General features: G+C 37.4%; 1 protein-coding gene across 1 annotated transcript; it reads right to left on the reverse strand.

Moving 5' to 3' along the window:
* Nucleotides 1–10237: 10237 nt before the first annotated feature.
* Nucleotides 10238–42227, reverse strand: BTLA (B and T lymphocyte associated). Its single transcript, XM_081075123.1, has 6 exons — nt 41872–42227; nt 26358–26666; nt 18649–18684; nt 17339–17479; nt 15787–15833; nt 10238–12562 (listed from the first exon to the last, which is right to left on the reverse strand). Exons 1-6 carry the CDS (start codon nt 41957–41959, stop codon nt 12287–12289), a joined length of 897 nt encoding a protein of 298 aa, XP_080931249.1. The 5' UTR covers nt 41960–42227; the 3' UTR covers nt 10238–12286.
* Between the last annotated feature and the right edge of the window lie 21079 nt (nt 42228–63306).

Genomic DNA, 63306 nt, shown 5'->3' on the forward strand with positions numbered 1-63306 from the left:
CAGTAATGGTAGAATGCAATCTATATACCAACTATGCACAGGCCGTTGCCCTCAAGCAATCTTACCCAAGCCTCTTCAAGGCATTCCTTTCTTATAGATAAACGTGTTGTTTCTTATCACATTAGCCCATCAATTCATGGTGTGAGTTCTTTCATCCCTATTTATTTCAGGGGCCCACGTAGCTTCTAGCTAGGGATATGACTAAAGCTACATGCCTTAGTCATCTACTCCCTTTCTGATCCAGCAACTGAGGTTTTTCCATGGGCATGACCTACTTCAATTTTCCCTCTAAGTTTCTACAGAAAATTATAAAACTGAGTTCCTCATACAGGGATGTTCTTTATGTTCATTCTTGTAGGTCTCATTTGCCTAGCCATAGAAGCAAGGCTACTGGCTACAGCCACAGAGTTTATAAGTATCCAAAGTTTTACACCACTTCTAATGTTAAATAAACAACCCCTCCTCTGCCCATTGTACAGGTTTGTGTTGACTTCTTCCTTTAAGGCTATCCCTCTTTGGGTGCTGCTGATTTTCACACAGGAACATAGCCCTCAATCCAGAAACTCCAATCAGAGAACAATGAACAAAGTCAGTAATCCAGGCCTTCCTTTAGCTGGAAGAAAATCATAAGGTTCTGACAGTGATGGGGCTAGGAAGATCCTCAGAAACCTCTATCATTGTCCCTACAGGCAATAAATCCACTTGCTCCTTCCTGTATGTGCTAGACATCCCCAGACAGCCCCTTTGACATGCTCTGGAGTATACCACTTCCACTTTATGAGAGTCTGCTGGGCTAGTTCTTCCCTACTGGGCTGTCTCTCTGGCATCACTCAAGACATGATCTATATTACTGGCCTCAAATTAGTTGATGTTTTCTACCGTCAGGGCAGTTTTGACCAAGGCCAAAGAATAAGCTAGCAATTGTTTTTCAAATGGGCAGCTTTTGAGATCAAAACTTGAGAGGTATCTACTGAGTAATATATTTGATTTCCGCCCAAAGCTGCAACAATCATGAGTTGCTGCTTGCCCTCAGCCTGCTTCTCTATAAGACAAATAAAACACATAACCATCAGTTATGAGATTAACTGAGATTGGTTAGATTTCCTAGGAATGGAGCCTAAGAAAGGGATTCATATACACAAGATTTATTGCGGGAGTACTGTTCAGACAAATCTCTAGAGGGAGTATGAAGCAGAAGAAGGAAATGGAAAGAGGTAAACAGGATGTGACCTCAGGTGCACAATAGCTTTGGCTGGATCCCTGGGGGTGAGGATGTACTGGAGCATAAATTGCAACACAGAGTTATCCCCCCCTAACTCTTTTGTTGCATTAATTGATTTCAAGTTTTTTCCCCCCAAAATGTGTCAGAAATCCACAAAAAACAAAAAGTTGATATTTTGACTGTTTCATGCATTTAATAACAATTTGAGCTTCTTTGTATATAATTGACATTAATTTTATGTATAAAAATTTCCTATTGTTATTCATTCTTGAAAACACAAAAATATAGAAAAATGTATATCTGCTTTCTTAAACTTCCATTCTGCAAGTTTCCATCCTCAGTCAGCAGATAGAAATATTCATTCGGATATATCCGACCATCGTGGTTAAGGTAAGGAGTTAATCTATCATATTTAGGATCAAGTCAGTCATTGGCTGTAGGTTGTGGCGAGGGAGTTGGTAGTATTCCTGAGAAGTGACTGGCATCACGCAAGGGACTTTCTCCCAGGAAGTGGGCAGGTAGGCGGCTGTGAGACATTAGCAGTTCACACTTATAACAGCTTGGGGATGTGTGTAGTTGTCAGTAAAGGCAATTTGGGAGAGGAGGCAACACCATCCAGCACACATACTCTATTCCATCTATTTCTTAAACACATAATTTGCTTGAGAACTCTAAATATGAATTAAAGGGAAAACTAAAAATAGTTTAGAAATGTTGTTGGTGAAGTGACAGATGTATAATATAAGGGAAGTTGGTGTGTTTTGTAAAATGAAATAGACTGCACTCTGGGATCCCTCAGACAAGTGGAAGCACACAGATTTAGTAAGAGTAAGCATATTGATAAATATGGGCCCTCACCCATTAGAGTAGAATTTTTAAAATTCTGGTGGTAGAAAAGTTGTCACAAGAATTTGTATAATTTGAACTTTTTACAGCCATTCCTTTTGAAAAATCACTACCGTTGCCCAATCCGAGGTGATCTTAGAATAAAGTCTAGAGCCAGCCTTTCTTTGTTTCTATATAAAGATGATAAAATTGATCTCCAATATGCACGTTATGTATTATACATACTTTCATCACTGTGCCTCTAATGCTGTTGTACTCTTATCTCCACATCTTTCCTTTCTTGGACTCTAACTTTCTTAAATGTAGAGGGCATGTCCTAGACATCTTCCTACTTTATTCCCACTTGAAAGCCAGTATACTTTTGTGGCATAAATGAATGTATATAGCACTGAGGAAATGTTTTCAGGATTCAGTTAATCATTGGCAAAAAAAAAGTCACCATTATTGTGGGGATTGTGGGGATCCTAGAATATTTTTAAGTTTCCCAGGAAGTGATCGCTTCTTTTCTGGTAAATAGTCATCATAATTCATGAGAGCAGTTTCAGTTTTCAAGTTTGTTTGTTTTACCTTATTTTCACTCCCTCGGGATTATTAGGGCAGATTGAGTTCTAATTATGGCTTGATTCTCAAACAACAAGGGAAAAGGGGAAAGCCAGGAAATAAGCAATCAATGAGATTCCAGATAAGACAAAAACAAATCCTTTGGAAAAATAAACAATACTTAAATTCTTCTTTGACTGAAAGAATGAGAAGTGAAAGTAAACCAATTTATATAATTGACAGAATAGTTTTTAGGGTTATTGACATGCACTATAGTTGAGTAGAACTTTAGAAAAATCATGGATTTTTAGTCTTTCAGCTTCAGAAATGAAGTAGCAAAATTGAGAGTTTTTCTTTTTAGCAATAAACTGTGTTCAAGAGCCAAAGTGATTTGTTTTTTAACTGATGCACATGAAACCCTCAAAATGTCAATATGGAATGGCAGCTTCTAATCCAAAATGGGATCTATAAGATGATATATATGTATATGTATATGTATGTATATGTGTATATATATATATATATATGTATATATATATATACAATACATATATGCATATGAATTTTAATTATAATTTAATTATCCAAGGATATCTTAGAAATGCTGTTCCTATTATATATAAACCACAAAATCCCATCTGTCAAAAAGTGTTGACTCATACATACCATTAGAAATGCTGGAATGGCGTTTTGGTATTCATAGATTGGTAGCAACATTACCCAAATCTCGATAAGAACAATGACAATAATTAATATCTCTTCATTATCCATATATTGTAAACATAGTGGTTGATAGTATTAGTAAATCTGATCCATTAATTAAAATTTAATCATATGGTTTGGTAGCTGGCCCAAAATTTACCAAGTCTTTATTTGGTATAAGTTGGTCAAACTTTCACTTATTTTCTGATTTCTATCACTGTGGTACTCTGGGGATGTGGTTGAGTGAGGTGTGATGATGAACCACTTCAAAGAGGGCTTGAGGTCAGCTCTGTTTGGTTTTTTATAAACCCAAGGGTATTTTAAAAAGTGATGGACACTGAAAGTCACAACCTTGATAAAAGAGTGAAGACCAACAAACAAAAACTCCTAGATACAGACAACAGTTCAGTGGTTACCCAAGAATAAGGGAGGAGGGGGGTAGGAAAAGAGGGTGAAGTCAAATATATGGTGATGGAAGGAGATGTATTATAGAATTCTACACTTGAAACCTATATAATTTTACTAACCAATGTCATCCCAATAAATTTAATAAGAATTAAAAAAAAAACACACCATGAAAACGAGATAAATCAAACTAACTTTGAAAGAGAGATAGCACAGGCAAATGTCCTGCTGTGGTTTGGGGTTGGGATTGGCCATTTTGAAAACTGAATCAAGCCCCCATGTGACTGAATCCCTGAGACCTCACAGCTTAACCCTCCTATTCCTCTGAGACCCGATGACCCAGGGGACCCTCTGATGCTCTAGGACCTGTGCAGCCTAGGGCTGTGTGTGGAACAGCAGAACCAAAAGGGCCACTTGGGAAAAGCTGGAATTTAAATTCTACTTCAGCCAGTTTTGTTTGTTGTAAACATTTTCGTAGCTCATGGAGCTTTCTCTCAGTCAACAGAGCTGTCAAAAAACCTTAACTGTTAATATGGCAATAAATCACTCAGACATAGTTGCAGTAAACGTGGGACAACAGAGTGTTTCCCCTGACAGAATTTCTGCATTCCAGGCCTCCAGATAGCCCTTTCTCCGCACACCGCTGTAGCTGATCCTGCCCAGTCTGAGAGAGAAATCAACCAGATTGAGAAGGAAACTTTGCTGTTGGAGTTGTGAACCAGGAGTAGACTTAAGACTCTCCTGGTAGACTTAAGACTCTCCTGGTCCCCTCTACTGCCTGACTTCTCTGCAGCCTCTAACTTATCTGCCCACCCACTCATCATATACAAACAATTGGTATAAAGCAACCCCCAGGCATTTCCACCAGGTGAAGCCAAGTTCAATCTCTGAAGATCATCCTTTTGGAAGTTGAGGCATTATGTTTTTTGAGGTCCAATCCTTCAATTACATCCCTCTGATATATTTAGCCATCAGATTTAGGCTAATCCATTCCCTCCCACATGTGCCCCAGAAGGAACACTAAATGTACGATGGATGGCAGTTTATACCCATGGAGCCACTTTCTTTTACCAACCCTGGCTGAACATGCTGATAGATATTAATGTAAAGAGGCCCAGTCAAGGGCTCTGGCCAGATTCCTACAACAGCCTAAATCTAATGGCTATGAGAATGATTTTATTTTCTATCTAGGCTTACAAAATACAACTCTTTTAAATGATCATTTTTCATTTCTCTTTTTTTTTTACTTTTTAAAAGTTTTTTAAAATTTTTATTTGTTTCAGGTATACAAAGCAACGTCATAATTAGACATTTACATCCTTCACAAAGTAATAACCCTCCAATTTACTACCCCTCTAACATCATATATAGTTGTTACTACCCCAGGGACTATATTCCCTGTGCTGTTCTTTCCATCCTGAGAGTGGGAATATAATCACTTTTTTCACATGGTTTATGAAAGAGAGACATGTTATTTCCTGTTGTTGAATGTATAAACTTTTACGGGGAGAAGAGTTTTATATGAAACCTCCTCGTCTTAGTCTAGTCAGACTGCTGTAACAACATACCATAAACATGGGGGTACTAAGCAACAAACTTGTATTTCTCTCGGTTCTGGAGGCTGGAAGTCCAACATCAGGGAGCCAGCATGGCTGGGTGAGGGCGGTCTTCAGGGTGCAGACTCCCTCTTGTATGTTCACACGGTAGAAGGGGCTAGTGATCTCTGTGAGGTCTCTTTTATAAGGCACTAATCCCATTCATAAAGGCTCGAAGTTTTTGACCTAATTTTAGTTTTTATTTTTTAAGTAAGATCACACACACACAAACACACACACATTTATTTGTCTGTGCCTATTCTTACATATGTGTACATGTATGTGTGTAGATATGTTATATCTACAACTGATGCCATTTTTGAAGTTTCTGAGATGTTGTAAGATACTAAAGATATTTACAATGCAGAATAGGGCAGTGTATTTTACCAAAAAAAAGAAAACAACAAAATGTTTGAATTGTGAGGTTCTTCTGGCCTCCTGTAGAATCATATACCACGAAGTCAGCATATTTTAAAAAGACTTGTCACCAAAAGAGGTTAAAACTAGGACGTATTATATGATATGTGGTTTTTAGCAAGTGGGATATCCTCTGATTTCCCCAAAGTGGTTTTTAAACTTATGAGATGTGGGTCTTACCCTTAACTGAAATTTTGGTCCAATGATTTTACTCCTGATTCTCTGGAGCTCTCCGTTCGTTGGCTTCATCACTGTTTGTCATTGGTTTTTCCAACACACTGATACTTCTAAAGGGAAAGGGAGGTGGAGCTGTGATGAGAAATCTCAGGTCTGCCTAACCCCATTATCTCCTCCTATCACTGTTGCTGCTGTAGCAACCTGCAGGTTTTCTAGGCTCAATTCCCTTCTCCAGACAAGTCTGCATATCTGTCTTTATCTTCTATTTTCTTTATATCTTCTATATCTGTCTTACCTTCTATTTTACACCCACTATTTTTCCCACTCTGGAGTCAGGCCTGAGTAGTAATGTTACAGACTCCTGCATTCAAATACAATTGGCTCAGAATCCACGTCCATTCATGTTGTTGGGCCTTATGCTAGTTTCCTATACCTCATGCCTAATCTCTGGTCACTGTTATTTTGCTTATAGACCTCTTGATTATAGCCTGCTCATTTTTGTATTCTCCTATACATATTTACCCTGATGACCATTTCATGATCTGTTTTTGACATCATCATGTGTACTATTCTTTTCAATGTAGTTTCAGATCCCTGCCTAGTACTGATCCCTTTGTTCTACTGATGGCCCCGGACTTATAACTGAGCATTCAGAGCATTACCACTCTTACACAGGGCTTAATCCAACATTGCTAACTCAATTTCGGCAGACAGATCTAAGACATCGTAGAGCCTTCTTGTGTATATTATAGGGTTCAGACAGCTCAAATCTTTCTCCAGTGTTCCTTTAGTTGGTGTTGCAATAAGAAGTTGTCATAACATCCCTGGCTCTCATTCATTTGTAGTTACATAGATTTTAGGCAGACTGACATCTCCCACATGTCTGGTTGGGTATCTCTCTTTAGACCTAATTCTTCCTATTAGTGGGTCCCAAAGTCAAGTGTTTAGGTGGAGAGATTGGCAGGAAACTAATTTTGTCTTTGGATCTAAACAATGCTTGCCAATTCAACTTTCCTATTAATATGTTCTCTACTCTTGACTCTTTTATTTTTCAAATGATTAAGAACCTGTAAAGACAAAGGCTCTGATCAATTAGGTTCCCTCAAAAACCCCAAACAATGTCTCAGGACCGCAGATTCTAATAAAGTGACTATAAATGGTGCTTACAGGGAAAGGAGCATACATCATGGCATTTTCATAGCACTTTGCACCTATCTCCATGATAGAATTCAACCATCAGTAATTTTTTGTTTAGTTTCTACCTCTTCATCTACACTGTAAACAATGAAAGGCAAGAATGGAATCTTTCTCAACCACGTCACCTCAGAACTTATCAAAGTTGTCGGTGCCCAGTATGTGGTCATAGATTGTTTGCAGATAAAGTGATTCCCATGGAATGTTTACCCTGACTAATTTCAGAATAGGGCCTGATTTTAAAGATCGATCCCCAGAACTTGCTTTTGAAACTGTATCTTGATTTCTAGCACAGGATTTTCAATTCCTGTGTTCTCAAGTTCAGCGCAAGTCTTCTGTAAACGGGTAATGTTTTCTTTCTTACTTGTCATTTTTACTCTCTGGGTTGAGTGGTGAGGCCCTTTCTGTTCCTGCCTAAAATAGAACTTTCCAAATGAATGACTTGGCTTCCTGCCACACCCGACTCGCACTGGGGTGATGTGGGGTAATAAAGGCTAAGGGGAGTACAGCTTCACAAATCTCTTGAGGGATCTTGTGAAAATGCAGATTGTTATTTAGCAGCACAGCGTGAGATTCTACATTTCTAGCAACTGCCAGGGGGTGCCCATGCGATTTATTTGAGGGCCATCCTTTGAATAGCAAGGAAATAGACGACTCACTTCAGAAACACAATCATTCATTCTTGAAACATTATTTAATTCTACCATGGGCCAAGCACTGGGCAAAGCACCTAAAGAGGAATGGGATATAATCTTTGCCCATAAGAAGCCTACAGTCTAATGTTGGCAGCAGACATAATAACAAATCATTGCTACAAATGATATGACCCTTAATAGAATGGGAAGACAAGCTACAACTGGGAGAAAATATTTGCAAAGGACATATTTGATAAAGGATTCTTATTCAAACTATGCAAAGAACTCTTAAAATTCAATAATAAGAAAACACACAACCCGATTAAAAAATGGGCCAAATACCTTAACACATATCTTACCATGAAGGTACACAGGTAGCAAATAAACATATGAAAAGATGATCAACATCGTATGTCCTTAGGAAATTGAAAATTAAGATAATGAGAAAACACCACACACCTATTAGAATGGACAAATTGAAACACTGACAATACCAAGTGCTGGTTAGTATGTGGAGCAACAGAAACCCATCATTCATTGCTGATGGGAAAGCAAAATGGTACAGCCACTTTGGAAGACAGTTTGGCAGTTTATTATAAAACTAAACAGACTCTTACCACATGATCCAATAATCATGTTCCTTGGTATTTGCTCAAATGAGTTGAAAAATGATATCTACAGAAAAACCTGTACACAGATAATTATAGCTTTAGTCATAATTTGCCAACACTTGGAAACAACCAAGATGTACTTCAGTAGGTTATTGGATACATAAACTGTAGAACCTAAAAAGGCTACATACTGTATGGTTCCAACTCTATGACTTTCTGGAAAAGGAAAAACTATGGAGACAGTAAAAGGATCAGTGGGTGCCAGGAGCTTGGGGAGAGGGAAGGATAAATAGTAGGTGGAGCGCAGGAGATTTTTAGGGCAGTGAAACTTTCTGTATATGATTGTGATAAAGGATACATGTCACTATACATTTGTCAAAACCCATAGAATACAGCAAGAGTAAATTCTAATGTAAATCGTAGACTTTGGTTGATAATAATGTTTCAGTGTTAGTTCATGATTGTAACCACTCTGGTACAGGAAATTGATGATGGGGAGGAGGCATGAGTGGGGGCAGGAGGCATATGGAAATTCTCTATACTTTCTACTCAGCTTTGCTGAACCTAAAACCGCTCTTTTAAAAAGTATATATATAGACTGATAAATACGACCAGGCCAGAGAACCAATTCTGAGGCCTAGAAAGTCTTCACTGGTGGGCAAAATAGATGTGTGTGTGTGTGTGTGTGTGTGTGTGTACATGTGTTTGGGTATAAGGATAGGAGATTAGACCACTGGCCCACTGTCTGGATGGTCACACCAACTCTAGATGGAAATGCACCAGCAATACATTACCTCCTCCAACAGGCAGGACCATTTTCCACAAATGATTAACTAAGTGCTAATGGGAGACAATGAGTGACAGTCAGTGACAGGGATCCCCTTCTGAGGCTCTTCTTGCTGTCCCCTCCAAAAAGCCTTTTATTGGGGTCATTGCTGTAGATAGGGTCCGGTATCACCAGCATCTTGCTCTTGTCCAACATCCATCCAAACCTCTGCACTGGGAAAGCTATATCAAAATTATCTGGGCTGTCTTTAAATGGTGAATATTATAGAGCCTTATCTTGGATCTTCTGCATCAGAACTTAGTGCTGAGAGTTGGTAATCCAAAGTTTAGCAAGTTCTTCAAGTTTTTTTTATGTGCCGTAAGATTTGAAAATCACTCTTCTATTTAATTTCACACACTTTCTGGTACAAAAGCCAATACCAAATTGATTCCAGATAAGTTTTAATAACTTTACCTTCTTATTGGTAATAATTAACAAACTTAAAATTCGCAGAAAATCATTAAACTATCTACATATTCTTTTTCTTATATTTCATTAATGACATAGGCCATACAAATAATACTGATAGGGTAGGTAAATAGATAGAAATGAGCAGAAGGAGAGACCTAACCCGGTTAGAAAGCCCCTTGCCGCTGCTGCTCCTACTTAGATCAAGTCCCTTGCAGCTGCCCTGACGTAGGGCACCAGTGCCTTATTAGCCCAGCAGGATTCCAGGTTCATAAATGCTTCTAAATCAAAGGGATGTGTTGTTAGAAGCTAGAGAGAGAAAGAAACCATCCTGCTTATCAGAAACACTGCGCTTCTCAGGGCCATTGCAATGAGCTCAGACAACCTTGGGAACAAGAAGGGAGTCTGAAGCGTGCCAGCTGGGAGAATGAGAGGTACTGGGGTTGGGGGCGGAGGGGCGGGGACAATTCTCCCCGTAGAGATAAAAACCCTCACACAGTGTGAGGAGAGGCTGCTTCCCTCTCTTGGGTCAGCCCGCTCCATGTCTCAGGGTGTACATGCTTTTACTAATAAACTGCTTGCTGTCCTATGCTGCAGAAACTCTGTCTCTCGACTGATTCTTTCCTACAAGAAGACAAAGAGCGGAAGTAAACATCCTTCCCGATAACAATACTGAAATAGATTTATTTGTGAAATACAGATATAATTCTGACATTTTTAATTAAGAAGGAATAAAAACATAAATGATTTGTAATTTTGGCAGCATTGTACAAATATAAGTATAAATCATTTACAGAGATGAAATCGTTATCAACATTATCTTTACTGTAAGGCATGCTAAGGATATTCTCAACAGTAGACAGACATTTGTTTTGTTTTAATTCAAGAAAAATTTTGAAGGAACTGTTCAGCTTTGTGTGTTTATCTGATAAGGACAGCTAAATGTATCCTCCCCATACTTCCTGTTTCTATTTTTAAGAACACCACCAGTAGCTGCCTTAATGTATTTTTTGTACATTAGCTTCCCATAAATGCAGCTTGGCTGAAAAAGAAACATAGTACTGGTTGCTCCAAATCCTAGGAATAATGATATCATACTGCTAGATAACAATAACTCTAAAACAATACCTGCAACCCCAATCTAAGGGGCAAAATCTTAATGCCCGTGTTTGTAAGAAAGGCTCTGCCACAAAATTTGTTTTGTCTTTTTGGGAAAAAACTTTTATGGGCTGTCATACTTCTATCCCCATAATTTCATACATGATTTTCATACATTTTCTTTAATGACTCATTTACTCTAGAATTTTTAGTTTCTTTAGCAAACTGAAATGGTATGTCAATTTTGTCAGTTTTTCTTTTACCGTTTCTGTCAGTCACCTACCCTTCCTTCTATACACTAATACACACACACACACACACACACACACACACCCCACATTCATTTGTGCAGCAGCTCATATATTTGTTCAAATGGATCCTAACCTTTGCTATGCACTTTGTATGAGGTCTATTGCATTAGTCAGTAGCAGCACCTGAGACACCTAATAGCCTCAAGCCGTTGAAAAAAGCGGTAGGCTATTTTTTAAATAATTAGATTCAAGTTCTTTGGAAATTCAGAAAATGAAGCCATATCTTCTTGCTATACTTTTAAGTGGCTGCAACCTCATATGGTTAAAACAAATGATGATCAAACTGTGCTAATTCATTATGTATGATTTGCCCTGATTCCTTATTAAGAAGAACAGTAAGATACAGATGTGGTGAATAGACATATGTTGACCCATGTTGGCCAACAGAATACTCTGGACTTTTCTCCTTTCCATTAATGGTGCTTTTATTTTCCCATTGGCTCAACCGTGAAGCAGTTTAAGCCATCAATCCACATTCGCCTAATGATAACTACTCTTGCTGAGTTTTATGTTTATTCAGACACCCACTCGTATATTAATTCAGCAGCATTACGTCAATTCCTATACATTAGTCTATGTAACCCAAACACTGAGTTATCACTTTGTTCATAAATGTACTATAGATTAATTGCTCCATTACTACATCTATTTGCTTGGCAGTCTAACAGGGTAGATACAAGCATCTGTTTGCCCAGTGTGGGGAACATCTACCCACACCCAGTTAGCATATTCCACATCTTTATTGCACGATTTATTCTTTCCATTCTTGTCTTATAGCATCAATTCTAAAATTATCTCTCTTTTACATTTAAGAAAACCCAATATTAGATTGACAGAGGAAAATTTCTTATTATCAAAGATTGACTGGAAAGAAATATACTATCATTACTATATTTATGGTTAGTTAGTCAAATAGGGACATTCTTTTTCAAGAATGTGTAGTGAACTGATCCGGAAACACATGTCTCTCTTTCCTACGTGTGCTTCTGATAGCTCCAAAGAAAATACTGAGTTTGTATGTTGGGTAAAATGTAGCTAAGTTTAAATGTTCTACTACTCTTCTATTTGTGATATCACTCAGTATTAGAGAGAAGATTTTGTTGTTCATGGCTATAATATAAAAGACTCCCAGAGAAGTTTCTGGGAGAAATTTTAGTCATTTGTTTTATGGACAGTTAAGACCCAAGCACCAACATGAACCTCCTTAACTTCTCAGGTCATTGACATTCTGTTGGTATCAAATAATGGTGCTGACATGATGATCATCCAATGATCACTGGTGAGAGATCAGAACCAGGTTTAATTCCTCACGCATATGGCAGCATATTCTGTAGGTGCTTCTTCTATGTTTCTTGCCTGTCTTGGGTTCATTCCAATGACGGAGTGATTCAGTGAAGCATAAACAATGGCTTGTTTGTTTTCCTTAAGACTGGGGTTAGAATAAACCCAAGACTCTTCCTGGACCCCAAACCAGGGTTCATTATCATAAATTCTAGTTTCTGATGTTAGTGTTTGGGAATTTTGCCTGGTGCCCACTTCAGTTTGCTGACTCTGAAAGGGCTGGGGAACATCAACCTTTAAGAGAAAAAAAAAGATTGCTTTCATTACCATTTAAAGATGTGGTAGTGCATATTCATTAGCAAACTGTGAGTGTCGGCTAAATTGAGTCATTATATGTGAAGAGAAATAATCAACTTTTCCTCATATATGCTGTTGACGTCCACTTTTTGTGCTTTATAATAGTTATTTTTTGCTTTATTATTGGTCACTTTTGAGGTCATAGAAAACTTTTCAATCCCTCTTTAAGATGAAAAGCACAGCCCAAATTTCTGAGAAAAGCATAAAATATCCCACAAGAATTTCAGGCGACTTACAACATAATGGATAATATTAACACAGTTTAGGAAAAAAACACGAAAGATAAAGCAGAACAAATACCCTCTAGGAGGGCAGAAAGAATAAATATTATGAGTTATTTAAGATATATTGTAAAAAAAAAAAAAAAAAAAAAAGATATATTGTGATCTGAGACCTGGAATTGGAAAATTGATGTTCATTTTTTTTGGGGGGGGGGGCAAAAAAAAGTTTTAAAACATTCTCATTATTATTTCTATCACAAGAAAATTTGTACACTTCCAAATAGAGTCAAATATCTTAAAGCATCTGAAAAAGAGATCAAGTTATGGATACTAAAAGTAAAATCGGCCCCGATGTTTGTCACTCTTTTCAGCTACTTGTTCACAATTCCTAATTAAACCTGGGGACCAGCTGGTAAAAATGGAGATGTTGTATTAAGGTTAAGCACTGTTATTTTCAGTTTTTTAAATTCCAGTTTTGCAGATGTATATTCTCGAAGTTTGGCCTAATTTCTTTAAGTTATCAGGTCCACAGTCTTTGATAGTCTCCATGCCTCACCTGGTCCTTGCTGTTCTTATTGTGATGTTTGCAGTAGTATGCCTATTTCTCCTCCTTAGTAGAGTTCTACCACACAGCATGTCTGGCCCTATCCTGAGAAATGAGGTATCAAGTGCTGAGTACACTGCCTCCCTCTGATGAGGTGACTGCCCAGAAAATACCACTAAGGCTGGGTGACTGAGACAGACTTTAAACTTCCCTGCCTCTTGGCTCAGACGGACAGTGGCCCAGCCTCTGCTTAAAGAAGCCTGATTAAAGTCTCTGGAGGAGCACTAAAGAAGACTGTTAAGTGACCCAGTAAGTAGCCATAAATCCTCAATAGATCAACAAGATCCCTGTCGTACTTTTCAATCAGTGTAAGTCTGCCAATTCAGTTGCCTGGCTCCTTCCCAAGAGATGGCTTGTTTCCATGGGAAACTGTGTTAGAATGAATGGGGTGAAAGAAAATACGATGCTCTGTGGCTGATCCTATCCTGTGGGCACCTCATCCAAGTGGGTGGGTGTCGCAAGGCCAGTGCACCGTGCTGGGGTGGGAAGAGATGACAAACACCAAAGCAGCTGTCCTATTCTATGTATGTCTGGCACTTTACAGTTTACAAAACATTTAAAAAATATATGTATTGAGGTTTAATTTGCATACCTTAAAATTCACTTTTTTAACTGTACAATTCAGTGGTTTTTAGTATACAAACACTTTTATACTCTCAAAGGACTAAGATGGAATAAGATGAGAAATTTGACTTTATATTTTTACCAGTTCTTTTCTCTACTTTGAATTTCTGTTCCATGGTTCTCATACAAGTTCTTTCTTAAGAAATCTTTAGTCTCAAAGACCTAATATGGCATCTCTTTATTTTATGAAATGTTTGATAAGTCAAAACTGTGAATTCCTGTGAAAGACATGAACATCTTAAAACAAAATTCCCAAATAATTGTTTGCACAGAAAAACTTCTCTTGAATTCAAGTTCAAATCATAAATAATTTGCCCAGTTTATACAGGAAGAAATATGACTACATTTTAACCAACCTGGGCTTTACTTTATCAGTAAATTATTTAGATTATTGTTTTAAATGGTTTCATAGCTTCTAGGCCTGTTTGTAACAGTATGTAGTTTGCTGTTATTGTTCACTATAGGAAGAAAGAAAATAATGTTTAAGAAAATTTCCCTCCTGAGGAAACAAAGCCTTAGCACACATCACAATGATGCCTACTGATGCTTACTAAAAACTTAATACCCGTTTATTAAGTTGAATGTATTTGATTTGATTTAAAATTAGGCAACTGGTAAGGAATGCTGGCAAGGAGTGCTATTTAATATTATATGTAGAATTATTGGCTATATCTGTCTGGCATTTCTGAAACTTTCAAACATCTTTATCTCAATCTGGTTTACTGAAACACACACACGTTCCTTTGCAGTACCTCAATTATGACTATAGTATTTGTTTTTGTTTACATTTTTAGTTTTTTGTTGGGGAATATTGGGGAACAGTGTGTTTTTCCAGGACCCATCAGCTCCATGTCAAGTTGTCGTTTTCGATCTAGTTGTGGGGGGGCATAGCTCAGCTCTAAGTCAAGTTGTTTTTTATTCAATCTAATTGTGGAGGGCGCAGCTCATTGGTCCATGTGGGAATCAAACTGGCGACCTTGGTGTTGTGAGCACTGCACTCTAACCAACTGAGCCAACTGGCTGCCCTAGTATTTGTTTTCAATTAGAGTTTCATGAAAAAAATTTTCAGAAATATATTGCCTCATGATGTATTCATTTTTGAGTCCCAATATTTATACACAAAGGAACTCAAAAGAAAGGACTGAGGTTATATTCCAAGAACTTGTAGGAAAATGGCACTGCCTCCAAAATATCCTCTCCTCTGGGAGGTCTTGATGAGCCCACTCAGGTTATGAGGCACTCACTTTTGCATATAGTAACTAGGTCTGTGATCATGCTTCTTTATCTGCTTGTGCGATTCACACCCCATTTTATGGTTATTTATGGTTCATTCTTTCATTAACTCTCAACTGTCTTCCAGAAAGACTGTAAGGTATTTTTGTAAGAATAAATGAATAGCCTGAAGTCACATAACAGGCCAAGAGTAGTGCCAAGGTTATGCGGCTCAGTCTGGGTTTTCTGCCTAGAGTCTACACTGCCACCCATGCTCTTCTAAAGGACCACTTATTTTGAGACTTGTTAATCCTAAAGAATCTTTGCTGCAGATGGAGGTGAATGTAAAAAAACACATTTTAAAAAATAAGTCAATATATATAGCACTTAGAACAGTGCCTGGCATATGGTCAGTATTGAAGAGAATTACATTTTTAAAAAATGTATAAATAGTAAGATAACATAGATTGTATCCGTTTTAACAGATATATTAAACATACCAGGTTAATTTCCCTTTCTTCTGTATCTGAAGACTTCTTTTGTTTCCCTGGAATTCAAAAAGAAAAATAAGAAACCAAAGGGAGTAAAGGACCACACAAAATTCTTCTACAAGTTGCTGTAAATTAGGGTTATGGTAAGAATATGGGCTCTGGAATCATATTGCTAGGTTGAACTTCAGTCCCTGGAGCAGAGGTGGAATGCCCCTCCACTCACACCCTCCCACTTGCATGCCAGTGACAGACTTAGTATTAGTTCCGGCTTCTTTATTTGCTGTGACTAGCGTGGCACACGCACATCAGTTTGTGAGAACTCATGCTGCCCATTTTGTTCGCTGGTTCTTCCCCTCTCACTCTAGAGATGCCTCTGGCATATTCCAGGGGAAAGGGCAGGATCTGGTACTCGACTTATAAAGGCTGGAATTCCTTGTTCCGGGGACATTCTATACTCAATGCCTGACGCACTGCTGGCCTGTCACCTACATAGCCAGGCTCTATTACTGCCCAGTTCCCTTTGGATGTGGTAAATCAAAGGATTTATCGCTGACTCTCTTTCTGAAGTTCTGCGAGAAGTTCCAACAGCATCAGGAAAGGTGGTGAAATCTGGAGAGAAACCATGGAAAGATCCTTGGAGTTGCAGATGTGAAGTTGAGGTTACAGAAGATTCCCCTCAGTATTCTGAGAAGTTTCTGGGTTTTGGGATGTTCTCACCACAAAACACCAGAAGTACTTTTGCCCAGACACAGATTTCTCTCATGGCAAAAATAAGAGTTTCTCTGTTTAGCTTAGCGTTTATAGCTACACTGTGGCTACGATTGTGCGGAAAGGGATGGGAGGAAGAAAGAGAAAGAGAGAAAGAGAGAATTGCGGTGGTTTTGACCAGAGATAGATCAGTTCTCCATACATCCGTCTCTCACTGTGTTTAAGTATTTCCTCATGACATTGAAGGAATTCTTACAAAAGCAAAAGGGAATTGTTTTTAAAATATCATACTTCACCCATTATGGCAAAACCCACATTTTTCAAATGTATTATTGTTGGGTGAGGGTTCAGTTTAAGCATGTGTTTATAATGGCAACAGAAAGTACAAGCATATGAATTTCTTCTGAGGACATTGGATCTTCATTTAGACAATGGTATGTATGACTGACAATGGTGTGCCTGTGAAAAAGAGAATGTGCCAAACTAACTCAAATCAGACATGTTAATCTGAGAGATTATTTCAACCTCCCTTTCAACACCTTTGAAGTTTAGAAGAGCTTTTCACACAAACCTAAGACTGATGCAAGCAGAATGAGTAAGCCCCAGTAATCTTCCCTCCTTACCACAATTCTTGGCTGGCTCACTATGCTGTGGTGAGCATGCCTCACCATGACTAGAATTAATCCATTTGGCTTTTTGGTGGAAGGATGAGTTATCCCCCAGGAAATCACTATCCTTGGTTTATTGCAGAATATTGGGAAAGAAAACAACAGGAAACAACTAAAAATATGTCAGTCCTAGTAATTGAACCCAAATGTGTGGCACAGAGCAGCAGAGGGAAAATGGAACCCACCTTGGTGCCTTCTCAGGCAGCAGAATAGGTAGAAACAGGTAATGAGTAGAGGCAATCCTCCCAAAGGAATCAAGCTATAAAGGATCCATCGTCTGCCCCCCATATTTTCCATGGAGGCTGGTCCTGGGGCACTGGCTGTATCTGAAATGTTAGTCAATGCTAAAGACAATTAGGAAATTTGAGATATAGTACGATCCCCAACACCTTCTACATTGTTCGAACTTGAATGAAGGAGATTTCTAGCTGATGCCTCCATTTCCCTTCCAGTAGGCCTTCCCTAAGAACCCCAGTTCTCAGTACTCTCACCCTCCTCTTTATAGCTGAGCATGTGTGGGTGGCTCTGGGTTATAATTTATCTTTTCCAAAAATTCTTATTCTGCTAGGGTAAATCCCCTGTAAAACAATAACTATAAAACTCTCAGAAAGCACTTCACCAAGGCCTTTCATTCACATTGTCTTATTTAACTCTCGTATTTATCACTTAAGAAAAGTAATGAAGCCGTTATTTTTATCTAGTCCTGTGCCTTGAGAAGAGTATTATTGTTGCAAGACTTGCCCAAGGTCAGACAGCTAGTGAGTGGCAGTTTGGACTTAAGCCAAATGTTTCTGATACTAAATTCAAGTTCCTTGAACACAATGCTTTTTCATTTTCTCATAACTCTTTGGTATCTCCAAATACCAAATATTTTTGATAATTCCATATATCTTTGGTATTTCCAAATATGGTTTGCTGGGCATATAGCTGATGCTCATTACTTTTGATCAATATTGCCATGCATCAAGGCCTTGTTTGTCCAATGTAGGTTGCAACTTATTTGTGGGTCATGAAACAATTTGATAGATCACAAATAATATCAAAAAATGAAACAATACACAGAATAGAAACTATCAGAATGCATCATATATCTTTAATTTTGTACTGGGGTTGAATTTTTTTATGTAGCAAAGCTTTGTTTCTAAATATATTAGCATAGTTACATATTAGCTTCTCCATATGCTTGATTTTGGGGTAAAGGTGATCAGGAGTTACTGGAGCTGGGCATAAAGTGGTTTGGAAATTCAGAGTGGTAACACATGTTGTATTGTTCATGCTGCAGCTGCTATTTAGATTGGGCAAGCAGCCAAGTCATTGCCACGGGTGACAGACACAGCTGTTTGGGGGAGGGGTATGGATAGGAATAGGAACTAAATTTCCCACAACAGATAACCTAATACAAACAAACCCACTCAAGGAAATCCAACTTTTATTATTTCTCCCACCATCAAATAATCTAGTTTCCTTAATTTTATTTGACTAGCTTGATACTTACTTATTAGAGGATGTTCGGAATAATTTTGAGTGCGTTCTGAAATAGAAAAACATAGATAGATACTGAATTTGGTTGTGAAAACAATGCAAGTGTATACTCAGTTATGTCCAAAATCAAAGCTAGTACTGAGAGGACTCCTGCATTTATTTGCACATTAACAGAGAATCCAATAATCCAGCAAAAGGCAATTTGAGTGATTTGTAGATAACTTGGAGATCATGCACATAAAGTAAATTCTTGGATTTATTCTGAGGCTCAAAAAAGACTGTGTAAATACAACACAACCTTCATCTGTCTGCTTTGATTCCCTCTTTCCCATTCCTTAAGCATAAGGACACAATATAGCCTGTATGACATCTTCTGGTACCTAGAATAACAAGACACACATTCAGCAGGTATTCCAAGTGAATGTGGAAGGCCAAAATGAAAGGACGCTTTTGATGATATTCTGGGTACTCATTCTGAAACCGAAGACTGTGCCTCTTATTTCCTGCCTACTTGTACCACCCTCACTTTCCTGCTAAAACAATGACCACTTGTCTGTGAACTTCCAAATCAGGAACTGACCAAAGCCAGATTGGGGAGGATGGAATTGCAGGCCATTGTATGTTCCAGTGACTTGTTCCCATCTCAGTCAACTTTTCCTCTGAGACTTTGCTTTGCAAAGTGCATTTGTTCATTCTGGAAGAATATTGCTTTCTTAAAAGTGTCCATGCTCCACATGCCTGTTCTTATGTAGATAATTCTTAACTTGAATGTAAAAAGCAAATGAGAGTCAGATACAACTGTAGGAAAATTCCAATACCCCCTAAGAAAGATATTTTAAAGGGAAAAAATGAATTTTTTTTAATCACATCTCCAGAATGTATTTACGAAAAGGGTGGTCTTTAAATATATTTTCAGAGTATATTTTTCTCCTCACCTCATACTTAGCTCACGGAATACGCCCAGGAATGAAAGAGAAGGAATTTTTCTTTGATCCTTTCCCTGTTGTTTGTTTTCATCACTTCATGAACGGAAAATACACACCCAGTTCAAAGCCAATTCCTAAACAATTCAATTGTCTTTAGTGAGGGAAGCAGAGAAGACCTAGAGAACTATTACACAGTGCCTGCTTCCCAGGACAGTGAAATCCCTGATGGGAATAAACACATTTCCACACATGACTACAGTACAAGGAACTGTGTGGTAATTGAGAGGCACAGAACTTAAATGGCATAAAAATTGCTAGAAAAGAGAAATCACTCCCCCAAGGGTGAACATAGAAGTCTTCATTAAGAACTTGAAAAGTGCACTGGGCTTGACGGGGGGTGGGGGGGTGTAGAATTTTGATAGGTGGAGGCAGATGAATGAATGCCTCATGAGTGGTGAGAACAGCATAAGAAGGACGTGCTGAAGACATGGCAATGGCAAGAAGGGCTGTTAGGCTGGAGGTGAGAATTTCTATGTGGAATCCAGAAACAATCCAGAAAGGTAAGTGGGGATGAACTATGGAAGGTCTTGAATGCTGGTTGACAAAACATGAGCCTAATGTTATAAGCACTGGAGATGCTCTGCAGGGGACTCAATAAAAGAGTGACATTACAAATGAAGCCTATTAGGAACATGAAGTGTATCAGGAAGATTTTTGGCTGAAATGGACCAGATTTGGAAAACACTAAAGACAAGGAGTCCATACAATCAATTGTAATGAAAGTCTGAGATGCTCACCAAAAGCTGTAGGAGGGAGGAAATCACAGCGGAAAGTTATTGACAGATAAGAGTAGAAGGCCAAAGCAAAGTCCTGGAGAATTCCCAATAGGGATCAGAAGTATTAACAAAGTGATAAGAAAGGGAGTGACAACAAAGGAAGGAACGCCAGGAACTGAGAGAGTAGAAATCATCAAAGAGAAACTTAAAAGGCCTTTAAGGTGTCCTACTCAGTTCTTGGACTTTCCTTCAGACCACTTCATCCTTCACACCCTATGTCCCAGTCTGAGCCCAATAAGCACATCCCCTCAGGGCACAGGGGTTAAAAGGGACTGCTGCCTCCCTTTCCACTGAAGTTAGCGGCCCGCCACCCCCGTTCCATAAGGGAGAGATTATTAATCTTAATTTCAGCCTCCACTTGATCCTTAGAACACCCGTTTTACAAACTGTACCACCATCTATAGTGGTCATGGTAGGACCCAAATATGGGAAGTTATTTGACTAAATTCCTCCTTCTGATACAGAAGTGGATTGGTTCCCATGAAGAAAGGCTGCATTACACAAGAAGGCTCTCTTTCAAGGGAGGTGAATTTGATGTCACTACATTTAATTTTATTATACATTAAATGCACATATGTTATATAAATTATCTAGTAGTACTTAATTATTTTATATTTAATAGCATAATTAATGTTGTCCTGGAAATAATGTTTTTGCAAGTTTTGCCCATTTTTATCATTTATTTTGTCAGGTAAAAAGTATTATTAATTCTTTAAAAACTCAATATTTTATCTCATTATGTGAATTAATAATGCAGTTCTTTCCAGAAAGCATTCATTCCATACATCCTCAATATAGGCATTTCCAAGTTGTTAAAGGCATTTTTTTTACTTCACATAGATTGTTATTTAATTCATTTACAAAGAAATATTTATTGAGCACCCACTATGCGCCAGACACTACGCCATCTATTTGTAGAGAAGCAAACATGTTTAAAACACAGCTTCCATTCTAAAGAGATTTATAAACCAGTGCACGGATGATCACAGGAAACCAGCATTGAGTTTGACCCCAAATTTGCAAAAGCAGAGTCTCCAACTCTACCATTAATTCCTTCTACAGTTCTGTACTTCATTCCAGAGAATTGAGTTAACACCAGACAGAATACTATGTATTCCCTCATTCTCCTGCTTTAAGGAATTTAAGAGTGATTTAAAGAATTTTAGAGGAATTTTAAGTGAATTCCTTCATTGGACTACTTTAAGAGAATTTAAAGACTGACTCCAAACTGTGCATAAAAAGTAATAAATTAATTAAACACACACACACACACATACACACACACACAATGTAAGCAGTCAAGTGGATGGTAGCCATAAAACAAGTAACTGTGTGAGACTGCATGTAGATTTCAGACATGTACCATATCTTTTTGAAATCTCTTTTGCAATAAGCTTCAAGGTCAGTGTATGGGCCACCAAAAAAACACCATCTCATTTCTTATAATTAAAGGGTAATATTCTTTGATCCAAATATATTTTACGTGTTAAAATGAATATAAAGCAAAAATTACTATTTTAATCATTTAAAGTGAACAATTCAGTGGCATTGAAGGTATTCACAGTGTTGTGCAACCATCACCACTATCAAGTTTTAGAACATTTCATCACCCCAAAAAGAAACTGCATACCCGTTAAGTGTCACTCCCCATTCTCCCTTTTTCCCAGTCCCTGGCAACCATTAATCACTTTCTACTCTATGGATTTACCTATTTTAGGTATTTCATATAAACAGAATCATGCAATATGTGATCTTTTGTATCTGCCTTCTTTTACTTAGCATAATGTTTTTGGGGCTCATCTGCGCTGCAGAATATATTAGTACTTCATTCCATCTTATGACTGAATAATAGAATATTATTCCATTTTATGATTTACCACATTTCCTTTATCCATTTATCAGTTGATGGATATTTGGATTGTTTCCATTTTTTGGTTGTTGTGAATAGTACTGCTATAAACATTCATGTCCAAGTTTTTATGGACATATATTTTCATTTCCCTTGAGTAATTACCTAAAAATGGAATTGCTGTGTCTGTGGCAACTATGTTTAACCTTTTCAAGAACCACCAGACTGTTTTCCAAAGTAGCCACACCATTTTACATTTCCACTGCCAATGTATAAAGGTTTTGATTTGTTCACACCCTTGCCAGCACTTACTTTATTATTTTTTTTAAATTCTAGACTGTGAAGTAGTATTATCATAGTTTTGATTTGCATTTCCCTGATGCCTACTGACACTGAGCATGTGCTTACTGGCCATTTACTTGTACATATCTTCTTTGAAGAAATGTCTGTTCAAATCTTTTGCCTATTTTTAAGAATTGTCTGTTCGTAGTAGAGTTGTAAGAATTCTTTATTCTAGGCACTTGTCCCTTCTCAGATATATGATTTGTAAATATTTTCTCACATTCTTTATGTTGTCTTTTCACTTTCTTGATAGTGTCCTTTGATGCAGAAAAGTTTCTAGTTTTGATAAATACAAGTTATCTATTTTTTCTTTTGTTGCTTATGCTTTTGATATCAATCTAAAAAACAATTGACAAATCCACGATCATGAAAATTTGCTCTGTGTTGTCTTCTAAAGAAACATATATAGTTTTATATAAACACAGATTTTGTAGTTTTAGTTCTTATGTTTAAATAAGATCCATTTTTACTTTTTTTTTTAGTTGTGTGATGTAGAGATCCAAATCACTCTTTTGCATGTGGATATCCAATTGTCCCGGTATCATTTATTGAACAAATTATTCTTTTCCGATTGAATGGTTTGGCATTCTTGTCAAAACTCAATTGACCAAGGATGTATGGGTTATTCTGGATTCTCAATTCTATTCCATTGATCTATGTATTTTTCCTAAAGCCAGTCCCACAGTTTTGATTATTGTAGTTTTGTAATAAGATTTGAAATAGGGAAGTGTTGAGTCCTCCAATATTGTTCTTCTTTTTTAACTCTTTATTTTATTTTATTTTATTTTATTTTATTTTATTTTTTGTTTATTCTGGGCTCATTACAATTCCATGACTTTGAGATTCAGCTTTTCCATTTCTGCAAATAAAAGGTTGCTGGGATTTTGATGGAGATTACATTGAATCTGTGGATCACTTTGGGAAGTACTGCCATCTGAACAACGTTAAATCTTTTAATCTATGAACATGGGTTGTCTTTCTATTTATTTACATCTTTAATTTCTTTCAGCCATGTTTTATTCGGTGTATAAGTCTTGCACATCCTAGGTTAAATTTCTTCCTAATTATTTCATTCTTTTTGATGTTATTCTAAATGGAATTGTTTTCTTAATTTCCTTTTAAGATTGCAAGTTCATTACTAGTGTATACAAGTATTACTGATTTTTATTGTTTTACTTATTTATTTCATTAAATGTATTGGGGTAACATTGGTTAATAAAATTATATATGTTTCAAGTATACAATTCTATAATACATCCTCTATACATTGCATTGTGTGTTCACCACCCAGAGTCAGTTCTCCTTCTATATTTGACCCCCTTTACCCTCTTCTATCTCTCTTATCCCCCACTTACCCTCTGGTAGCCACTAAACTGTTGTTTGTGTCTATGAGTTTTGGTTTGTCATGTTTGTTTGTTGCTTTCAGTTTTACATCCCACATATGAGTGAAATCATATGTTCCGACTTTTTCTGACTTACTTTGCTTAGCATGATAATCTCAAGATGCATTCATGTTGTTGCAAATGGCAGTATTTCATCCTTTTTATGGCCTAGTAATATTCCATTGAATGTATGTACCACATCTTCTTTGTCCAATTATCTATTGAAGGACGCTTCAGTTGTTTTCATGTCTTGGCCATGATGAATAATGCCACAATAAACACAAGGGTACATATGTCTTTACAGATAAATGTTTTCAGATTTTAGGGGTAGATATCCAGAAAAGGGATTGCTGGATCATATGGTAATTCTATTCTTAATTATTTGAGGAATCTCTGTCCTGTTTTTCTAGTGGCTGTACCAATTTATCTTCCCACTAGCAGTGTATGCGGGTTCCTTTTTCTCTGCATCCTCTCTAACATTTGATGTTACTTGTCTTGTTAATAATAGCCATTTTAACAAGTATGAGGTGGTATCTCATTGTGATTTTGATTTGCATTTCTCCAATAGATAGTGAAGTTGAGCATCTTTTCATATATCTGCTGGCTGTTTGTATATCTTCTTGGGAGAAGTATCTCTTTAGGTCTTCTGCCCATTTTTAATTGGATTGTTTGTTTATTTTGTTGTTGAGATGTATGAGTTCTTTTTATATTTTGGATATTAGCCCTTTATTGGAGGTTTTGTTTGCAAATATCTTCTCCCATGCAGTTGGTTGCCCCTTTGATATGCTGATGGTTCCTTTTGCTGTACAGAAGCTTTTTGGTAATATACAGATTTAATGCAATCCTCATCAAAATCCCAATGGCATGTTTTGGAAAAAATTTTTTTTAAAAAAATCATCAGATTTGCATGGAATCAGTAAAGATCCTGAATAGTCAAAGCAATCCTGAGAAAAAGGAACAAGGCAGGAGGTGTCACATACACTGACTTCAAATTTTACTACAAAATGACAATAATCAACACAGCATGGTATTGACAATGAAACAGAATTGAGAACACGGAAATAAGCCCACATATAGATGGGCAAATAATTTTTGATGAAGAAGCCAAAAACACTATGGAGAAAAGAAATCCTCTTCAGTAAATGGTGCTGGGAAAATTGGGAAGCCATATGCAAAAGAATGAAATTAGGCTGCTATCTGTCACCATACAGCAAAGTTAATTCAAAATGGATCAAAGACCTAAATATAAGACCTGAAATGATAAATTGCATAACAGAAAACATGGGTATCAAACTTATAGACGTTGGTCTCAAAGAAGATTTTATGAATTTGATCTCAAAAGCAGTAAAAAGAAAAATAAATGAATGGGACTATATAGAAATATTCCTGATTTTTCTTTTGATCGTACAACTTGTCAAATTCATTTATTAGCTCTATCTAATCTGTAGTTTTTGTGAATTTTTAAGGATTTTCTCTACATAAGATCATGTCATCTGTGAATAAAGATTTTTACTTGTTCCTTTCCAATTTGGATATTTAAAAAAAATTTTTTTTTATTTCCTAATTGCTCTGGCTAAAACTTGCAGTTCAAGGTTGAAAAGACATGGCAAAAGCAGACATCCTTCTTTTGCTTCTGTTCTTACAGGGAAATTTTTCAATCTCTCACCATTGAGTTTGATACTAGCTTTGGGATTTTCATAAACCAAATATTTTTTTACTCTCCTTTACTCCACTCTTTCCTTTTCCATGTTTCATTTAACTTGGTTTTACCCAACTTAACTTCAACCTGTGTTTTCTTTGCTGTTTGAACCTATTGAGGTCCTCTGGAGAGGATTTAGGGAGACAGCTAAGTCTATGAATATTCCCAAAACTCATCAAGGAGTCAGGTTATTTGTGTTTTGTTTGCCTTCTGTGAAAAATATGAACTATTAACAAGTGTATAATTTTCAGAGCACTACAAACATAGCTTCAAGTAATTATTATCACTAAAAATCAAGGACAGAAAAATGGAAGAAAAAAAAGAAAAGAAAAAACAAGGACAGAGAATAGAATGCTATCTACTACTATTGGTACTCATTTTGTATTTTCCCCACATTTCAGTGATTTACTTTTGGACTTATCAAATAAATTTTATACCCTCTAAAGGGAAAAGCAATAACTTTTATTATATTTTCTTTACTCTGCTCTAATTAACTCACCTCAAAACATATACACATATACACATGCACACATGTATGTGTACATATGTCACAGTTTGTGAGGTGTGGAAGTGTTCTAATGTTTTATATAAGTTCAGTGTCTAACATAATTACTTGAGAATCTGGGTTCTCCTTTTCCTTGAAACATAATGAGACAAACATTATATAGTCTTGGTGTCTAGAACTCACCTGTCACATAAATGGTTATTAAATGGCTTTCCAAGAGTCCAGATGAAGCACTCAAAGAACAGCGGTATGATCCATTGTCACTAACCAGCACTTGATCAAAATGCAGAATAAAAACTGAAATGTTCTTCCTGTCTTCCCAAGTCATGTGTCTATCCCCAAGATTTAAACACCTTTGTTCTTTGAACTTGCACCAGGTCACATTAGATTTGTTAGCACAGTGTCCCACAGGGCATTCCAGTTGAAGTGAATCCCCTGCTGTGATGTTCATGGACTTTCTCCTAACATAAAGTTGTTCACATGATTTGTCCCCTGAAAGATGAAAACAAACTTAAAATCAAATCTATTCTGGAAGGACCAGATATTTGCCACAGTTTCTGCCAAAGACTTCTCAAGCATGATTCTATCGTTTTTCCAGGTAATATTTTCCAGCAATTAACCCTCACTAGTAAAGTGTCTGACACATCGTAGGCAAATAACAAATATTTGTTGGAAAAAAACAGATAAATCATTTCCTCAATTGTTCAATAATTTTCTCAATTTCCATAATATTAGTAATATTTTATTATGAAATTACATTTTATTGTATTTTTACTTGTTTTATTATTTTGTAGCTATTACAATAGGTAGCAAATAATAACAGCAATTTTTGTTAATTACTTATTATATTCCTGGGGTTCTTAAAATGCATAAATATTTTAACTCATTTAATCCACACAACAAAAATGATATGTTATTATGAACCCTGTTTTACAGGTAAGGAAGCTGAAGTAGTAAATAATTTCTCTAACGCTATATGCTAATAATTAAGAGAATCAAGATTTAAATTTATATCAGAGTCCATTACTCTATAATTTATTAACTATTCCTCTGTTGTTTCTTGAGCAGTAATCACATTTTCTATTACTAGCTCTAGTACATTCCAATAAGTGGAAAAGAGGAATTTTTGTAGACAACTATTTTCCTATAATACTTGGCATTAGAAACTTTTTTTTACTTGTTTTTCAGGGCTTTAATTCTGCCTTGAAATATTTTCCATGACTTTTTTCCATGTATGAGACATGCAATGCAAGATGCTATCTGAAAATAGTATGATCTGAGATAACTTGAATTTTTTATGTTTTCCCAATTGGGAAGAAGAACAGTGATCTACCTTTTTTGGAAGTTCTGCCTACTGGCTCAACACACAGGAAATATGCCTCCTTTTGTTTTGATGGGGAAATATATTTTTCTGGAAATAGATTTTTCTATCGTCTTCTATGAACATTCTGTTAGTAATTGTCAATTGAATATAAAATTTGCAGCCAAGAAAAAATTTCTTAAATATCCTATGTTATTGAATAAGTTCTGTTACCCAAAACTTATCATGAAAATATTTACTGGTAACCTAAACATCTAGGATATAACTGAGAATGAAAATACATGAAAAATAAATCTTTAAGCAAGCAAAATAGATATTGCAAGATTTAAAATTTATCTTGTTTTATTCATAATTCTTACAATTCCTTCATCATTTCCTAATTAGCCCAGAGGGCAAAATTGTGTTATATAACACAGAGTAATAACTATATTCATAATGATAAAATTGAACCAACAATAAAACATTAAGTTATATTTAATATTACCCATTTTTTGAAACAAAGAAGTATTTAATCTCTTTTAAGAATTTCATTAGAAATGATTAGTTCAAAACATGTTTTAGGAAGAATAGCCTGAAGTCTAGCTGTACAAAAGTCCTACAACTAAGGGCATACAGAGGAAGCCACCTTGATACTACTAACAAGAGGGGCAGAGATGCAGAATGGGCTGGTTCCACACTATCATGTAATTGTTAAAAATTGAGAGGACTGTTTTGGCTGTAGAAGTCCTCCTGGAGGAGCAAGGGGTCCCAGACCCACATCAGACTCCCCAGCCCAGGTTCCAGTGCCAAAAAGAGAAGTCCCCACAACTTCTGGGTGTGGAAACCAGCAGAGATTGTGGTTGAGGGAGATGAAATGCAGCTGGAGTTTCAGGCATTCCTCTTAAAGGGACTGTGCATGGACTCACTTATTCTGAACTCCAGCACTGGAGCAGCAGCTTGAAAAGCACAAGAGACATACAGAGAGGAACTGAATTGTCTGGCTTCAGACCAAGGGCTGGAGGGGCAGCATTCTCCCAGACAAAAGTGCTGATAGAAGCCATTGTTCCTTTGTTGAGCCCTCCCCTCACCCAGCATGCAGATGCAGGTGGCCTCCATATGTGAGTTTCCATCAAACTGGCTAACTCTGGTCTCTCCACCCTGGTAATTCTCTCAGAAACCACCCCACCCAAATTGCAACCCCATCCAAGCTGCTTCCAGTGGCTTTGTCATACAAGTGCACTACATTGGTTTATGCTTTGGACTTTCCTAAAACCCAAAACAAGCATCATCTGTCTTCAGTGTGTCCTGCACTTCTTCCTGAGCAACCCTAAGTCTGGCACCCATGGCAGCCAGCCTCAGTTCAAGCTTAGCCTTTTTAGGGAAACTCCAAACACAGCATGATTGGCAGCAATCTGTGAATTTCTTTGTAGCTCATGCCAAGTGGCCCTGGGCAGGGCACAGGCTATAGCTGAACTTGGTCTGAGGTGGGGCTCCTGTCAGGAGGGCTTGGGGCTGGCACACCTTTTGGCCAGCTTCTGACCATGCTGGAGCACCACCCAACCTCCTCTGAGGATGACACACCCAAAGGGAATACTGGGAAGAACACTGCTAAAGTGAATCCTGCTCCATAGGGTCAACCCCTGCACAACAGCTCCTTCACTGCAATCATGGCCAGTCCTCACAAACAATCAGCCTGAGAGTTAATCCCTTCCATTGACATGCAAGAAACAACCAAGGTTCAACTATAACAGGAGGGCACACACAACCCACACAAGTGACACACCCGGAGCACCTGGTTCAGGTGACCAGGGAGACTGTGCCACTGGGCCCCACAGGACACCTATTACATAAGGCCATTTTACTAAGACTGGAAGACATAGGAGTCCTACCTAATACATAGAAACAAACACATGCGGGCAGCCAAAAATGAAGACACAAACATCCCAAATGAAAGAACAGAACAAAGTTCCATAAAAAGAACTAAACAAAATGGAGAGGCAATCTACCAGATTCAGAGTTCAAAACAATGGTTATAAGGATGCTCAATGATCTCAGGAAGAACTTCAACAAAGCCACTGGAAACATAAAAATGGAGATAGAAGACAAAAAAGAACCAGTCAGAAATGAAGAATATAATAACTGAAATTTAAAAAACACATTAGAGTGAATCAACAGTAGATTAGATGAAGTAAAGAACTGAATCAGTAATTTAGAAGATAAGGAAGCAGCAAATACCCAATCAGAACAGAAAAAAAAAAGAATTAAAAAAGATTAGGATTGTTTGAGGGGCCTCTGGGACAACATTGAGTGTAACAACATTTGCATCATAGGGGTACCAGGAGGAGAAGAGAGAGAGCAAAAAATTGAAAACGTATTAGAAGAAATAATGACTGAGAAGTTTCCTAACCTGGTGAAGGAAATATACATACAAGCCCAAGAAGCACAGAGAGTCCCAAACAAGATAAACCAAAAGAGGCTCACACCAAGACACATCATAATTAAAATACCAAAGATTAAAGACAAAGAGAGAGTCTTAAAAGTAGCAAGAGAAAAGCAGTTAGTTACCAACAAGGCAGCTCCCATAAGACAGCTGGTTTCTCAACAAAACTTTGCAGGCCAGAAGGGACTGGCATGAAATGTTCAAAGTGATGAAAAGTAAGGACCTACAACCAAGATTGCACCCAGCAAACTACCCAGCAAAGCTATCGATTAGAATGAAAGGACAGATAAAGAGCTTCCCAGACAAAAAAAAGCTAAAGGAGTTCATCACCACCAAACCAGTATTACAAGGAAGGTTAGAGGGATTTCTTTAAGAATATGAAGAATTAAAAAAAAAAAAAAAAAAGATTTAAAATATGAATAATAAAATAGCAATAATTACATATCTATCAGCAATACTTTAAATGTAAATGGGTTAAATATTCCAATCAAAAGATAGGGTAGTTGAATGGATAAGAACACAGGACCCTTATATATGTTGCCTACAAGAGACTAACTTCAGATTGAAAGACATACATAGACTGAAAGTAAAGTGATGGAAAAGATATTTCATAGAAAAAAAAAAGCTGGGGTAGTAATACTTGTACCAGACAAAAGAGACTTTAAAACAAAGGCTATAGCAAGAGACAAAGAAGGGTCCAGTAATCCCAAAAGGGTATTTATCTAAAGAAACCCAAAACACTACTTCAAAGAGACATGTAAATCCATATGTTCATTGCAGCATTATTTACAATAGCCAAGATACAGAGGCAACCTGGGTGTCCGTCAATAAATAAATGGATAAAGAAAATGTGGTATATATATATACAATAGAATATTGCTCAGCAATAAAAAAGAATGAAATCTTGCATTTTCCAACAACATGGATGGACTTAAAGGATATTGTACTGAATGGAGTAAGTCAGACTAAGAAAGACAAATGCCACATGATTTAACTTACATGTGGAATCTACAGAACAAAATTAGCCTCAGTTCGTGGCTTAGCCTTTCCTGGGAAACTCCAAACACAGCATGATTGGCAGCAATCTGTGAATTGCTTTGTAGCTCATGCCAAGTGGCCCTGGGCAGGGCACAGACTATAGCTGAACAAACAAACCAGAAACAAACTCATATGTACAGAGTACATTTTGATGGTTGCCAGATTGGGGGGTGGGGTGGGTGAAAAGGAGGAAGTGATCAAGAAGTATAAATTGGTAGTTATAAAATAGTTATAGGGATGTAAAGCGAATCATAAGGAAAATAGTCAACAATATTGTAATAACTATTTATGGTGTCAGATGGGTACTAGATTTTTTGGAGTGATCATTTTGTAAATTATATAAATGTCCAATCACTATATTGTAAATTTGAAACTAATATATATTGTATCCCAACTGCAATGGAAATATTTTTCAAATGATTAAAATTTTTAAAAGTTTTGGCCTCCAAGGGGGCAAAATTCAATTACTTAGATCATACATTCATGTGGAGTATTCATTCTCTGATAATTGCTGCAGTATACTGTCTCTTTTGAGACTCATGCATAAATGGAGCATGAGGAATGATACCAATTTATGACACCTACTTAACCTTTTTCATCAGTTACATCATGAGTGTGTATAAATCATATAATGATCTACTACTACAGAATTGACTGTGCTGATAAAACAAAATAAGTAAAATCAACCAAAAGTCCCTTTGGTTAAATACCTTGTAGTGATTTATATCTTTTTATTTTTCCAGTAGAGTTAAGGCTAAGTATGTGGTCTTGTGTTTTCTCTTTAAGTTCCTTTTCCTACATCCTTATAGTTCTTTCTTGGTTCTGTTTTTCTCTGTTTTGAACTACTGTTTCAGAATATATCCCCTCATTAATTGATTTCACTCATATTCAAGCATTCTTCTGAATAGAGTCACAGTATCATAGGTTATAATGACATAAGCATAACTCAGATCATAGCCAAAATTCTCTTTTAAAGACAAAGAGGGCTAAGGGCTAATCAGATATTGAACTGGGGGACAACTCTTGGCCCTCTGTTCCACATATTGCTCTAGCTAACATAATGTTCCACTTTCTTTCTACACTCTTGCCTGCATGAATATGCTCATTTTTAGCTATTTCCTAATACCCAATAAACCTCGCACTATAATTTATGCTTACATGTCATCAGTCCTTACTCAAAATAATTATAACCTGATTGAGTTTTCAGGAATCAGATGGAAATAAGGGACCTGCAAAGAACTTTTAAGAACCTCTGAATATTTGAATATTTATAACTGCTCTGAGACTTCAAGCAAGTCTGCATTAAGACTTCCTAGTTTTTAAGACTTCCTACTTTGCTTGCTCCAAAAATTCAGAATAAAAATGAAAGTAAACTAAAAGCCAAGTTATGAGGATGAGGTTTTCAAAAAATAGAAGAGAGAGAGTAAGATATTTACCAAAAGGAAGTGCCTAACAATGTAAAACCTAGATGTGGTTAGACTTCTGACAAAAAAGCAAGGAGGCATGGGCAGAAAGGCCAAGTGAAACCCTTATTTCCAGAAGTCCAATCCTCTCCCTAAAGTTAATAGGCTGTATCAGCCTTCTAACTTCCCTTTTCATTTACTTGGGTAAGTCATTTATATTTAATGGAGTCTATATCTCTGTGCCAGCATTGTGAAACATGACTAGATATTTATAGACAAAGACCTTCCCTCAAGGAACTTACCATTTAATTGGTGGGACAAGATTAACTAACAACAAGGTCTCTTTTCTGGAATAAATTTACTATCTACCACTCTTTTTCTTCAAGTTTACCTGAGCTGAAAGCAAGGCTCAGAGGGACCTTGTATACTAGTTGTTAAGGGGTATCAGAATAAATAAGACATGGTACCACCTTCATGGGGCTTGCCTTCCAGTGGAAAATAAAGGTATTAGACAAATGGGAGAATGAAATAACATGGTAAAGCAGTGCACACTTTTCTTTTTTTTTCTTTTCTTTTCCCTCTTCTTCCTCCTCCTCCCCACCCCACTTCGATTCAAGCCATTGTTTCTCAGTCTAGTTGTGTAGGACACAGCTCCCTGGCCTATGAGCCTTGCGCTCCCCCACCCTGCTGAGACAGAGGGTCTCTGGTCATAGGCCGGCCGCTCACAGCAGCTCTTGCCGGCCACTCACGTTGGCTACCAGCCGCTCCTGGCAGCACATGGTAGTCCGTGGCAGCACAGCAGCCTGCAGCAGCACGCAGCAGCCCATGGCAGCCTAGGGCAGCTACGGCAGCTCACGCTGGAGGAGCACATTTTCATGGGTGTGCAGAAGATTCACTTCAGCTGGGGCTATTGGGGCAAGGTTTAATGGAAAGGCTGTATTTGATCTGCATTGCAGTGAATGAGTAGCTCTTTGATAATTAGAGAAGTGAACAGGCATGGGAGGTATTTTATAACTAAGGAAATGAAAGGGCAAAAGCAGAGAAGCCAGGAATTTCGTGGCCGTTTCAAAGACTTGATACATATTTGGATCATGATTTTATGAAATAGTGACATGAAGACCACTACTTGTTTCAGAATAAACGAAATAAGCATTGGGTGGGACAACAGAACCATGAGAAAATACACAGTCTGTTTCTTTGGGGCTATTTATAAAGGGCATAGAAATAACTACAAATGAGAATATTCATTTGAACATGGTTGTTCAAATGCTAACACACTGTGATATTGATACACTCACCCAGTCCTACTGGCCCTCAGTTTTTAAAAAACTTAAATAAAGGATTGGATTGAAAAACAAGAAAATTCTTATCCACTATCCTTCCTACACAAAAACACATATACAACTTCACCTCCCTTAGTGTGTGACCGACACTATAAAATCACCTCTACGCCTCACTTTCTGTGACAATATGTTACTTTTCCATTTAGCCATTGGGCTGTCAAGCAATACTATTAGCACCATTGGCCATCCCTTCCAGTTCCAGCGTTTTATGACTATATGCTTGGGAGGAGTGCACAAAGTGGAGAAGAGAGCTAGCTAGCTATTGGTCTCAGCCACATCACTGCCTTGCAATGGGATTATGGAAACAAACTGCAGTTCCTGCACATTCTTCTCAGCAGGATGCGGATCACTGACTGCCGCATTGGCTGGCATAGGAATTTTTCTTGAGTGGAGGAATAAATAAATAAATAAATGCGGGTTTGCCAACAGGCCCTAAAAGTCATCAAGAATACTCCCCTTTGTATAAAGAAGGTATTCTATTTCCTGTGTATCTGAGACTGAAACTGACGTTTGTAGTGCAGGAATGATGCACTGAGCTAAGTGGCACAATTCTAATTTTCCATCCGACCAGTGTGTTGACACTTTGCTGCTTGTCTTGAATTATGCATATCCATCTTATGTCACTCAGGACATCCAGAGCTTTCCCCATGGGGTTTCTCTTGTCAAAAAAAAAATTTTTTTTTCAGAAGAGGGATGAAGATCACAGTTGCTTTTGGCTGGGATTTATAAGCCATTAGTTATGGTTGTTCTTGCTGTTACTGCTTGTGCTGTTTTTCTCAAACATTCATATTTAATGATAGGAAATTTTCAATGTTAAAAATAAATTTAAATACATGCAGTAAAAGGATGAAACTTCTACCATACCCAGGCCATCAAATGATACAGTATCCCTTTTCAAGTCACTATAGGTTTAGGAAGTTTCTTATTTTAAAAACTCTTATGAAAACCACTACTATATTATCACAGTATGGATATTCCATGACTAAGCTGTAACTAGCATATTTGATGCCCAGAGTATATTTTTGAAAACACATGGAAAAATATTTTCAGAAATAATCAGGAAATGAAACAAACAATAAAATGAACAGAAAAGACACATAGTCAGTGAACACATAGTTCATTGAAGTTTATGTGTAAAACCATGCAAGGTAAAAGATATTTGAAAAATAATATTGGAATAAAAAAGGAAGACTGTACAGCTATTTTAAAGTAATTTTTATATCTACATAAATTGTGTGAACTTTGATCCTTTAGTTATAGCCTGATATAGTAATTTATATAAATAATTTTCAGTAACTATAAATGAATTTCATTAAAACTGAAATTCTAAAGATACAATTTATGCAATTACTAAATTGTACCACTAATATACAGTGTGTTTTTCTTGATTCATTTTTCAAATTTTAAAACAGCACTTTAAAGAGAATATATTTCTTTTTTTTTTTAAATTTATTGGGGTGACAATTGTTAGTGAAATTACATAGATTCAGGTGTGCAATTCTGTATTACATCATCTATAAATCCCATTGTGTGATCACCACCCAGAGTCAGTTCTTCTTCCATCATCATATATTTGATCCCCCTTACCCTCATCTTCCACCACCCACCCCCTCCGAATATATTTCAATTGTAAAGATTTTAATCAATAAAACATTTTATGTGTGAACTTTAGTTCCTATTTTAAAATCCCTCACAATATGTACAGTTTCAGTATTTTAAATTTTAAACAAATAAATATTCAAAATGGTTGCATAGAATGAAAGAAATAAAACTACTGCTCACATTCTGTTTCTTTGTCTCTATAATCACTGAGGTATTATTGTGTATTTAAAACCTACTTCTTAAATGCAGAATTGTGCAGTACCACAGGGACTGAAGATTCAAACTATGCCTGGAGAAAGCTGGAGTGATTCCAAACATTATGAATTGACTCTTGAAATGTAGCTGAATTTGTGTACGTCTAGGGCCAGCTCTATAACTGGGGAGTTCTCTTAGTTAACTTTCATGTAGAATGCAATGGTCATCAAAACATAAGTACTAAAAATGGGTTATTTTGAAGCTAACACACCTATATTACAACCCAGCAGTAACCACAGTGATTATTTAGAAATTTACACCAGAACAATCAGGGGAGAGGAAGGGCCAGTATTTTATCACTGACGTTGTTTAGAATTGCATGTATATGTTGATAATTAAAAGTGGACCAACTTTAACTTGTTTTTAAATTCTGCACGATGTACCCCCTTATTGCCCACACCCAGGGTTGTGGACATCTCACTGTCATAACTACTTAGGAATGTGACAGTTTCTCGTGCAAAGGGGATGCAGAAAGAGGTTTACATTGCTCTTTTATTTTCCCATTAGATTTTTCTTTGATTATCTTGAACAAGATACAGTCTCTCAGAGCTTTCAAATCTCCGAGAGAGAGAGTCTTTCTGTCTGGGTCAATCAAACAAGGCTTCCAAGAGGAAGTTGAACCCCCTCTTGCTCCAAACCCCACCCTGGTGCAAATCTGGTCCTCCTCCCATTATCATAGTGCAATACCACCATTTACCTAGTCATATGGGAGCTATCTTGGTCTCTTTTCCCTTTACGGCTCCATTCCACCAGTTACCAAGTTAACTCGATTCAGCAACCAGAATATCTTTCGAATTTGTTTCCATGCCAGTGCTTTAATTTGAGTCTCATTCTATTTCATGTCACAGCCTACCAACTAGTCTTCATTCCAGACTTAGCCTTGTCCCCCTCTCTCCACCCCAATCCTCTCCACATCACTGTCACACTTCACATCCTTAAAATGAAAATCCCATCACAAGGCTTTTTACCTAAAACCCTCCAGAGAGTCCTCAATGTCTGCAGAAACATGTTCAGACTTCATCAAATGGCATTTAGCCCCTGAGTTCTTATGTAAACTCACCCACTCCCATATTTCAGCAACCCAAGTCCACTTAATGTTCCGCCCCAGCCCTGGTGAAAGTCTCATGTCATTTTGTGTGACATGCATCATTCTATTATAATTAAATATGCATTTATGCATCTATCTTTCTATCTGCTCTGTGACCTTCTTAGTAGGATGGTACCTGTCTCTGAATAAGGAGACAGCCTTAGAAAAGGTATGAAAGTGAGATGGCACAATGTACCCTGAGACTGAACGGAGAGAGCTTCACAAAAATAAAAATCTGTTCACAACTCTAACTAATGCTTTCTGTGCATTAGGACACAGAGCAGACACAGCTGAACCCTTAGAACGATGATCCAAAGGTACTGAGGTGAAGAATGTATGCATCTCAATATACCCTGTTGTGGTTAATTTATAACCATGAAAAACAAAAACAAACTAGATCTCAATAGTATCAAGTATGGAAAGACCTGATTTATGTTCACTAAGGGGTGATATTCAAAATATTTAATGAGTGGTCATCCAGATACCTGGATCAGCTAGTCAGAAAGGCATGCCAGCCCCAAACAATTGTATGGTCCAGTACCTTCCAGCTAAGCAAGTGTAGCTGCAGGTATAAATACCATCAGGAGCCAAAGCGGGTAGGTAATTTATGAAACTTATTAGCTCTTAAAAATAAGAGGTCCGTGATTATGAATCTTATGAGAAATACAATTATTTATTACCTTTAAAGACCATATACCTCGATTATAACATTGCCATGCGGAATCTCGGAACTGAGCTTCACTATCCTTCCATTGAAAACTTCTTACATAGTTCAGGTGAGGCTGTCTTTCAGAGATGGTAGGCCCTCCACTGTGGTCACAGTGATTTCAGGAAGAAAAGATGGGCTGAGAAAACTGAGATAATATTTTAGAAGCCGTGGACAGCACCATCAAAGGGAGCCTTCAGCATTTTATCAGAAACCAACGTGAATATTCCTAACTATTGCCATTAGTGATACAGTGGTTATGTGCAATGCTGAGAGTAAATGTGGGTTATGTGTTATTAGAAACACACAAGGAAAGTTCATCTCCTCCCTCTCCCAGATACTTCCTGGCCATCCTAATACATTGTGCTACAGAGATCACACTGAGATTCATTGGCATTTTCAAAACCCTAATAGATACTTAATATGTATGTGGTCAAAACTGCCAATTGCCCCCCAATATTAATGTTCCTCTTCTAATATCGTAGAAGAAAATGAAATGGGGCGAGGACCACCCAGCTAGAACCTAAATGCTCCAGCATGTCTTATATCCACTTCTGGACAACGGGCTGTTTGTGATGTATGCCGGTTCCAGTGGTGCTCATAAGATAAATGTGGCTATTAGGTATGAGAAAAAGAGAAGTTACAGAGCAAAACTGATGTTTCTCTATGACTAGCTAGGATAGCCCCTCTAACACACTCTTGGACTGTGATTAAAGTTAACCTCTAATTGTACACGTTTAGATTCTGAGCATACTAAAACGATACCCCTGCTTGTGTACACACAGACTCATGCACACACGTTATTTCTTCCATAGAAATAAGCACGGAAATTAGAGCCCATAACCATGAGAGGATACCAGAAAGGTGGATAATATTGAGTTGATTTTGAAGGGAATGGAGAATATTAGAAAATTCAAGTAAATTGCTTATAATACAATTCAATGACATAAAGTAACTCAAGTCTCATGACTCACACTCTATTATCATTTCTCGATCACTGGAGATAATAGTAGATCATGATATCAAGAGTTATTTATAGATGAGTATTGTCAACCCAAATGAAAAATGGTTTCCCAATACTACTTTCTGAGAACTATCAAGCTAATTAAATTTTGGACTAAAAGGAATTAAAAAAAAAAAACATTAGCTAAAGTTATACAGCCCTTACAATGCATCGGGCACTGTTCTAAGTGTTTCACAGAATTAATTCACTTAATACAACAACCCTATAGGGTCACTATCATTATTGTCCCCATTGTTTAGATGAAGAAAGAGAACCAGAATGGTAAATGGCAGAACAAGTAAATGGCAGGGATGGGATAGTAATCCAGGCAGTCTGGTTCTAACGTCCCTTATTTTAACCGCTCCACCACTGCCTCTCCAAAGAACAAAGCAAAAGGCTGATTTTACTTTTGGACTTGATTACAAAATGCCTGTGAACAATTTTCTTTCAACCATTCTGAACTCCAAGTAAAGGTGAAACTCATAAACAATGGAAATTAAGTAGAAAAGCTCCAGTGAAGCAAGCTAAACAGTATTTGATCTCAACATTACAATAGAGGAAATTTTGATAGTGGGATAGAGGAAGCAACAATTAATTAAAGAGCTTTTCAGTGTTTGGAAAGTCTGTTCAAGGCTATGATCAGCACAGGGGTTAATCTTTTCATACCTTTCATCCAGGAAATTCTGTAGTTTCAGTATCCTTAGACAGTTACATAAAATGTAGTCATATTTTGAGGCAGACATTCTTCCAATAACAATACACAGGCATTTGGCAGAAAGCAGAGCTCCATCTCTAGCATTCCACATGCACATTTCAATGGGAAAAAATGGCTACAGCCATAGAAATAAGCCTGGTAAAGACTCTAGAACTTCAAGGAATGAGAGACACATGCAGATCACCTTCTGCCCTCATGTTTCTGCTCTGACTCAACGATATGGCCAGTGTACGGTGAAGCAACACAATCTGTGTGGGATGTGGACTATGGATCCATGGTCCCTATTGAACTGGCACAGTAGAGGTAAAGAGGACGCAGGCAACACCCAAATGGAGACATAGCCCTAACCATTGTTTTCTCAAAGGAGGCAAACTATAAGTGTCGTCTGGTACTAGACCAGATTAGGATTATTTTTTTCTCACAATGAGCAGTGAGCAATCAAAGATTTCTTATTGCCTTCATTCCAGATCATATATAATGCCAAATGGTAGCCAGATATTAACTTCAGAGCTCCTGGCTGTTTGAAGGTGGAAGATTCAGTTTGTTCTCAACTAAATAAGTGGTCCAGGGGCTCACAGCAGGAGCCACTCATCAGCAATAAGACAGGTGACAGGGGTTTCTCCACCTGCAGCCTAATTCTTGCCAGCATAATCTGCTCACCTGTCCAGGAAGGGAAGGTGCTGACATTTTAATACTTTTCATTGGGATAGAAATCCTATGCGAGATACGGAGGGACCGTCCTCCCGGATTTTTTTGAGAAACACATAAAGCAAGTAAACATAATTTTATTATAAAGAAGGAAGTTTGTAGAGAACATTGCATTTTTTCCAACCTTATTCTTGATACAGCCTGATTCCTGGGAAGAGACACAGATCTCACATTGCTTTGAAGTGGAGGTGAAAAATAGTTTCTAAAGTCATTTTTAAACACTTTGACACTGTGCCAGTGTAAAGAATTCAGTAATTAAGTCACAGGAAATCCCCAAGACATAAAGGTTAAAAGTAATGTGATTTTAAGGAATAGTCATCAGCTCTGTCTGGGAGAACAAATCTTACCAGTCATTCCTTATCTTAACCTGTGTCCTTAATTTAATGCAAGTAACTCTGCACTCCTTCAACGGCTATGATAAGACACCTGGTCAGAACCTTGTCCAAGGTTTTCCATTTCATTTTTTCGAATAATTTGATTCACTGTATTTGGGGCTAAATATATTATTGTACAATATATTTCATTTATTCATTTTTTTTGCTTAACAAACAACTATTTTAAATGATAATGTTAAAACTTATTTCCTGTTTAATTGAATTTTGTGGGGGTTGCTTGGTGAAAAGAATATTAACAAAAATGTCGTTAACGTTTATCGGCTTTTTATTGTGTTCACTTACTGTGCCAGGTACTTCATCTATTTACTGCATTTATAATCTCCACAACAGGCCCATAATTTAGGTACAATTATTAACTCTATTTTACAAATGAGGAAACTAAGGATAAAAGAGGATAAGAAGTTTAATCAAGATCACACAATAAGTGGCAGAGCCAGTAAATTAACCCAGTCTAACACCCAAGTTCATTTTTGGAAGCACAGTCAGAGGAGGAATAGACGTTGTATCCCACTCCCAGTATGATACAGCACTGACAATTATTTTACTTCATTTCGTAGGGAATAGTTTATATATTCTTCAAATTGCTATGAATTCTGTTTAATAATATTTGACTGCAATTGTAGCTTTGTGATTGTAGGCATCTGATAGTGAAAAATCCAGTCAGCCATCTAAGTCCCTTGTCAACGTAATATCAGATATACACACATAAAAATATATAAACATGAAAAAGCTTAGATGAATGAAGGGGAGTTTTGTTTTGCTCCTGGTTGTGTGCCGTCCTAGCATCACGAAGACAAACTCCGAAGCACCCAGTTCCAGAATTGAAGGTGACATTCTATAGGATTTCAGTGACCATATTTTCCGATCTAAAACCACAGCACACAGACTGATAAGAGAACATGTGCTTGTGGGGATTATAAAGCAGGATATTTGAAAGCAAAACAGAAAATCTGAAACCTCTGCTAGCTATTTATAGCCCATCTCCCTTTACAATACGCGGGCCCCTGTGTCAATTAAGGGTGCAAGTGAACTCACCAGAAAGAAGAAATTGATTGTTTTGCTTACATAAAATCTTTGCAGAAGGGGCCAAACATCATCTATGCAGAACCCAAGCTCTTTCCTATGTCACATGACACCCAAGTTGGAACCATTCTATTTCAACATAATAGACACAATGACGGAATGCTCCCATCCTGTATTTTTCAGCATTTTCTCATTGAGTATTCTGCAGGCACACCCCCCACTGAAGCAAGTAGTGTGATTTCATTTAGCAACATTATTCAAGAGCAACCATGGAGTAGGTATAACCCCAGTTACCCAATACTTATCCTACTCGACTGAATACTACAACACTGTGCCAAGCCTCAGTTTGGAAAGAACAAGCTACTCACCATCGGTATGACATCCAGAGCATTTGCTAGTAGTAGTGATAAATTTGTACCCAACTACTTATAATATCTGCCCAATTCCCTTTTCTTATCAGCAGAACCTGTTTTAAAGAACATCATCCAAGCTGTGACTTGAATACCATGTTCTGATTTGGTTTATGTCTTAGAATGTCTTCTGTGAGCAAATCTAAATATTTGGTTTCATTTATATCCACCACATAAAGACCACATCATACTAATATCAGAAAGGGAAAACATTACTTTCAACACCCCCTGAGAAATAAAACAAGAAATAATCTAAGTACATGCTTTACCTTTGACACTCCAGATGCCCAGATGTGGGATTAGGAAGAGGACCCAGTACGATTTTCCAGATCCAAGCATGGCCGGTGATGTCTTCATTTCCTGTGCATATCAGGGATGGAATAACTTCTCAAGTACAGAAGGCTTCCCTCTCTCCCTTGAGTTCTTCAGAGTTGGATCAGGTTAACTACCCCCAATGACATCTGTGAAATGAAAAGAAAGAGGATGTAGGAATGGACAGTAGTCTGAATAGTTTGTGAAACAAAGTGAACAGAAAGACTATGTGATACTCTTCTGTGGTTTTTGTTTCTTGTCAGATTTGGGTGTTCACTTTCAAATGCTCTGATCTGCAAAGCAGCTCAGTCCTGAACTTCTCTTTCCGCTTACCACCCTTTTTGCTCCATGTTGAGGTTTTTCTCATTCAAAGTTCAGTCAAATGAACAATTAAACTCTAAAGAAATCTATATTGTTGCAATCTTTAGGTTGAGGTTTTAATCAAATCAAGGTCAGGAAATTCATGGTAAAAAGTACCGATGGTATGTACACATTTCCCCCTTTTCATAGTTTGTGATTATGAAACTTCTTTTATGTAAAAGATTTTAGAATTATCTTCCTAAACATGTCATAATAAGGCAAGAATACTTATTGTCATTAAACCAGTGAAGATGTACTTGAGGTTATGGAGAAAATGAGTGGCAGGAAGCACTTCCTCAACAGGTGAGGGAAGGGCAACTGTCTTTAATCTGCAGATAAATATCAATGGAACAAGATCATTGGTAGTATTGGCTACATGCTTTTTCTAAATAATAAAGTGCCAAGCTAAATAACATCTTGAATATCAATTAAAGGAAAATTCCATTTTCAACATTCTTCATGTGTTTACTGTGTGGATTAAATAGAGTAGAAACAATGAAGGAAGAAATGGAAATGTTCAAGATCAGAAAGCTCAGGGTTGACAAGGGACAATTTTCTCCACAGCCACTTGTAATAATTAGCTTCTAATTCCTAGAAGCTAATTAAATTCACCCATGTGAGATTAAAAATGAGAAATCTATATTGGTGACATCTGTGGTCATTGACAGAAATTGGTTTTGTAAATCTTTCTCTCGGAGGCTGGTAATTTGTTTTCAAGGCCAAACATCAATGGTTTTAAGTGCATAAAGTTAAAAAAAAAACAGTTTCATGTACTAACTGATTCACAAATAGACATTGTGTGATGGTTGGAGGAACAAAGCTAAATGAGTCACTGTTCCTGATTTTAAAGAACTCAATCAACAAGTACTGTAATTTTCTCACATGAAACTTTAGTGTTGAAACTTAAATATTCATGCATTTCAACCACCATAATGTAACATAGAGCAACTATATGATTCCTAGAACTTCCATCACTTATCAAGTAAACATGCTGAGAAATATTCATGCAGAATTTACACAACTTTCTTTTCCATGCTGAAGGTGGAGTGCAAATTCCCATGGCAACTAAAGCAACTAGGCCCTTTTAGAATGATCCCAGAGGTCAAACCATAAGCCAAAGTTCTAATTATATCGTTGCAAACCAGAAAGAAGTCGTATAAACTTTGTTTATCTCAGAAGAAAACCTTTATGATTCACTATTTCAAAGATTTTTTTTCATATAGTAAAAAGTCCAGGCTAATTAGGTAAAAATTTAAAAACAAATTTAAAAACCTAATGTATTTTTAAAAGAATTCTAGTTGGTTACTTTTATTGGCATGACCGGTCCTTTATCTTTCCACAACTAAAGTCCTGAGCCTTAATTCTAGTGAAAAAAGAAGTGAAAGAAGCCTGGCTCAGAAGTTTGTTGGTTCAGCAACAAATCAATTTTGCTTTACATTTACACCTCATCTAGTAATTAACCTTTGATCTTGATCCTTGTCCCATTGTAATCATATACTGTTTGATCAGAAAATTATACATTTATGTAAGTGTGCAAATATAAAGAATTTACTAAATTCTTAAAAATGATTGCATTGCATTTTAGAAACAATTTAAAAACTTGAACTTATCTCACATTTTACAGTGAAAGACAAAAAGCAAAATAGAACTTGGCATCTTCAAATTCATTTTGTAGACATTTTAGGAGCTAGTCAGACGACAAATACTTCAGTTCACTTACAGATTCAGTTGCTTTCATGCATCATGAAACAACTGTAATTTCTCCAATATTTTAACCTCAGGGTGATCAGAGAAACATCAATAACAAAACAAGACACAGACTCCTAGAGAGGTCTTGTCACTGACATTAGACTTCAGTTCAGAGGAATGAATCGTGGTTCTGAATTTTTAACACCCCCAGAACATTGCATACCTTTGACCACAAATGTAGTTCAGCATTTAAAACATTTCCCATTCTTCTACATAGGGTCCACTCCTGATCAATGTTACTGATAACAAAGGTTTATATACATATAACTGTACTTTAGAATTAGCCTGGGCACTTTTTATAAAATGTGTGTGATTCCTGGATCCCCTCCATATCCATTGAGTGAGAATCTCACAAGACTGAGACCAAATGTCACTATTTTAAAGAAATCTCTGGGGGAAGATCCAAGTTGGCAGAGTAGATAAAAGCTGTACTTGCCTCCTCTCATGACCACATTAAAATTACAATTAAATTATAGCAAAATCAACCTGGAGAACCATCTGAAATCTAGCTGAACAGAAGTTTTATAACTAAGGATAAAAAGAAGAGCCAATCGAGACTGGTAGGAGGGGAGGAGATGAGAAACTGGCCAGCCCCACACCTGCTGTGGCAGCTAAGAATAAGGAGGGAATCTCAGCTGTGGAGGTCCCCCAACTGCCAGAGGAGAGACAGACCCCAGCCCCACAACAGGCTCCTCAGCCCAGAGTACCTGTGCTGGGAAGAGGAGCCCCCACAAAATCTGGCTATGAAAAACAGTGGGGATTCCAACCATCTGAGTACTATGGAAGGCTGTGGGAAACCCAGATGTCCTCTTAAAGGGCCTGTTCACATACTCACTCACATGTAGGCACTCACCCTAGCTTTTGGTGGAGGAAAGGTGCCTCAGGAGGCTTCAGAGACATATGGGTAGAGACTGAGTTGGGTAAATTTAAGGCAAGGACTGGAGGGACAGTCGCCATTTACCCTGTGTAGAATCTTCCTTCTGTGTAGCTGGCAGGCAGGCGCCATCTCTCCTGTGTTGAACCCTCTCAGACATGGCTAAATCTGAATCTGAATTGGCATAGTGAGCTCTGCTCACTTCACCCTGGTGACACCCTGGGAACCTGTTCTACCCAACTTGTGCAATGCCAGAGGCAATTTCTTGGTAAGTAGCCAACCCCTCCTTTGTTGCACTCTTTGTAGGACAACTCTTGGGGGTCCACAGGCCCCAGGCAGAGAGCAGTTGCTCTCAGTGTGCTCTGAAACTATTGCTGAGTAGCTCCAGGCTCAGCACTGGTACCAACCCAGAATCTAACCTAGTGAACATCACTCGTCCCACCCTAGTGACTTCCTGAGACCCCGCATCACCCAACCCACATACCACACAACCACACAACACTTTATCAGAGGCCGAGCCTTACAAGACCCAGCCTTGGGGATTCCTGGGCTTTTGGCAGAGCTATCCCAGGCCTGGTATTGGTGTCAGCCATCCTCAGTTTGCAGCATGGCTCCTCCCATGCACCTCCTGGTCTAGCACAGACAGTGAGTAACTGAAGATTGCTTTATAGCTTTTACCAGGTAGTCCTGAGACAGTCACAGGCAGTGGCTAACCTGGGCCTGCACCAGAGCTCCCCACAAGAGGCCCAAGAACAAACATACTCAGACGTCAGCTTCAGACCACAGCAGAGCACCATCCAATTAGCCCACAAGCAGTACATCCAAAGGGCAATCTCAACAGGCATCAGAGACCAGTGAGTGAATCCTGCTCTGTGAGGATTCACCACACAACAGCCCATAAGCTGTGGATATGGCCAAAACTCACAGCCAGTCAGCCTGAGGTTTAATCCCACCCACTGATGTACCAATAGTAATCAATGCTCATAACAGGAGAGCACACACAACCCCCAAAAGTGACACTCCTGGACTACCCAGCATGGGTGACCAGGGAGACTGTGCCATTGAGCTCTACAGGGGACTGACTACATAAGGCCACCCAGCTAAGATTGAGACATAGCAGATCTACCTAATACATAGAAACAAAAACAGAGAGGCAGCCAAAATGAAGGAAAAAGAACTAAATGAAATGGAGGCAAGCAAACTACCAGAGGAGAGTTGAAAGCAATGGTTCTAAGGATGCTCAATGAACTTAGGTGAATAATATATAAAATCAGTGAGAACTTCAACAAAAAACTAGTTAGCATAAAAAAGGACAGAGACCATAAAAAAGAACCAGTCAGAAATGATGACTACAATAATTGAAATGAAGAATACAGTAGAAAAATTCGCCAGCAGACTAGATGAAACAGAGGATTGAATCAGCGATTTGGAAGACAAGGGAGCAGAAAACACACAATCAGAACAGCAAAAAGAAAAAAGAAAAAAAAATGAGGATAGTTTAAGGGACCTCTGGGGTAACATCGAGCATAACTACATTCACATCAGAGGAGTACCAGAAGGAGAACAGAGAAAGCAAAAAACTGAGAACCTGTATGAAAAAACAATGACTGAAAATATTCTAATGTGGCAAAGGAAATAGACATCCAAGCCCAGGAAGCACAGAAAATCCCAAACAAGATGAACCCTAATAGGCCCACACCAAGACATATAATAATTAAAATAGCAAATGTTAAAGAATAATAAAAGCAGCAAGAGAAGAGCAACTAGTTAATTACAAAGGCATTCCCATAAGATTACTAGATGATTTCTCAACAGAAACTTTGCAGGCCAGAAGGAATTGGCACAAAATATGCAAAGTGATAAAAAGCTAGGACCTACAACTAAGATTACTCTACTCAGCAAAGCTATCATTTAGAATCGAAGGACAGATAAAGTGCTTGCAAGACAAGAAAAAGCTAAAGAAGTTTATTACCACCAAACCGTTTTACAAGAAATGTTACAGGGACTTCTTTAAGAAGAGGAAGTATATGTTTGTGTGTGTGTGTATGGGAGAACATAAAGATGAATAATAAAATGGCAATTAAAATGTACCTATAAATAATAACTTTAAATGTAAATGGATTAAATGCTCTAATCAAAAGACATGGGGTAGCTAAATGGATAACAAAACAAGACCCATACGTACGCTGTCTACAGGAAACCCTTTATATCTAAAGACACACAAAAACTGAAAGTAAAATGATGGAAAAGATATTTTATTAGAATGAAAATTAAAGAAAGCTGGGGTAGCAAAACTTATATCAGACAAAAATGACTTTAATACAAAGGCTATAATAAGGAACAAAGAGGGACATCATCTATTGATAAAAGGATCAATGCAACAAGAGAATAATCCTTGTAAATATTTATGTACCTAACATAGGACCACCTAAATATATAAAGCAAATATTGAGAAACATAAAAGGAGAAATTGACAGTAATACAATCGTAGTAGGATACTTTAACACCCCATAGACACTAAGGGACAGATCTTTCAGACAGATCAACAAGTAAACAGCACTCTTAAATGTCACTCTAGACCAGATGGATTTAATTGATATTTTTGGATCACTTCAACTCAAAGGAGCAGAATATACATTCTTATCAAGTGTACATGGAACATTTTCCAAGATAGACCACATGTTAGGCCACAAAACAAGTCTTAATAAACTTAAGAAGATTGAAATCATATCAAGCGTCTTCTCCAACTACAATAGTAGGAAAGTAGAAATCAATTACAAGAAAAAGCCTGGAAAACATAAAAACACATGGAAATTAAATAATATGGTACTAAATAATAAGTGGGTTCAACAATGATATCAACTAAGAAATCAAAAGATACCATGAGACATGAAAATGAAAACACAATGACCCAAAATCTATCGGACACAGGAAAAGCAGTTCTAAGAGGGAAATTCATAGTAATACAGGCCTACCTCAAAAAAACAAGAAAAAACTCAAATAAACAAGCTAATCTGACACTGAAGGAACTAGAAAAATACAAAGCCCATAGTGACTAGAAGGAAGGAAATAATAAAAATTAGAGTGGAAATAAATAAAATAGAGGCAAAAATTAGAAAAGATTACTAAAATCAAGAGCTTTTTCTTTAAAAAATAAACAAAATTGATAAACCTTTAACCAGACTCATTAAAAAGAAAGAGAAAGGACCCAAATAAATAAAATCAGAAGTGAAAGAGAAGTGACAATTGACACCCCAGAAACACAAAGGATTATGAGAAAATATTGCAAACAATTATATGCCAATGAAGTGGACAATCTGGAAGAAATGGATAAATTCCATGAAACTTAAAATCCTCCAAGTCTGAATCAAGAAGAAACAGAAAATCTAAACTGAGAGATTACTACTAATGAAATCGAATCAGTAATCAAACTACTCCCAAAAAACAAAAGTCCTGGACCAGATGGCTTCACAGGTGAATTTTACCAAATATTCAAAGAATTAACACCTATCTTTCTGAAACTATTCAAAAAAATTCAAGAGGAGGGAAAGCTCCCAAGCTCATTTTACAAAGCCACAATAACCCTGATTCCAAAACCAGAAAAAGATATTACAAAAAAAGAAAACTATAGGCTGATATTCCTAATAATATAGATGCAGAAATCCTCAACAAAGTGTTAGCAAACTGAATTCAGCAATACATTAAAAAGATCCCCATTTGGGAGACCACCTCAGGGATACTGTGGATGCCTGATCATGGCACTGTACACCAGAAGCTAAACATTAATGAATGCCAACTATAATTTTATATATATAATGTGATGGCTCGGTGCGAGGTCGGAGGGATAGTGGATGGGGGGAGGGAGGTCCACAGTGTGAGGGATATAAATAATGAACGTCTAAGTATTACCTTGTCTTGTACACCTGAAACTAATAAATAAATTAAAAATATATCATACACCATGATCAAGTGGGATTCATTCCTGGCATAAAAGGAGGTTCCATATTCGTAAATCAATTAACATGATACACCACATAAGCAAAATGAAAGTTAAAAATTGTATGATCATATCAATAGATGCAGAAAAATCATTTGACAAAATCCAGCATCGATTTATGATAAAAACTCTCAGCAAAGTGGAAATAAAGGGACCATACCTCCACATAATAAAGGCCATGTACAACAAACACACAAATGACATCCTACTAAATGGGGAACAGCTAAAAGCATTCTCCTTAAGATTAGGAACAAGAGAAGGATGCCCACTTTCACCACTTTTATCCAACATAGTATTGGAAGTCTTAGCCACAGCAATCAGACAAGAAAAATAAATAAAAAGCATCCAAATTGGAAAGAAAGAAATAAAACTGCCACAATTTGCAGATGACATGATATTATATAGAGAGAACCCTAAAGGTTCCACCCAAACTATTAGAATTGATAAATGAATTCAGTAAAGTAGGATACAAAATTAATATTCAGAAATCAGTTGCATTTTTATACACCAATAATAAACTGTCAGAAAGAGAAGGCAAGAGAAAAATCCCATTTACAATTCATCAAACAAATAAAATAAAATGCCTAGAATTAAATTTAACCGAGGAGGTAAAATACTTGAAAAATATACAACATTGAAGAAAGAAATTCAAGAAGATACAAATAAATGGAAGCATATACAGTAAGTATGGATAAAAAGAATTAACATTGTTAAAATGTCCATACTACCCAAAGCAATCTGTAAATTCAATGCAATCTCTGTCAAAACACCAATGGCATTTTTCATAGAATTAGAACAAAGAATCTTAAAATTTATATAGAACCACAAAAGATGCTGAATAGCCATAGCAATTTTGAGGAAGAAGAACAAAATTGGAGATATCACACTACTTGATAGCAAACTATACTACAAGGCTATAGTAATCAAACCAGCATGATACTGTGCTTGCTTCAGCAGAACATATAGAAAACAGCATGGTACTTGTATAAAAACAGGCACATACATCAATGGAATAGAATAGAGAACCCAGAAATAAGTTCATGCCTATATGATCATTTAATCTACGACAAAGGATGCAAGAATATTCACTGGGGTAAAGACGGTCTATTCAATAGTGGTGTTGGGAAAACTGAACAGATACATGCAAAAAAAATGAAACTACATCACCCACACCATATAGAAGAATGAACTCAAAATGGATTAAAGACTTAAATGTAAGACCCAAAGCCATAAAACACCTAGAAGAAAACAGAGACAGTAAACTCTCTGACATTGCTCTTAGTAATATTTTTTTCTAATGTATCTCCTCAGGCAAGGGAAACAAAAGCAAAAATAAACAAATGGAACTACATCAAACTAAAAAGTTTTTGCACAGCAAAGGAAACCACCAACAAAACAAAAAGAGTCTACTGAATAGGAAAAGACATTCGCCCATGATACATCTGATAAGGACTTAATATCCAAAATTTATAAAGAACTCATACAGCTCAATACCAAAAAAACCCCAAATAATCCAATTAAAAAATGGGCAAAGGACCTGAATAGACATTTTTCCAAAGAGGACATATACATGGCCAATAGACATATGAAAAGATGCCCAATGTCACTATCACAGAAATACAAATTAAAACCACAATGTGATATCACTTCACACCTGTCAGAATGGCTATCATCAATAAATCACCAAACAAAAAGTGCTGACAAGAATGCGGAGAAAAGGAAACCTCATGTATTGTTGGTGAGATTGCAAGTTCGTGCAGCCACTATGGAAAACAGTTTGGAGGTCACTTAAATAATTAAAAATAGAACTACCTTATGACCCAGCAATTTCACTTCTGGATATTTATCCTAAGAAATCCAAAACATGAATTCAAGAAAAATATATGCACCCTTATGTTCATTACAGCACTATTTACAATAGCCAAGATATGGAAGCAACCTAGGGGCCCATCAGTAGACGACTGGATAAAGAAGTGGTACATATACACAATGGAATATTACTCGGCCATAAAAAAAATGCAATCTTATCATTTGTGACAACATGGATGGACCTAAAGTGTGTTACATTAAGTGAAATAAGTTAGACTGAGGAAGACTAATACCATATGATCTCACTTATATGTGGAATCTAAAGAACAAAATTAACAAGCAAACAAAACAGAAACACTCAGATATAGAAAAACTGATGGTTGCCATAGGGGAGGGAAGTTGGTTAGTTGGGTGAAAAAGGTGAAGGGATTAAAATACAAATTGGTAGTTACAAAATAGTCAAGGGGATGTAAAGAACAGCATAGAGAATATAGTCAATAACGTTTCAACAACTCTGTGTGGTACCAGGTAGGTACTAGACTAATCAGGGAATTATATAAATTATATAAATGTCTAAACACTGCTGTATACTTGAAACTAATATAAAATAATATTGAATATCAACTAATTGAAAAACAAATAATATAGAAATCCCCTAAGGTGATTCTGATACAGTTGCTTTGAATGGATATTTGGAAACCTATTATGAATTGGTGAGGGGCATGGACTGTTGAGTCACAAAAGATTTGATATCAAATCTTTATTATTTACTAGCTGTAGAATCTTTCATAGACTTCCCTAGATTCTTAGCGTCTCAGTAGACACAAGATACACCACTCTGATCTCCTTTCAATTCTGACAGATTTGCTCTTAGTTGTGGCAAATGAAGTAAGCAGACAGCTTTCAGGTGTAAACTCCTTCATATTCTGCTCAATTAGGACTCACCTTATCCAAGGTCATGCTTTCCCACGACAGCCTGCCTCCATCCAGTGATGGGGCAAGGAAAGTGTATAAAGGGCTGGTCATTTCGGCCTTACGTAATATGCTGATGGGTAATACTTGACCTAGAGCTCCCAGTTGGCTATAAGGTTATATCAGGCCTATATCACAGCTTGACTTCTTCCTCTGTCCAGTCTTACTTCTGCCTCCTTTCTTTCAAAGGTGTTGATCCTTAATCTATCTCTCTGTCTATATCCAGAGCACCAAATCTACTCCACATCTCAATTTCCTGTGCTGTAATAATATTTATCTGTTACGTTGGTTATCTGAGGTAGTGTATGCAAAGTGATTAGTAAATTGCATCTATAATTATTCATGGACCAAAAGTCATTTAGACAAGATGGATACCAGGAAACTCTGTATTAGTAAGCCAAAAAAATAACGATGGTGGAACAAGTTGAAATGTTTATTTGCTAATGGGAGTCATTGTTGCATAGAGATAAAGACTCTGATGTAACTGTTGTGGGGACAGAGCCAGGAGTGCAGTTTCCAGGCTGTGGGCCTCACGGGGAAAGGTGCTCACTCGGGTAGTAAATGGCCATCAGCTGTGATTGGATGGCCATCAGCTGTGGCTAGTTGGCCGTCAGCTGTAACCAATGAGCCATTGGACTAATATAACTGCTGTGGCTACGCTATCTGCAAAAAAAATGGGGGGCTAGCAAGAAGATGGTGGCTGAGCTAGCAAGAGCGGATTGCAAAAAGGCTGATGCCGCCAGCGAGAATATAGTGGTACGACTCCCCATCTATGGCTCCGTGGGTGTTCCCTTTTGGCCTCACCCTATCCTGCATTCTTGTGTGGGGAGTGGGAGCTGAAACCCTGCCTGACACCCTGCACAACACTGTCATAACAAGGTTTTGATTAGCAGAGAAATGTAGCAGATTAAAGATAGTTTGAATTCCAGAAAGTTTCATAGGATGAATCAGTCATGCAGGGAGGCCTCAGAAGTAAAGGGCAGAAAGAATGAGAGGCTTGAGGACAAGAACTCTGAAAAAGGACCCAGCTATTGGGACTGTCCCTCAAAGAAAGAACTCTAACCCTCCAAAAAACTGGAAGGGGTTAAAGCAGCCATGCAGTAACAAGACTGGAGGGATGAATGGTAACCAAGGCAGGGACCACTTACTGAAGCTGGATACAGAAAAGAATCATAGTCATGGCACCACACCTGAGATCGGTGAGGACGCTGACTGGATATTGAGCTCCTCCCCTTGGCTCCTAAAGAGCCCTTTTGGTGAGAGGATTGATTCCATACTGTGAAGTGGATAGGGTTGATCCAAAAAGATGGTATAAAATACCCTCAGCTGCAAAAGTCAGAATACTGAAGATACTTTGGGGAAAATATTTTCTTGAAATAAATAAAATAAAAATGTATATACAGAGAACACCCATGAATGCCCTTCTCTCCATTCTTCCCTACTGGCAGACTTGGAATGTATTCTGATTCTATCATTTACTAGATGTGTGAACTTAGACAAGTTACTTAACCTTGAATTTATTACCTCTTTGAATCCCATTACTTCATTGGTAAAGGAGGAATGATAACACTTACCTGGAAGGTTATGAGTATTCAATAAGGAACATGAATAACACTGTATATTGTAAGTTAACATACAGGAAAACACCTACCTCAGTGCCTGGCACAAAACTAGTATCCTGATAAATTCATTCTCCTTTCTTTCTTCCCACTCAGACAGAAAAGTACAGACTTTCTATGTCTTGTCTATTTGTACCTGAAGCATATGCAGAAAGAGAACTGGCCTCTCCAAATCTTATGCACCTGCGTGTACTATTTTTTATGTGTTTATATTTTTTATGCCATTGTGTATGTTTATCTCTGCTTTTCTCATGATACCAACTTATGCATGCATCACTGCTTTGCAAATTGTTTTATCTTTTACTTTTGTGAACGTGTGCATGCTTTGTAAGACATTAGGGTCTGAAGCCATGAACTTGTTCTTCCAAGGGGGACTGGGTGGTGGTGGGGGGGGGTACATAAAAAAGGGTGGCATATGTTGTAGATTTCAAACTACAAGGGGTGTAATTGAACAGGATCCCTAGGTTCTGCACTCTGAAATTCATCATCCCACTTGTCCCATGAGTCCCTGCTTCCTAGCCAGTGACTGAGAGCAACAGAAACACCAAAGCAGGACCATATCTGGGGGACGCAGGACTCCTCCAAAGACCAACTTTGGCCTCAGGCCTCCCCTGCAGCCTTGCCAAACCTTCCTTGCAGTTCAACAGCAGTTTAGGATGTTTCCATAGAACCTAACTTCCTGCTCTCATCACTCAACACCAAGCTTGTTTTATGGTCTGGTAGTTTTCCCAGCTCCTACCTCCTCATTTTTTCTCACAGGCCTCTCGCATAATCTTAATCCGTGCACATTTCATCCTGTTTTAGAGTCTGCTTCTTGTAATTCTGACAATATGGAACATACAGATTGTATTTTGCTTTCCCTTTGCCCTTGTTCGATGGGCAATATTTTCTCATACAGGGAATTTGTTCTTAAAAGGTAGGAAGGCATGAAAGCTAGTTGGTAGAAATAGCAGGATTAAACTAGTCGGTTTGGGAGGAATTGTAAAGATCAGCCAAATCAATGAGGAAAATAGTGGGGGGAAAAACAAGCATTAGAAAACAGGTAGGAATACGAAGAATTCAAATTCTTTTAATTATAAAAGTGAAAGTAGATAAGAGCATAGAGGGAATCGGACCAAATAAAGTTAAAGGCTTTTTCAGAGCTGCACTGTACATGCTCCAGTCACATTTGTATTAGCAATAGAATCCTCTCCTTATTTATATGGCGTTATGATAAAAAAGAATATGAAAATGAAGCAAATAATAATTTGAAGCAAAACTAAATTGAGTTAGTTTCATTTTGGAGGAAGGTTCAAGAAAGAATTTGGGAGAAGTTTGTCCTGAAATGGAAATTTTATATACTATATATACGTATATTACATATATAGTCTCCTGTATACGACCTGTCAGATGATATGTTGTCCAAAGAGCTGGAGAAACTTCCTGGAGGCCCCAACTGTGCCAGTCATTTTAGTTGCTTAATAAGAGGAGATTCAAAATGAGGGGTCCCAAGGAAAGGCTCAAGGAAGCAACTAGTTGCCATTCACCAACCAGTTCAGAAATTTAGTTGTTCAGATTTTAATATCTGGTAGAGCCATGCCAATGGCTACTGTCTAAATTTTGGTCCTGTTTATCCCTTAATGGTGATTAGAGTCAGTGTTACTAACCCAAATAATTATACATCTAAATTGTCCAACATAACGGTTTGAAAGGAAATTCAGAAATCCCAGGTCTGGGGTAGGCACATTCTCCCGAACTCTGAGCAGATTTTTAGCTGTCTACCCAGCTGCCTTGTAGGATTGTTCTCCCTACCCTTATCACAGTCATTTTCCCAAGTGATTTAGAAAGAATACTCTCCAGTGACACATATTTTAAAAGCTGAATAATATATTCCAGCTTATAATTATAGCACTATTTCTTTAGCCATTTTTTTATGTAGGACATTGAGGTTTTTCCAATTTTTCACAAAAAAAATGAGTATTTTTGCTCTGCTGCATTTTGGATGATTTCCCAAAAGTAGAATTATTGGATTGAAGATATGAACATTTTTAGCATTCTTGATACCTAGTGCTAGATAACTTCCAAGAAAGACCAGCGTATATTCCTAGAGGAAAGTTATGAGAGTATCCACATCTGGTTACCTGTCCCCTTATCATTAGCAGTATCTTGTTAAGATCATTATAATTTTAAAAGTAAAACATTCAGTTTATTCTGGATTTTTATGTTTAATGAAGATGAACAGATTTTAGGGTATTTTATCATTTGTGAATTGTAATTCATACACAATTAACTGCTTAGCAAGATATTGGAGTCTGTGGTTTACTTACTATTTTTTAAATTTAATAAGGTATATATTAAATATATTAAACCCTTCTCACCTTGCCTATTATATTTTTAGGAAATAGTTTGTTTTTGCCTATTAACATTTTAATAATAATTTCTGATTTATAGAAGTTCCCTTGTTTAAAGTAATAATTTCTGTTACTTTCAAATTAGAAAAAAAAACTTTCCTGGATGATTTACTGGCCACTAAGTTTTGCCCATAAATGGGATCCTCCAGCTCCCATTTATAATGACAGCTATCCTGAGACTATTTGAAAGAGGATACGGTGGGACTGGAATTCTTTTTTTTTCTTCTAATTTTTGAAAACTTTTTTGGGGTGACATTGGTTAGTAAAATGACATAGATTTTAAGTGTACATCATCTGTATATTGCACTGTGTGTTCACCATCCAGAGTCAGTTCTCCTTCCATCACCATATGTTTGACCCCCTTTACCCATTTTGACCCTCCCTCCCCTGTTACCTTCTGGTAACCACTAAACTATTGTCTGTGTCTATGATTGTTTGGTTGTTTGTCTCGTTCATTTGTTGCTTTCAGTTTTATATCCCACATATGAGTGAAATCATATAGTTCTCGACTTTTTCTATCTGACTTTATTTCCCTTAGCATGATAATCTCAAGACACATTCATGTTGTTGCAAATAGCAGTATTTCACCTTTTCTTATGGCAGAGTAGTATTCCATTACATATGTGTACCATATCTTTATCCAATCATCTATCGAAAGACACTTTGGTTGTTTCAATGTCTTGGCCACCATGAATAATACTTCAATGAACATAAGGGTACACATATCTTTATGGATAAATGTTTTCTGATATTTTGGGTAGATACCCAAAGAGGGATTGCTGAGTCCTATGGCAATTCTATGGGATAGTAATTCTTAATCTGATCTTTGTCAATAAGCTAACTCCCATTATCAGGCAAGGAACTCTTAAGGGACTTGTTTGAAGAAAAACATGAGATCAGAATCTATCTTCTTCTAAGGCTATAGTTTCAGAGTCACCACTGTTGGGGTAGGGAAGCAGATGATTTTTTAAAAAATGGACTTTAGTTTTTAGAGTAATTTTGTGGTTTACCTCAAAACTAAGCAGAAAATAGAGTTCCTATAAACTCCCTTCTCCCACACAAGCATCGCCTCTCCCACAAATCAACATTCTGCATCAGAGTAGCACATGAATCAACACTAACCCATCACTATCACACAAAATCCATAGTTTACATTAGGGTTCACTCTTGGTGTTGTACCTTCTATGGGTTTTGGCAAATGTATAATGACATTTATCCACCGTTACAGTATCATACAAAGTAGTTTCACTGCCTTAAATATTACTGTGCTCTGCCTTTTCATCCTTCCCTCCCTCCCTTCTAGTACCTGGCAACCACTGTGGCCATAGTTATGCTTTTTCCAGAATGTCATATAGTATGTAGCCTTTGCAGATTGTTTTCCTACTTTCACTTAGTATTATATAATATAATATGAATTTAAGATTCCTCCATGTTTTTCCATGGCTTGATAGTTAATTTCTTTTTAATACTGAATGATTCCATTGTCTGGATGTACCCCAGTTTATTTATCCATTCCCCTAATGAAGGACAGCTTGGCTACCTCCGATTTTTGGCAATTGTGAATAAAACTGCTGTATATGTCCAGACTTTTGTGTGGGCAGAAGTTTTAAACTCATTTGAGAAAATACCACAGTTGAACTTTCTAACTCTGCAAGATTTCAAATTACTGGAGGCTGCGTCTATTCAGATGACGGGTCACAGACCCATGGCGTCTCTTATCCAAGTGCTATTTCCTTCCACCTCTTTTTGGAATTGATCTATTTCTTGTAGGACTTTTTTGAAAGCAGCAAGAATCAGCACATATGCACACTAACATGTTGAATTTCCCTAACATTTTGGTTAATGTTACATGCTTAGCCAAGCATGTGTTCTGCCATCCAATGATTGTTTGATGTCATATAACTAAGTTCACAAGCTTTCCAGTCTACAAAATCCTTGTATCTTTCTCCCTACTTCCTTCATGAAGCCAAAGCCATAATTTAGGTTGTGATGCTTTCTGTATGCATTCCTGCTAAAAATGACTATATTTCAGACAACAGAATCACCTACAGCTAGTTTAACCAGAAAAGGATACATTTCAAATATTCAAAGCATCAGGAAACCAACTTAGTTGCTACATAATGAAAAAAATACAGCAAAGAAAATATCCAGTTACCCAAAATCACATGGCTGCCACTGCACTCAATCCCTATGAAGACAGAGACTAAATTTCACCACTGGTGCTCTAGAAACAAAACAAAACAAATACCTCCATGACAATGCTTGTCAGAAAAGTTATATGGCTGTTGCTTTATGATATTTACTTCCATGTTCCAAGTCTCACATGCAGAATCCTAACCACAAGGGAATCTGGGTAATGTGGTCTCTAGCTTGCCAGCTTTCTGAATACCAGAGGCAGGATACCAAAGGAGTTGTAGTTATAGAGGAGTGCCTGTCAGATATTTGACAATGTCTGGAGACATTTTTAGTTGTCACAACTGAGGTAGGGGTGATAATAGCTTCTAGTGGGTAGAGTTCCCAGGATGCTGCTAAATATCCTACAAAGCATAGAACAGACCACACAACAAAGAATTATCCAGCCCAAAATGTCAATGGTGCCATGGCTGAGAAACCTGTTGTAGAGTCAGCCAATCTGCAATATCTGCTCAAACTTCCGGCGACATTTATAGTCAATGGTAGCAGTGGAGGCCTTGTGAGTTACTTCCAGAAACTCACACGCAGAGCCTTACTTTAAGAACTGAAGAATCATGCAATAAACGTGTTCAGAGCGAGGGGTGCTCTGTAACAATGGTAGGGACTTTGTTTTGTGACCACCTGAGTTTCAATCATCCACCTCACTTTCCAAGGCCCTGGTATCACTGTATGTTGGAACTGAAAAAAACAAATTGTAATAAATATAAAACTCTCTTTTCCTTCAATCCAAACTTGATGAATCTGATTAAGTACTTACATCAGTCTTTTACCAAAGCTATCTCAGTTCTCTTTTAGATTGGGTTCCCACTGAAGCCAATCCCAAGTGAAGGACTCAAGGCAAGCATTTTATTTGAAGGTATTCCCAACACAGCAGGGGAATGAAATAGTTATACCAGAAAGGGAAAGAAACTAAAAAGTGGTTTGTTTTCTAGCACGTTACCACTGTAGATAAGGCACTAAATCCCCACTTCTGTAAACTCTGAGAGCCAATATTGAACAGATCCCTCAAAGTTATTCCATTCAAGGCCTGAGGAAACCAGGGCATTTAGCCATTATTCTAGTTTCCTATTGTTCTTGTTAAAAAATTGCCACAAATATAGTAGCTTGAAATAACTCAACTTTATTATCTTATAGTTCTGGAGATCAGAAGTACAAGATGTAACACATTCGGCTAAAATCAAGGTGGCAGCAGAGTTGCACCTGGAGGTCCTAGGAGATAATTTGTTTCCAGGTTTTTCAGCTTCTGGAAACTATCTGCATCTTCCTCCATCTTCAGAGCCAGCAGCACAGCACCTTCAAATTTCTCTCTGACTATGACCTCCTTCTTCATTTTTAACGACTCCTGTGATAAAATTGGGCCCACCTGGATAACCCAAGATAATCTTCCATTTCAAGATCATTACAGTATTTCCCCATGTATAATGCGCACCTATGTTTTTGGTCCAAACTTTCAGGAAAAAAAAAATCTTTCATTTTAATTTTTTTATTCAAATTTTAATTTGTTTACCTTTAGGTACTTGTGTTTTTGCATCATAAAGGAATTTTAGTATTTATTTTTTTGCATATTATGGTACAAGAAATTTTATGTAACAAGTAACTACAAAACACAAGAACAGATACAAGGTACAAGAAATTTTATGTACCAGTAACAGATTTACGACATTTACGCATCATAGAAGACCAAGAACTCTTCGTCGTTGCATGTTCATCAAAAGTGCAACAAAACCGATTACCATACTCCAGGGTATTATTTTGCATACGCATATCGTGTTGATTTCTAAAGTTACTCTTTTAACTCATAAGCATAAGTAAAAGAATTAGAAACATTTATATAGATACAGAATTAATTCTACCCATGTATAACATGCATCCTTATTTTTCCCTTACAAATTTGGGCAAAAAATTGTGCATTACATACAGCAAAATATGGTAACTTAGTCACATCTGCAGAATTAGTTTTGCCACAGAAAGTAACATATTCACAGATTTGGGGGATTAGGATGCGGACATCTTTGAGTGGGCTTTTTTTTTTTTTTCTTCCATATAGAGCTACTCTCCTCAGTCGTTAGTTGAAGACTGGTCTCCAGAGGGGCATTAGCTCTTCTAGCCTGCTGCTCAGGTAAACCAGGCAGGCTCTGGTGGCCAGGGAAGGCTTGTAAGCAAAGAAGAGGAAGTGTCCACGATCGGAAGTTGGGCAGCGTGCACCACCGTGGTGAGGGTGAGAGACACAGGTGTGGCTTGATCACCATCTGCTGCAATTTCTCTTGGATATAAGTCAATAATTGAAAGCACCGACAACGCTTTTATTCATTTTTGTTTTAGTTTAAGAGAGGAAGGAAGAAAGGGAGGGAGGGAGAGAGGATAAAAATGACATCTATGCAAAGATATTGTTTACATGAAAGTAAAGGTTCATATGAAGGTAGAGGAGGGACACAGATTTCAAAAATCAAGCCACCATATTTTTGAACACTATTTAAAAAAGGAGTAAGACAACTCCATAAATCAAAGGAAGCTCTTCCCTTTGAAAGATATTTATCAAGAGAAATAGAATAAATTTTAGAAAACGTTATGTTCTTAACATGATTGAAGAGTTCAGTGTCTGTTTAGGGAAAATGGGGGTAACAGTGGCATGGTTTTATAAATTTTCCAAATCCCCACATGTGAGGACAGAGCCCCAGAGAGCAGTTTCCAGGCTCTCCGCCTCACGTGGAAAGGTGCTGGCTCAGGTAGTAAATGGCCATCAGCTGTGATTGGATGGCCATCAGCTGTGGCTAGTTGGCTGTCAGCTGTAACCAGTGAGCCATTGGCAGCCAATATAACTGCTGTGGCTGTGTGAGGGAAGTCGAGAGAGTCGGTTGGTTGGCAGAAAGCGGAGAGCAGGTCGCACGTCTTGTGAATCCAGCCTCCAGTGAGACTATAGGGGTGTGACTCCCCTACCTATGGCTTCGTGGGTGTTCCTTTTTGGCCTCACCATATCCTGTGTTCTTGTGTGGGGAGCGGGACCAGAGGCCCCGCAGGCCGCTCCCCGAGACAGACCCAGTCTTAATATAATGTAATACCGGGTCTTATACCAATTTGTGCTCCAAAAGACGCAATAGAGCTGATTGTCCGGCTAGGTCTTATTTTCAGGGAAACAGGGTAGCTGAGGGAACTCACTGGAGCACACAGCAGGCCAGATTGCAAACAGCAGCTGAAACTGCTATGATTACCTGCGGATGCTGACTCCATTAGCAGGTAATCACAGGGGCCTGCTGTAGGAGGGCTGGAGAAGCCTAGTCTGCTTGAACTTTCAAAACTGAGCCACATGGCTCCCTTCTAGGACAGGGACCTAGAGTAGTAACAACTAGAAGTAGCATCAGAGGAGAAGAGGACTGGGATGAAAAAGATGAAGAAAAGAAAAGATTTATATAAAGGTGGGGGAGGGAAACAGTTCAAAAAGCAAGCCGCAATAGTTTCGAATTCTATCAAATGAAAAAACAGAAAATAGAGCTTTCTGAAGTTAGAAAAGCTACCTTGAATCACTACTCCTGCTAAAAATTTAGCAACAGTAATTAAGAGACAGGAAAGTATTAAGTCAAATTCCATACAAAGTGATTATAACAGAATAAAGAACAGAATAATTTTACTACAAACAATGACAGCATGCCAGAAAGACGTTCACAGAACAAATTTAAAAAGAGTTAAAAATTAAATAATACAAGACATGAAAGAACAACATAATTCAGATCAGAGAAACTCAAAATGAGGTGACAATTCAGAAAAGAATCAGAAATAAAATAAATTTATTTTAGAAACAAAGACTAAACAAGAAGAAATACAAGAGTGAATTAGCACAACAGATAATGCCTTAATAAAACAGACGAAAATAAGACAAGTTTTTAAATTCAAAAGAAATGAGTATCTGAAAAAGATTTGAGAGAAAGTAACAATACTGAAAGGAGGCAAAGAACATCCAATATACAGTTGTAATGATGAGCTGGGGAAAAGAAAAGGGGGGGAGCACACACTAGAATGGAGTTAATTAATTAATTTATTTAATATCTAATCAATTTATTTAGCAATATGCAATAGCAAAAGACAAAGGCAATTAATAGAATATGCTAATGACAGAAAATAAATGTGGTTAAGACTAAATTACATACATTGATAACAATGTCATGTCAAAGGAATACACATATATAAGTTTAAGAGATCCCAACATGTTTACTCTTGATCAAAAATCACTTGGCTAAATACACAAATAATATCAGTAAGGAGCATCCAAAAGCTCTATAGGATAGTAACTATTACAAGTAGATGTCAAAAGCTCACCAAACTGTGGGAGAACAGCACTGGAAAAGCCATAAATCAAACCTTTCAGGTCTGTAGCTGAGAGAAACTCAGGCGTCTCCCACACTGTTTGCTAGTTTCCAAGAACGTTGTTGTTGTTGTCTTTGTTGTTGTTGTTGTTGTTGTTAGAAGTTAGGACGTCTTCTGAGGTTGTAAGCTGCAAGCTGCATACAAGTTTTCTAGATGCTAACAAGTTCTCAAGACGGCTAACTGTGGGGAACAACACTGGAGAGGTCAAGAAGCAGCCGGCCCTCGCCGAGTTCGTGGCTGAAAGTTAGGACATTCCCTGGTGTTGTAAGCTGCATGTTGCTGGAAGTCTTCAAAATGTTAGAATGATGAGAAATCACCAGTGACAAATGACCAAATGACGAAATAATAATAATAATTGCACTACCAATTGAGGTCTGTCTTGTATATTTTCTCAGATGTACCTTAGAGCCAAGTTTCTTGTTCCTGCTTCCCCCTTGGGAATGGCCAGTTCTGGGAGGGTCCAGCAATCAGTGATTAAAAAAAAAAGAAAATATATTACTTATCTGGCTGAAGGGCTAGTTCATCCGGACAAGCCATATCTACTGTTTTTGTTTGGGACCATCAGAGCAAGGTCTTGCAAAGCCTGGCAAAGTGCCTGTCATGTCGTCCTGATATAACTTAGCTATTTCTTCACTTTATCCATTGATGTGGGTGAAACAGACAGAACAAAGAGGAAATTCTCTCAACCCCTGATCAAGAATTTCTTTAACCCTAAGCTAACCATCACCTCACGGTACAGCCAGAACAGCAAACATCATCTCATATCTCCCCTGCTTGGGAGGATGAGACCAAAGGGGAAATTTACTCAACCCCTGATCACAGCACAGAAATCACCTCACATACAGGAACAAATAAAAGCTAATAGACAGTAGCTCACATCACCCAATGTAAACAAACTTTCCTCAGCATCTACCCTATAAAAGTTAATATAAATCTCTGGTGAAGAAAATCAAAGCAAAAGAAAAAATACTGAATAACATAATTAAAAATTTTTCCTGAAACAAAAAATATTGTTATTCTAAGACTATTATATGTGTAATGTGGGATCAAGTAAGTAAGTAATTATAGGG

This window comes from Rhinolophus hipposideros (genome assembly GCF_964194185.1).
Source record: "Rhinolophus hipposideros genome assembly, chromosome: 2".
NCBI classification, from domain to species: Eukaryota; Metazoa; Chordata; class Mammalia; order Chiroptera; family Rhinolophidae; genus Rhinolophus; species Rhinolophus hipposideros.

What these genes read in the sequence shown, in the direction of transcription:
- BTLA (XM_081075123.1), bottom strand. Translation starts at nt 41,959, where the DNA reads ATGAAGACATCACCGGCCATGCTTGGATCTGGAAAATCGTACTGGGTC. An exon ending in GGGCATCTGGAGTGTCAAAG is followed by an intron (nt 26,667 to 41,871) that starts GTAAAGCATGTA and finishes TTCATCTTTCAG; the next exon opens with GGGACAAATCATGTGAACAA. An exon ending in CTGCCTGAGAAGGCACCAAG is followed by an intron (nt 15,834 to 17,338) that starts GTGGGTTCCATT and finishes TTTGAATTCCAG; the next exon opens with GGAAACAAAAGAAGTCTTCA.